Source organism: Pholis gunnellus, assembly GCF_910591455.1.
Source record: "Pholis gunnellus genome assembly, chromosome: 14".
Lineage (NCBI taxonomy): Eukaryota > Metazoa > Chordata > Actinopteri > Perciformes > Pholidae > Pholis > Pholis gunnellus.
The window spans coordinates 22,052,457-22,119,792 of NC_136541.1; the positions used below are offsets into that span (position 1 = coordinate 22,052,457).

At 41.6% G+C, this 67,336-nt stretch overlaps 2 protein-coding genes across 2 annotated transcripts in view; one reads left to right on the forward strand and one right to left on the reverse strand.

The window, feature by feature from the left end:
* Positions 1–19,313, reverse strand: part of ca8 (carbonic anhydrase VIII) — a gene marked incomplete at its 3' end in the record, with an annotated part of 21,264 nt that extends 1,951 nt beyond the window's left edge. Inside the window, exons 1-7 of the mRNA XM_079172774.1 lie at positions 19,003–19,313; positions 12,437–12,628; positions 11,728–11,852; positions 8,788–8,883; positions 6,142–6,204; positions 5,975–6,023; positions 5,251–5,363 (exon numbers count right to left, since the gene is read on the reverse strand). Coding sequence (XP_079028900.1) covers positions 5,251–5,363; positions 5,975–6,023; positions 6,142–6,204; positions 8,788–8,883; positions 11,728–11,852; positions 12,437–12,628; positions 19,003–19,075 — 711 coding nt within the window. The 5' untranslated portion in view covers positions 19,076–19,313. The remainder of the gene's footprint in view (positions 1–5,250; positions 5,364–5,974; positions 6,024–6,141; positions 6,205–8,787; positions 8,884–11,727; positions 11,853–12,436; positions 12,629–19,002) is intronic.
* A 5,193-nt stretch (positions 19,314–24,506) lies between these two features.
* On the forward strand, positions 24,507–55,208 carry rab2a (RAB2A, member RAS oncogene family). The gene is made up of 8 exons (XM_079172775.1): positions 24,507–24,700; positions 34,464–34,535; positions 35,604–35,671; positions 39,145–39,227; positions 42,631–42,723; positions 43,985–44,096; positions 49,363–49,431; positions 53,290–55,208. The coding sequence occupies exons 1-8, from the start codon at positions 24,655–24,657 to the stop codon at positions 53,383–53,385; spliced, it is 639 nt and encodes a 212-aa protein (XP_079028901.1). The 5' UTR covers positions 24,507–24,654; the 3' UTR covers positions 53,386–55,208.
* The last annotated feature ends 12,128 nt before the right edge of the window (positions 55,209–67,336 follow it).

The window sequence follows — 67,336 nt, forward strand, 5'->3', positions numbered from 1 at the left end:
CTATCTCTGTCCACACAGCGTTTCAGCATTGTTTTCGAGATCCAGACTAAAAGGCCTGAAAACGAATATCACGTGACTATTCACGTACACTGGGCATGCAGTGGGTGCCGGTCCTACTGGTTTCAAACCTACTGGTTTCCTTCCGTGTGTTGTGTTCGCGTAACAGCAGCAGCTGTTTTCTGCCTCTGTTGTCAGATTCGTCACACATTCACAAACATATTGCTGGAGATCTAAAAGCCACATCTCATATATATTGCGGGGATTACGATTGTATAAGTGAGCACTACATCACAGCCATGTATGAAGAAATGCATTGAAGAACATATATTTATGGAAAGATCGCATCAACCTGGATTCGAACCCTGTCGAGCAAAATGGTAATATATTCAAAAACAGCCGCGTTACGCGATCCGCCACTTGCATCTTGCGTCATAAAGCGCCTTTCCTTGTAGGTGGCTGATCATGATTTGCAGACCTCCACCCTCGGTAAACTATCAATGGATAAATCCAAAAGAAGAAAAGTCACGGAGGAAAATGGAGAGTTTAATTCCGCGTGGAAGTATTAATTTGCTTTCACTGCCAACGATGCTGGCTTACCTGTATGCTTGATATGTGGTGAAAAATGTGACATCAAATAGCTTTTGCGGCTCCAGATGAATTTTATTTGGTGGAAAATAGGGCAAAATGGCTCTTTGGATAGTAAAGGTTGCCGACCCCTGGTCTGAGTGCTGTAGGACCGGTGGGAAGCGTGGCCGTCCAGACGGTGGAGGGTTTGGTGATAGTTTCTCACCTGTGCTTCATACGCCCATAATCGTGTGTTTGGTGGTAGTTTTCTTTGCACTCCCTCCAGGAATTGTTTCTTTACCCTTTTGCTTTGCAGTGTGTACTCTGTCCCAGTATTACTTTCCCCTCTCTGTCTGCGGCTACGACCATTCCTCCTGTAGCACTCTCCTCTTTTACTGCAATTTGTGACACAAAGTATATTGGACATATACCTTTTACTGTCTTGGATCTATTAGATTGAATGGACTGCTTGTGTTTTTAATACCCTGTTTAAAATATTTGATGTAATAAGCTTTGTAATCTTGGGGGAATCCTGTCTCAGTCCATCATTTACCGCCACATGTACCAATAGAGGATCTGTGGGCTTTTACTTGGTTTGAGCCAGTAGTAAAGGATCTGTGTACCCTAAAAATTGTAAACCAAATCCGGGCCTTGCCGTGGCCCGTGGTCACATATAGATACACAGGATCATTCAAGTCCTCCGTATGACTTCAAACATTTGCTCTACACTCAGGGTTTCCTCGGGCTGTCAAAAGGAACCTGCATGGGGAGAATTAGCAGACTGGGACCCATGTGGAGTCTAATGGCGGATAAAGACCCTTTAATGATATAATAGTGTGGGAAACAAATGTGAGAATGTGACAGCTTTCAGAGATGTGAAAGCTCAGTGAATGTGTTGTCAGTCTATTATTTCTGGTGATTTCATCTCCTGATGTTTGCCTAAAGAAAGCGTGGCAGATGGCTGAGCAAGCAGCCTGTATTTACCCAGCGCTACAAGAAACATCTCTTGTTGTTTCTTACTCTCACCAGAATGTTGAGATCAGAACTGTGACAGAAAGGATTCACTATCTGACTTCCCGTTCACGTGTAAACCGCCGCTGATACTATCGCTTTTACATGCATGTACTGTAAAGTGGCTGGCCAGGACAAACAACAGTTCCTGTGCTGTCGGGCTGTTGGCTTACAGAAACCGGATTTATAGCCCACTGTCAAAGTGCAAAAGCCTGTAGGCATAGAAACACTTGAATACCTGCATGCAATGTGCACACCCCCACACACGCACTCTCTTTTAGCAGCCAATGATAGCCGGATGTTTGGAGACGTGTAGTCTAGGTAAGCAGGACCTGCTGTTTTACAACTCTTCTGCTGTTTGTGTTCATCCAGCAGCGGGTGCTCCGATTAAACAAATGATGTATATTATAATTTAACCTGCTGCAGTGACATAGCTCAAAGAGGCAATTAATTTATTAATGAATAACTTTGAACATACAGGCATGATGCACATACTTTAAGTTTGATTCTGACTTACACTTCCTGATTATCTCTGATTCCATAAATCCTAAATAAAGCAGAACCTGCTTGAGAATCATTCTGTTTTTAAGTTTACTTTGGCATTGAAGTAATCCAGTGATAGTTGTCTGTACTTCCATGGGTACACTGCAAACAGGAACTGACAATATCTAATTATGCATACTAAATGGTGCCAGTTTGACAAAATAAAGGCTAAGAAACGGGCTCAAGTTGTAGCCAGCAGTGGAACTCACTGCCTGCATGGCCGCATGATGCTTCCTGTTTACATCCCCTAAAGTCCTCAGGTTAAGAGGGAGTAGACAGTGGGTGTCTGGGGGTTGCAGTTGTCTCAGCTTTGGCCGAGGGGTGTCAGACTTTGATGTAGAAAAATGCAAAAAATGTTCTCTAATTTTTTGGTTCCTTCTTGCTGAAGTAGTTTTTCTTCTTTGGGCCTCAAGTGGTTTGAATTCAACAATTATGTTATTGAAATTATTTTTTAAATAATTGAGCGGCTCACATGTAACCTGTGGCAATGACAATTAGCATCTCAACCATTTTAATCAAAAAGAATCCTCTTGGCTAAAGCTTGCCGATAATTAATGTGCATCATCTCCATACAAAACCTTGTGGAATGTTGTAAAGTCCTCCACATTTGAATGGACACAGCCTGAGGCAGGACAGCTGGGAGTTATTGTCCCTGTTAGCATTTCAAAGGGTCAGCGTGCCAGAGGGCAGCACGGATGAAAGACTGAAATAAATGTCAGAGGATTAACCATCATCATCCTCGAAGAGAACCATGAGTCAGGCAGAGGCTGAATTCAAGGCAGTGTGACGGGCTCATTGATTGTCGGTGGGTGTAGAGGCTTCATGTTCTGTGTTGAATGCTAGAGGGCTTCAGGTCAGCGCTCCTGTGTTGTATGAAGGCCACTAAAGGGCTCGGCATTGATCACATGTACAGCCTGAACTGAGGAAAGAGAGAGCGGCGCTCAAGCCAGGCTGACTGCTGCATGCTTGTATAAAATAGTCATGTGAGTGACGACCCTACTGTTGCTATGGTGAGCAGTTATGATCCTTGATTATATCACTTTCACTGCTCACTACTTTTTCCCTCAGGGATATTGGAAAAGACAACTATATCTTCATCTCACTGTACACAGTTGATATAGTACATGTTGGCAAACAGTTAATCGCCCAACCAGATCAACACCAGCATTCATTTGCAGTGATGAAAGTAACTGCGTTTGCTCAAGTTATGTACTGTACTTATGTACAAATTTGAGGTATTTATACTTGTTTCTGTTACTTTCTATTCCTACTCCAAATCTCAGAGGCAAATATTGTACTTTTTACTGCACTAACATCTTTAGTTACTTTACAGATCTTTGATGAAAACTATATCATAAACTATTCTAAATGATATCAATAAGGCTGTATTGGTCTTAACTGGGGGATTGTTAAACTACCCAGCAGTATGTAAAGTAATATATAAAATGTTAGTTCATTAAAATTGGCTCCAATTTAACCAGCTGCAACATTAAAGTGATGAACACACTAATGGATCAATAATAATTTACTTTATGTACTTTGAGTATATGTTGTGCAAATGCTATTTTTTATTGGAGTAAGATTTTCAAGGCAGGACTTTTACTTGTAACAGTATTTCTACAGTGTCTCATTATTACTTCTAATTAAGTAAAAGATCTGTGCAAGTGTCTGTCCACCTGATGAATGTCTCCTTTCAGCTGCTAAATGCTGCACTTTGTTCACCAGCTGATCTCTAACCGGGTCAGTCTGTCTGTTTGCTCCTGAGCAGGTGGAGCACAGTGTTTCTATCAGAGCTTCATCACTGAACACAGAACCAACACAATGAGTTTAGAGACGCTCAAAGGCTGAGGTGAACAGTCTGTTGCAACAATGGGTCATTTAATTAAACCCATTGTTAATATAATATATATTAATTAGGTAGGAATGAAAGACAGGATGCAGTCATGAGTAACCCCTTTACAAGCTGATTTAAAACACTCCTAATATGGGAAAAGGAACCTAAAAATGTACTTTTGAACTTTAACTATGGAGCTAAATCCAGGTCAAAAGTTTTGATCATTTGAAAAAAAAATGTGAACCTGAAAGTTCAAGTTGTGGTCTTGAACATTGAAAAATACAGCAATGTATTAAAAATAAGTGAATGAAAAGTTATTTTAGGTTGAATATCATTTTGATTCAGTTCTGGAATTTTTTTTTTCACTTTCATATATATTTTGCTATTTGAGGTCTTACATTTTTCAGATTTTATATTTTCAGATTCAAATCTCTTTGTTTTCGGTTTCAAATCTTTTTTCACTTTCAGGTCGTTTTTTTTTCAGTTCAGACTTTTGACCCTGATCTAACGTGGGGGGCGTGGCATCAACTGAGGGGTGTGGCATCATGAGTGACAGCATAACAAAGAAGGCTGAGGACCGCCCTCAACCATATGGTGTATAGAAAGTGTTGAATCATAATTCTCGTGGCGCCCACGTTACCTGAAGGCAACGTGGTTGAGGACGGTCCTCGGCCTTCTTTGTTATGCTGTCACTCATGATGCCACGCCCCTCTCAGTTGATGCCACGCCCCCCACGTTAGATCAGGGTCAAAGATTGGAATCTGAAAATATAAAATCTAAAACTGACAAATATAAGAACTCAAATATCAAAATATATATGAAAGTGGAAAAAATAAAATGTATAAAAAAAATTCCAGAACTGAATCAAAATGATATTCAACCCAAAAAAAATTTTCATTCACTTATTTTTTTTTTTAATACATTGCTGTATTTTTCAATGTTCAAGACCACAACTTGAACTTTCAGGTTCACATTTTTTTTTCAAATGATCAAAACTTTTGACCTGGATTTAGCTCCATATTTAACATAGCTGGTAGTAATATCAGTATTGATGCTGTCAAACCAGAGATATGGCCTTTTTCATGTGTGTCATGCAGCATGCTAGTAGCAGCTACAGCTCGCCTCAGGCAGAGCTGAGCAGCGGGCTAATACAGAGGTCTGGTAACTAGCTCACTTCTCTCTGACTCAAGACATTTATCAGATTTCACACAGCTCTCTCTGGAGCCACAAAATGCTTAATACATACAACTTTAAAAAAAATATATACAGCAGTACTTTGTTTTGTATTTATGTTTTACCTGTAACTGTGAGATGGTGAGAGGGTAGCGGTAGAGGATCCAAGTCACATTTTCACTACAAGGTGGTGTGGTCAGAGATCCTTCATACACCCAGTAGTCTCTCAGTAAAGGGTCTGGCGGCAGATTAAACAATTTGTCAACTAAAACGCTTCAAAAATCTGTTGGTGAAAGCAGGTTTTATTCTCCAGCTGTGCATTTTAATAAACAATCCAATTTTCTGAAATGGTGAGACTAGCTTACATGTTAGCACTGATACAATTGGAAATTAAAATGTGGGTAGAGTAGGTGCTCCACTTAGCACAATGTACAGAGATTATCAAATGTCCATAAATGCATCATTTTGTTATACTATGCTTGGGTATTCTGGCGATTCGGGAACCCCTTTTCTTGAAATTAGCCACCATCCCTCAAAATGTGGTGCATGTCCCTAACTAGGGATGGGCTAGTCAGGGACGTTATTTAAAGTAATAACCATTTAACATGATAGACGGAGGTGAGTTTTCATTACTTGATTAGGACGTTTGCACTGTCTCACGGTTCTACTCCTTGTTCTGTGATATGTCAGAATCACGTTGTAAAAACTGGCATTAAGAATTAATGAATTGATGAGAGGATGATTGAGACCCAGCAGGCTGCTAGCTTGAGTAAACTATGGCGGTATAACCTAAAACTTATGTTCATCTATTCATTATGCATTTGAAATAAAAAAAGGTTTTCTGCTCACCAGGTAACAGAGTGTTGGGGTTGAAGCAGGGGATTATCTTGCTCTTTCCCTGATGGTGTGACAGCAACACAACAGAAATTATTGTATTAATGTATCATGCATGTTTAACAGTGGGGTTATTCATCTGATGTAAAAACTTGTCCTTGTTTTTTCAGGTTTAATCTCACCTTGTACTGCAGGTCCTGTAGAACTTCAGTGATGGCCTTCAGACCCAGATGTTCCTTACCGATCTGATAAAAACAAAGCGTTACGGGTTTGGTGGACTTATCGATGTATCTTATCAGTAACAGCCTAAAAGATGTCAACAGAGTTTTAAGAAGATGTTAGTTTGTATCTGTCGTATCCGTACATTAAATAAGCAGGAAGTAGAAACTAAAGGAGCTGTCAAAAACAGGACTTGTGCGGTTGACTGCCTCGGGAGGTCAGGGCCATCTGGGGTGAAACTTTTGGAAGGTGACTTCTCACTGGACTGGTGCCTCAGATCTCTCTCAAAGTGATGTTATTCTCTGAGGTTTGATGGAGTTAAAGTTCCCACCTTGATTAAAGAAGTTTTTCCTAGCAGAGAAACTAAGGATCATTTCAACAGCAAAGTCCTCATTTCATCGTTTTCCAACTCCTTTCATAGGCCGGCTTATATTATTACACTGGGTGGTTCAAGCTCATCTGGAATGAACCTGTTTGCTCATTTAGAAAAACAACTCTTACAATCCTAGGAAGGAAAACCACTTAAGGCCACACTGACGTGCTGAAATAGTCAATATTTTTAAAACTGAGGGACATGGAGGGGATAGGCCTACTTTCAAAAGGTTCAAAATCTTTTTACAAAAATATTGTGTCAAGCACAGATGGGTGGTTCTTCACAAATATATTCCACTCTGGCAGTTGTATTTACATTGATTCTACCGTTCTTGATAAAAACGAGGTAGAAAATAGACATGTTCATTATATTTTATATATATAATACAATATATGGGAATATTCATTATGATTAATTGCTGGACTGTTGTATTGAACTGCTTTAGTTAGTTGTACCTAATGAAATCACAAGTGGAGGCTACATTACGTTGAATAAATGTAGCATTAGTTATTTTCTTCAAATTTGTCGCACACATCGTGTCCGTTTGTCTTGAATGTATTCTGATGATAAACTGTAGTGAAATGTATTTTATGTAGAGAGGGTCGTCCGGTAACCGCAAGGTTGGCAGTTCGATCCTTGGCTTCCACGTGTCCTGTGCTGAAGTGTCCCTGAGCAAGACACTGAACCCTTAACTGCTCCCCGGGCGCTTATCAGCAGCACACTGTTCCCTATATATATGTATTTACAGGACTGTCTCAGAAAATTAGAATATTGTGATAAAGTTCTTTATTTTGTGTAATGCAATTTAAAAAAACAAAAATGTCATGCATTCTGGATTCATTACAAATCAACTGAAATATTGCAAGCCTTTTATTCTTTTAATATTGCTGATTATGGCTTACAGCTTAAGAAAACTCAAATATCCTATCTCTAAATATTAGAATATCATGAAAAAGTATACTAGTAGGGTATTCAACTAATCACTTGAATTGTCTAATTAACTCGAAACACCTGCAAGGGTTTCCTGAGCCTTGAAAAACACTCAGCTTGGTTCAGTAAACTAAATCACACGTATGGGGATTATCACAATATTCTAATTTTCTGAGACAGTCCTGTATATATATATACTAGGGATGGGTTAAATGCAGAGAACTTCGCCGCTGCGGGACTAATAAAGGATTATTGAAAAAAATTAAAAAGTAAATAAATATCTAATCCCAACTCTCTCCTTATTGAAACATGGTTGTTTCAACACTTGTTTTGTTCTCATGACAATTTCTTTAACCTTTTTTTCCCTGTCAAACTGTTGACCACATTTGTGGTAGATCAACATATGTTTAATATTAAGTAGCTTACATTTAAAGTGTTTCAGGAATTGTCAGAATTTTTTTTTTTTACTTTGTATGACCTGGTATGAAAATGATAGAGGATGTAATACCCAATAAAAGCTTATGCTTGCATCACTGCAATACAAACTAGACATACTCCAATGATACCAACAACAATTAAATTCCTAAAAAGCAAGTGAGGGCAGCATGCTAGTCAGCGTAACATGTTAGCTGTTGTTAGCTCATAAAATTAGACAGCTGTGTGTGCTTTGTTAATTGCTAAGGTGAGGTAGCTCTATTTGTTAGATCAGGCAGCATGGTAGTTAGCTGAACTGTTCTTAGCTGTTTCTTTTGTTGGCTAGCATGTTGTTAGCTGATGTGTAGACAGGATGCTTTGAAGCTTTCTAAGGTGGAGTAGCAAAGGATGATTGTGTGGTTTTTTGATTGGTGGGTTGAGCAGAGTGCTCCTAGTGGTAGCAACATGCTAGCTAGCTTATGTCGTTAGCAGGTTGACATTAACTAGCATGCGGTAGCTTGTGATGTTATAAATACAATAGAAAGAAGTTAATAGCTTGCTATAGAGGAGGGTGGTTCTGGGACGCATATACATACACAATACATTCTCAGTACATTCTCGCACAAATTTATATTGAAACAATATTACTTTTTTCTATGGTAAGACAGGTGTGGGCTAGATTATTACATACATTTAGTGTATATTGGTAAAAAAAAAATCTATATATATATAATGGGGGGGGGGGTAAATGTAGGACACAATATGCGCATATATATACATGTGTATATTTTGTCAAATGTGAAATTTGGTCTGGCAGTGTTGAACTGTGTTAAAACCAACCCCTTATCTGGTTACTATGCCAGCCTACTGGTTCTTGATGTGGATGTTTTACCTGCACGAAAAGAGCTATGATGAGGACTCCGTTCTTCTTCCCAAGAGCGTCCTCCAAAGTGTTGAACAGAGTGCTGTTCCAGTGAATCAGATGGAGCTAGAGATGGACACAGAGACAACAGAACACAACCTGTGTTTGAGAGGCCATTGTTATTAACAGGTGTATAGAACATTGGTAAGTGAGAGAGTGAGAGTCCATCAGCTGGGGGTGAATGAGGGCTTTCTATCTGGACTCTTATGTCAAGTTAATGTGACCGTGGAGAATCGATTGGAAAACTTCTACCCTGAAACACGTTTTCAGACCAGACCACAGAGCTATACTTGATAAGACTGAAAGCTGCCTTGGGACTTATCTTAAAATATATATATATAAAATCTCAGCAATCTCTGAGCTGTCAGCCTCTTTGTCAGTAGTTTAAGCACAGACTTCCCGTTGAACTCTGGTTTTGTGGTTTGTGAAAGAGGTCAAAAGCTGTCTTGCTCTTTAAATATATCATGATTGAAATACTATGAAATTTGTATCCTTGACCAATAATAAAATTCACTTTTCAATCAAATTCAACCCAGTTTTAAATAATAAGGCTGGTGATATTTTAAAAGGACTAGAACTAGTGTCCGTGGCTCTCAGCTCCAAATCACTCAAAAATGTTTTCCACTGAAGATGGTTCGGTTCGCGAATACATTGTTTAATTTTTCTTTAAAAGAAAGACTAAATCATTTTCTGAAACAGTTGGACACTGTCATTTTACATAACAAAAGTAACTCATACAGCAGGGAATTGAATTTCTTGGGGACTATTTTCAGCTGCGAATTAATAAATGTTGGTGCTCTTGTGAGTCTTTGGCCAGCAGAATGGTGAAGTTGGGATTGAGTCAAAAATAAACTAGTGTCTGTGTTGAAAGTAATAATGGACCATGACACCCAGTGCAATAATGCGGTCATTGATGTGTTTTGACTGTACTTGTTAAGAGGATAGATTCATTTTTTTGTTAAAATGTCAGCAGACTTCTCCTTTGATCTAGATGTCTTAAACAGTACTCCAACCTAAATGACAAAAAGTATTGTTTGTCATTGACTTCCAGACCCTAACAGTCTGACGCTTCGTATGTCCAACCATCCATGACCTCATCCCTAACAGGGATTTTTACATTACCCCAAAATACGTTTAATGAACCAAAATACATTTAATGACAATATGGTTGTTTTTTATGTCCAATGCACAATCTGCACATAACATCTACAAAATGGTTAATACCAGGGAAAGATCATGGTTATGGCTCTTGTTAAGGTTTGTCAACTGAACTACCTGTAACATGCACACCCATCCACCACTTTAACCTCCACCCCCTTACTACACAGAAACGGCACACTACCTGCTTTGGCACTAAATGTTGGCACTGGACGTAGATTGTGAGGTGCAGCATAGTCCAATATGAACGTAATTCCTTGGTGAGAGTTAATTCCAGCTCCAGTTTAGCCCTACGCTGACTTAAATACAGAAAAAGTAAGTAAATTGTGTGGCTTTTCTACAATTTCAAAATGTTATCAAACTGATTAATCACTGAAAAAATTGTGGGGGTTGTGATGCTCAGAACAATTTATCCTCCTTTTTACAGCCGCAATAGTAGAGCCGAAGTAAGCACAAAATAACACAGAGAAGAGTTATAAAATCAACAAGCTGACTCAGTAATATCACTTATTTTAAGTTTAGTTAATTGAGCAAGGGTAATTTATATTTTTCCGATTGTGTTCATTATTCTTTCAAAAGTTACATAATCTCGCTCCAGGGTTAAGAACTGTCTGGATGACATGTTAAGCTGACCCCATGACTGAAGCAATGAGGAGATGCATCAGGTATCATTAAACTGAGTCGAGCACGGTTGGCATTTCCACAGTTTCACTTTGGACCTTACATTTCTAACTAAATGCCAGAGGTTAGTGCCAGGACATGCGGTCTGACAGATGGCAGAAAAGAAAGGCTTGTTCACTTTCCCTCTGAGAAAGAGTGAGATGAGAATATCGATACCGTGCCTATTTTAGTGCTATAAGAACTTCTCCTCACTGTGTAGTTGCCAGGTTTGGTACTTGGTATACTAAACTCAGTGCACTCAGACTGCGTCTGGCTATACGCTGCACAGAACTGTGGTTCCTCAAGAAATAGTTACGTAAACCACAAAATGTAACTTTAACATTTCTGTTTGTTTATTAAAAACTAACTAGATACACTGTTCATTTTTGTGAACTTCAGAGACTTCAACTTCAGTTGATACTATGTTTAGTTTTATATTATATTTGAGAGAGCAGGCTAGCTTTTTCCCCCTGTTCCCATTGTTTATGCTAAGCTAGGCTAATCGCCTCCCAGCTCCATACTAGCTGCACAGACATGACAGTGGTATTGATTTTTTCATTTAACTCTCGGTCAGAAAGTGTATCTCCCTCAAATGTTGAGCAACGTATTTAAGGACAGCTGGCTTTGCATTGCAAGTTATGTGTTAATTGGACATGAAGAGTTAGCCTTCAAAAATGTCTTTCATCAAATTTTAACGTAACGTAATTTTACCTAATTTATTTGAGCTTTTTTTCGAGGCTATAGGTGTAAAGTTGTCAGACATATAGATGGGCACAACTCCAATCTAAATGTTCCCTAGACACATATAAAGGCATTGATTTCAGCCTGTGAAAAACAGTAGAATCAAAAGTGTTACTTGTTAGAGAAGATTAAACAGGTTCTGTGTACAAGGACTCAACAAGCTACGATGTTATCTGAAGGACAAATGTCAATGCCACAAGGCCAAACATGTGAACACTGTATTTCTTTAGTCTCTAAGAGACTGTTGGTCTGCTTTGAATGTACGCGAGGCCCACTCAATGGGCATGGCCTTAATTGTGTGTGTGTGTGTGTGTGTGTGTGTGTGTGCGTGTGTGTGTGTCTTTGCACTACCTCCATAGGGAAAGCCTTGAAGTTGACAGTGTGCTCTGATCCTCTCTGGTTCTCCTTGCCCCAGTGGAACCGAACCTCGTGAAGCTCGTATTCATGATCACTAGGCAACGGACCGCCGGTAACCACTGACAACGGCACAGAAAACCCAGGGCATTGTGGGCAAGCACACACAGGAAGTAGAAGACAAATCAAAGCGATCAGAAGTTGTCACTTCTCGGTCCTTACATCTCGCTCGTTACTGCTAATGTGCAACTCTTAACAGAGATGAGAAGGAAGCGAGATGGCTCACTCGTCTACTTCCATCATCAGCTCCGGGAAAAACAATGTGTTTAATTCAGAATGTTAATGATTAAGATAAACTTGGACATAGTTGGAAATGGTCTATAATGTGTGTTCATGTATGTCTCACACATATATGCTTGTAGATGTGATGTACATAGAAGTAACCATAAATACTCATATCATACTGTACCTCATCAGACTGCATCGAAAAGACATTACAACTTAAAAAGTATAATCAACATTCTAAAGAGGGTTGTTTACAGTGGGCTAAATTCATTCTTGTTTTCACACATTGCATAAAAATGCATAAATGTGTCTCCAACCAATAACCCACAATGACTGATGACAAAAACTGTATCCGGCCTGCTCTTCTCATCACTTTTTAAACAATAAGTAGAGTTTTGACAGGTTGTCTCCTGGGAGTTACCTGACTTGGACTTGAGAATGATGCGGACGGTGTGTCCGTCATTGATGACCTCACAGTCTCGACACACCACGTAGTTTGGTGATAAGCCCACGTCCAGGAGAGACGGGTCATACTGAGCCTCCCTGGAGTTCAAGTTAATGGGAGACTGGTACTCGCCGTTGGCTGATGGGAAATGGAGTCCCCATTCTACACCTATGAGTGAAAACAGGCACACGAACAAACACATTACATGGACCATATCCATCTCGGTCATCAGTGAAAGTATCTGAGTATTATCAGAAAAATATCCTTACAGTATCAAAAGTAAATGTACTCAATGCAGAGCAAGTCTACCTGTGAGTGTTAATATACTACATATATTATCTATATACATATACTGTATATATTATATTATACTAGAAGTATACCATTAGATTATTACTCTGATGTTAAAGTAGCATTTCACTCTTGTAGTTGGTTGAAGTGAAGCGAATATTTAACTGTTTAATTTTGGGCTGTAATTTATTATTAATATTTCTGTCAGGAGGATCATGCGATTGCTGATTGCTCACGTGTGTGCGTGTGTCCCAGAGTGAGTGTGCACCTCTGTGTCCATCTATGGCTGATCTCACATTCTGCTGCAGCAGACTGCATAATATTTTGGCTGGCCGGTTATGGCTCCATGCTCAAGGACCTCTCGTAGTTGCGGTGACTCACACTTTTTGAAAACAACTTTTATTGCCTGTTTTGTACTGCCATTGACTGCCTGTTGACTCCTCACTCACTACTCTTAACAAGCCCCTCGGCCCACTGTGTGTCTGCAAACAGTGCGCTCACTTTTAGTGTTTTGTACAGAGGGTTTGGCTAACAGCTAACAGAACTACCAGTACAGACACTGGAAGTTCTGTTAGCTGTTAGCCGCTACTCAGCCACTATCACACGGGCAGACAGCTTGGTGAGTTTCATTTTGTTTTTGGAAAAACATGGCAATTAGCATTATTACATGAAAAGTGACTTAAACAATGAATCAGTTATCAAAACAGTCGCTGATCACTTTTTAGATCATTGACAAATGGATAAGGACAAATTGTAGATACTGTTTATTCCTTTATGCATCATATTATTGAAGTCAAGTGTCAAAGCTTCATTTGTAGATAGACTATAATTACTTGTGGCAAAAGATGAACCTTAAACAAGAGCAAAAATACATACATTTAAAAGTAAATAATGTAGTTTCTGTGTATTTAATAGAGAAATAGCTATGTGAGTTTGTTGTGTTTTAGGTCTGTAGCTTACCAGAAAGACATGCAGGCGGAAACAGCTTGCTTCTGTCAAAAGTGAAAAAGAGGATGTTCTAAGGAAAGCTCACTAACTAAGCAACTAGCTAACAGCTCTAAAACTGCCTCAGTTATGTTGCGTCATGTTAGCAAGAATGCTTGTCAGGCTACAGTCACCTGGGTCACGAAAGTACACAAGGCCCAGTTTTTGCTAGCTTAATAACGGTTTACCGCTTGTTAAAGCACTATGTCTCATTTTGTATTTCTACATAAATGTTAAATACACACAATGTCTACATTCAGTGACAAAGTTTTGTAGTCGCTAACAAGCTAGCTGGCTATTTCCACCTGCCTCAAGTCTGTGTGTTAAGCTAGTCTAAACATATCACAGAGCCATGCTGCTGCATTAAACACACAGATTAGATTGATATTGTTTCTATGATTTTACTCAGAAAAACAGTAAAGTTAGTCAAGTGTTGAGTTCCTGCAATGTACAACTATGTTGTGTAGTGCTGCAGCGGTTCCTCCTCTATTTACTCTTTAAAATAAGAAGTACATCATTATCTGTGCTGTTACATGACCTGGATGTGGTCATAAATGTGATATGTGAGTATTGACAACAACGGAGTTGAATTATTGTTGTGCATTTAAGTTTCCTGTGAAGTAAAGGTGAAAGCGGTTCATTCGTGACCTTTGAGAAATTATTTTTGACATAATGGAAAAGACCAAGATGGAAGGGAAGAGTTGAAAGTGCTTGAAAACAAATGTGAGCAGGTTGTGGTTGCAGAAAGAGGGTCAGCCTGTCTAACTGGGACAGTTAGTTGCATGTATATTTGTATGAGAGATTGCAATAACTTTTAAAATAATGGGTGAACACCGTCTTAGATTATGAGTCTAGAATGGTTGCTATCAACTTAAAGTCTGTTGCGCTGGCAGAGTGAAGAAGCACAGCAGAGTAGAGAAAGTGATACTACGTGACGCCTAAGGTGCCCACTGGTCTAGATTCCCTTCAGCTTTTTGCTGACCACAATCACTCTAACAGCACAATGAGAACATTGTGAGGTGTGTGGAACCCAATGTGTCTTTAAAAAGAGGAAGCGAACACTTTTGGTGGAGAGTATCGCGTTCAAGAAAGCCCAGTACACCAGTAAACCCGAAAATGTACTCAACTCCTCCCGGTAGGCCTCTCTACTGCAGACAGGCTGACTACTCTCTCCACAGCAGAGAGGGGTGAGGGGACCCGTCACATTCCCTCTTTCCTCAGCAACTAAAGCCATGACAACACTTTACTAAAAGCAGTGAGGGGTTCAGTGCAGCTACAGTACACACAACTGTGCTGTGTGTGTATGTGCTTGTAGGGACATAGAAATTAGTTTTATTTGGGATGGCGCTAGATCACATTGCTAAACCATACACAACTACTGAATACCTGGTTGACTGATTGTCAGTCAGTTAATGTACTTGCCAGCATGATGTTATGACATAACTGTAACACACAAAACATGATTTAATGCTGCATTTAGCAAATGAAGTCAGGTTGTTGAGACATAGCCCCAACCTACTTCAGGTATGTTTCTGTTCCGTAGCTTTTGGTTCTTCATGTATTCGTGCATCTACAAGTCTTCGCCATAGGAGTGCTAACAAAACCTTATTGGATGTCAGGTTTTGTAGACCTTTCCTTTATCGTTTTCATTAATATTAGCACAAATTGCTGAACTCCTAGATAACCTTATTGGCACATGAAGAATATATTTTGTTTGCCTCCTAAGAAAGCCATCACCCTGAGATGGCTGCGAGACAAACCAACCAGCAAAGGACGACTGAGCTGAGAAATAATAAATAAATAAAAGGTGTGAAGAATTTGACCTTTATCCTATGACTACAATCCCTGGTCTTCTAAAAATGACGTTCCTATAAAACAAAAATGACATTGTCAATTATTTTTTAAGATAAACGTATTTTTGTCCAAATTTAGATATATTTCTTATTGTAATTTTTTAGAGTCTGCGTAGGGAGGATGACTCTCACCCAGGAGACCACTATTCGTATCCCATGTTGAACCAAAAGACAACATTGACTTATTTAACTTACGTCTGTAACTTAAATAATGTAACAAATGTAGTTATTTTAAGCCAAACCCTGATCTTTTACTAAACCTAACCAAGTACTTTTGTTGTCGAAACACAGCTAAGTAACTTTTTTGCTTTGTTTCATTTTAATCTACACGTTAATTATGTGTTTTTAACTGCGACTGTAATCCGTAAGAAAATATGTTGTCCTCAAAACTGAAAATGTAGTATAGTTGTATGGGAACATAAAGTAATTTTGTAGGAGACAGGGTTGCATAGTGTCCATTATGCAAAATACTGAAATAAATGTGCTCCTCTGCCCTGCTGTTATTACAGACATGTTGGAGGTTTTTGGTTAGCTTGTGTTAGTTCTGGTTTTGTAGAAGTGGCTTTGTTCCAGCTTTGTTGGTCGGTCCAGAGAACCAAAACAATGAACTGAAAGCAGCGGGAAGCAGCTTAGAGTTTCAGTCGCGGCTATTTCATTCAGTTAATAGCCATATTATTCATCCATACATCTTTAAAAAAAGGTCAAATATGTTTTCTAAATGGTACCAATGCAATGAGTAGAGTGAGGACTTGCAATGGGTTTTTAAACCAGTGAAATGCCAGACAAACTTTGGATAACACTGACTCATGCTCTGTGGCTACATCAAACCAACGCAGCTGACTGAGTTACCTTTGTCATGTTGGTTTGTCTGTTGGTTAGCAGTATACCTCAAGAGGACGGCACTTGATGGGCACGAGTCAATTCTATTTATATATTCCATTATCACAAATCAATAATTTAGGGGGCAGAAGCAAAATTCTGTTTTCAGTCAGTCAGTGGTCAGATTCGCTTGAAGTTTCATCGTGAAACTCGGATACTTACAGTATTTAGACATTCTCCTAAAAATCAACATGACTTTTCCATCACTAACAGTATTTTGTTGCAGATCCAGATTCACATGCAGATTACTGCAAAAGCTTCCAAAAAAAGAAACAATGTCCAGTCTTGGTGGAGCTGTGTCCTCTCACAGAACTTTAGTTGATAATTCATATCATATCATTGTGTAGAGTTTTTACTATTACTTAACTATTGCCACAGGATTTTTTTTTATTAGGAATTTAAAAGCACATCTTTAAAATGTATTCCAAATTGTATTCTGTCATTATTTGCGTTTATCTTCAATGGCAACTCATTGTTTGTAAATCAGTTCTTCCAACATTCTAATGAAGACCTTGTAATATCAAGTGTCCTGCAGAAATCTTTTACCCTCCCATGCACAATATGGCTCTCTGCACGATAGCATGTAAGGCGTAACCAATTCAAATAATTAAAAAACGTTAAACATATTATCTGTGTCAATGGAACATCCCATTACTTTTCCCTGTAGTTAGGATGTAGATTACTTTTAGGACAAAAGGTTTCCATAGGACACGGATGTGATATTTGCAAGCCATACATTAGTGTCTATCTTATGCCTACAAAGTATACTCACAGTGAGAATTTCACAGCTCAATATCACAGTGCATCCCTCGATGCTCAGTGAATGCAGCAGCAGAAAGAAGACAGAACAAACCAACACAATTTATATTTACTCATCACTTTGAACTTTCACATGTACTTATGTGTCAGTGAAGATCTTGGAACCCAGATTATCTTTCCCTGTGTGGAAATGTTGAATTGGACTAACATAAATCAGCTCCAGGTAAGGCTGGCCACTACTGGATGTGTCTCCTTTCACTCTGATCTTGTATCTCGTAAAGATAAGCTTACATGTCATGTGGAATATTACTCAGCCTGTGAAAACAGTTGAAAAATGTCTTCTGTGGTTCTGGAGGAGCTTTGTTTTATCTAAGAAAGAGCGTGGCGTTTGAACGACATGACAGCGAGACCTTTACAGAGTCACAAAGTGAGATGAGCTGTTTCAGAAACCCTTGGTCCCACAGGTAAAGGTCCCACAATGTTACGTGACTGATGGGGAGCATTGCCACGGCTTGGATGGGCATGAAGCTCTCCTGGCTGAATAATCAGCACAAGAGATGTGTTAAAAAATATCTGGCTCTTGGACGGAAAAGGGTACAAGCCTGGGTAAATGTAAAGTCAGAAGGTAACTGCCACTCCCAGTGTGCACTCCGGCAAGAAACTCCCAATCACGGAGCTTAAACTTTGACACTATCCTCAACCAGAATCTACTGGCAGTCTGTGATACCATCGGAGTGCTGGGGGTTACCGTCCACATTCACTTGCATTGGGTCAGTCAAGAGGACTGCATGCTGACTTTAGGAAGCTTTTTGCTCCGCGTCGCCTGAAGATATTTGGTGTCAGAGACCCTGAGCTGGTCTGTATCTCAACAGGCTTTACGCGTGTCCAGTGCTGCAGGATGAGATCTCTGTCTGGCTCATTTCCTTTACTGTAAACCGGGCTAAACGGCTGGAGAGTAAGTAGAAGCAGGCTTACCCTGAGATTCTGTGCTCTTCCTGATTGTGCTGAGATGCAGTCAATTATACCCAGAAAGCTCCAGAAAGCTGCTTCAGTCCAACTTCAGTTACTGGCTTTTTCTGTTATGTTTGCCACTAATGGCGGAGGGAAGCTATTGGTCATGTCAGAGATGGTAAACCTCCATTTGCTAAACTCTGACGAGATGGTTGAGGTCTGGCATTGACCTTCCAATGGTTAAAGTTAGGACAGGTCCTCGACAGCAAGTCTTGCAGGACTTTTCAGATTTACCATCTAGACACGACCCTGCATAAGGAAGCATGCATTTCTCTCTTTTGGATTCAGTTTTGGATGAATTCCGCAAACTATGGCGCAGCGTTTTGTTCACTGCAATGACGAAATGCGCAAATCAGCAACGATCGATAAGGCTTATGGGAATTGCAGTACATAAAGCCGTACCCATGCCAAATTTAACAAAAACAATAATTCTGAGGAACTATGGAAATTATTAAAAATATGGTATCAATTTTGTATTTCTTCAACCTTTTTATATTTATTCCAAACAAACTAATCCAGTTGCTTTTATGTAAATCTGTACAGCAGAGGAACACCCACACAACTGTTTAAAAAGTTACATGTATTAGAGTAACCTTTAAGAAAGGGCAGCAAAACAGACAAAACAGGCCGACACAGTAAGTAAAGACTACATAACGTTTTTGCTTAAGACCCCTTTTAAACCCATCTGGACCCTGAACTTTTTTTACAACACCCCATATTTCCCAGCATCCCTCCACATGCTGATGAAGACCAGCATCGGCCTACCTTCCTCGTAGCCCCAGTCCAGCTCATCTTTCCCCGGGTTATAATCCGACTCCTCGTTCACACTGTCAGCCATGGTGTTTGGCAGTCTGCTCACTGCGGGTAGAAACCAGTCCGTCCTCCCAGTAGACACACACTGGTTTAGTCCGTTCACTTGGACTCAAACTGAAGTCTCTGAACTGACTGAACTGCAGCCTGCTGGATGGGTTCCCAACTGACTCCCTCGGCCTTTCACTTTCTTCTTTAAGTCTTTTTCTGTTCTTTAACTACTTTTCTTTCTTCTATTCTTTGCGTCTTCTTATCCCTGTATGTCCTCTCTCTCTCTCACAGCTACTCACTGATGTGTGTGGAGCTCTCTGCCTCTGTGTTTCTCTTTATTCTGTTGCTCCTCCTCTTTCTCTCTCTCTCTCCACTTTGCTCTGCTGTTATCTCTCCCCCTCTCTCTGTCTTCCTCTCTGTCTTACTTCCTTTCTCTCTCTCTCTCTCTTACTCTGCAGACTGCAGGTGCTTGCCCAAATAATCACTGCCTTGCCTCTTTGCTCTTAGTGTATTCACTTTCGTTATTCTCCTTTCTATCATATTCTGAATGTTTCTCAGTTGTAGTTTGACTTGTATGATATTTTCTGTTGACCTTTCTGCTGTTTTGGGTAGCCTGGTGATGTGTGTGTGTGTGTGTGTGTGTGTGTGTGTGTGTGTGTGTGTGTGTGTGTGTGTGTGTGTGTGTGTGTGTGTGTGTGTGTGTGTGTGTGTGTGTGTGTGTGTGTGTGTTGGCATGCTGGCAGGAAGGTCATGCTGGTGTTTCGGTTGGAGGCCATGCATCGACCCACCCTTGGGTGTAGGAAACAGCAGTGATTGAGAAAACAGGCAGAAAACAGTGTGGGGGGGTGAAAGGCCAAACTGTTCTCCAACCTTGATGACTTCAAGATGGACTGAGAAACTCTTCCACACTGGATACTGAAACCATGAAACACACACGTGGTCAGAGCCTAAAGCTTTCCAAAGCGGGGCTGTATGTGGACACTGTTACACTTTAGAGTTCTTCAATTCGCACCAGATTGGATTAAAAAAACATGGCTGGACAAACTGTAATCTGTTCTTTGTACAAAAGCGTGTGCGAAAAGTCATGAGGGATAAATAGTTCATGTTCCCTTTTTTGTTCTTCCCTGCTTCATTTCTTTTTTCTTAATCCATGTCCTCCAGGCTTCTGCTGTTAATTGCCCTACATTCATTATCAGGAAATTGTCCTCAGAGCCATCTAAATGTAGCCGAGCTTCCCTGTTTCCACTCTGTGGAACTCAAAGCAGGACCTCAACTGCACTTCATTAGTATAGGGACGGGTAAATAGTAAATGGTCTTACAAACACTGATGTCAGGATTATCTAATCATTCTGACCCAATCATACGCCACAGGCACAGCCTACGGGAGCATTTTGGGGTTGCATTTGTCTTGCCCAAGGACACATCGACATGACTGGAGGAGCCGGGGTTCGAAACCGCTGATCTTCTGATTGAACAACCCGCTCTACCACTGAGCCACAGTCGCCCACAGTTGATGGATGGGCCTGTGTTGCCTAATTTGTGCCACCATTTGAAAGATGCATGAATTAATAAAATGTAAAAATAAAGTGCAAGTAAAAGCTCAGAGGGCGCCAGCGACCAATAACAGGTCTCATCAAGTCAAACAATTCAAAAAATAGACTGAGGTGTAAATGCGTTCATGTGTAAATGCAAAATGTCTACACACTTCCCATGTTTACATTGTGAACCAGAGCTTTACTTATATTTTGCTCAAGGAGCTGCACTTGGAAGAAATGTAGGGGCCGGTCAGATGAGGTGGACTCAGGCTGTCGGTGTGGCAGGGCCAACAAAACAAATAAAAAAGGAAATGTTCAGCCTATATGGCACTACATCTTCTTTCCTCCACTGGAAGGGCACCCCAGAGGGCCCTTTATTATGTTCTATCTGTAGGGACATCCCTCATTGTGTTTTCTCCAATGGAAGAACATCATAGGGGGCCTTTTATCATGTTTCCTCCACTGGCAGCACCCCAAGAGGATACTTTTTCATGTTTTATCTACCGTAGGGGCATCTAAAAATGCATTTCATAATGTTTTATCCACTGGAAGGGTACTTTGCTTTTCTTGAAAAGTGAAGAGCAGCCTAGAGGACAGTTCATCATGTTTTCTCCACTCAAAGGGAACCCCAGTGTTTTTTCCATTAGAAGGGCACCTATCGAACGTTATTCCAATGCAAAAGATAGAAGGAATAAATCCTCAGTCCTCATTCTGTGTCAAAAAGCATTTTCAAGTTCAGCTGAAGTTAAAATGAGGCTGAGTTATTCAATTTAGATTGGTATCATAATAAATGTAAAGTTATCTTAAGCAATGTAAAACCTTATCTAATTTGGGCCACTCGTTTGGGCTTATGGGGTTCTGTGGGATCAGCCAATAAAACAACATCCATTTTACAAACTCATCTCTGATAGAGGGACCTCCAGGGCTTTGTCTCTGCTTCCCGTACTTAACTTCTTCAATGCTCTTATAAGACCTTACCTTGGATGATTCGATTGATATGCTGTGTGGGTTAATGGTCTGCTGGCCTCTCGTGATCCCGATCGCCAACAAATCCACCTGAACTATAATCAGAATTCACCTTACTCCCATAAGGCTGCACTCAAATGGAACGTGTGAGCTCGTGGTTACGACACGTTAATCCGTGGACATGATTTGATTGGTGTTCAACGTGGTTAAGTCACATGAACACCGCTGCTAGGCAACAGCAACATAGAAGCTATTGTTGGCATCTAGGAGATACAGAGGCTAATAATTTAGCAAGCTAGCAAAGGTTTTTTGGCTGATAAACGTAAAACGTAGAGGATAGTTTGTGCTGTTCACCCATTGTGCCTCACTTTACTGTCATCTTTTTCTATTGCTGCGATCCATAATTCCCCTATTCTTTGAATCAGTTATTTCATAAACTCAGCAAGTAAGATGGCAGCATGCAGTCGGACCTCACTGTTTATTTCTATTTTATTTTCTGTTTTCATCATTGCGAATGATTTTACGTCCTGTGTGGATACAATGAATGGCAACAACTGGCCTGCAGTCGAGTTTTATTTGAAGGAGTCGAGAAAGATTATCCTATAAAACATTTTTTTCACCTTTTCTTAAGTCATATAAGAAAGAGAAAACAAAACATAGATCAGACGTTAACAAAAATTATCCAGAAAAGTATTTTATATTTTAGTGCATATTTCTATAAAAGATATTGATATTTCCTGATTCATTGTTTTGCATGTTCTTTATTATATGCTTTTGTGTTGCATGTTTTATTTATGTAATGGTGTCCTATATGATAATATCTACTAACAATAATAACATCATTTTTGTACTATTGCTCTTAATGCTTATAGTTGATTTCAATAACTCTTGTCATTTTAATGTTGTTGTTTTTGTTCTTAGGATGGCAGTAACATCTGTCCATAGATTACAGATGAAACAAATCCTTTTTCGAAAACTCTGGCAATATTTATGAATATGCACTGTCTTTGTAACATTAACCACTCAATAAAAACAATAAACACCCACAAAGAAGAACACGCAGACAAAAAAGTTACCTTTAAAATACAGCACTTTGTTTCCTCCTGCAGGACATATTGAGCCACTACAGCTCAGCTGCTTTTAGACGGTTCAAACTGTTGCCAGTTGCCGTAATTGACTCATTTCACTGTGGTTGTGCAGTTTGTTTGTTGTTGTTGTGTGTTTGTTTTTTTTTAACTCTGAACTACCTAAGTTGCAATAACTTAACACTGTATACTTGCTGCCATCAGTAATATGGATCATCTTCATACTGGCTTCATGTAAGCAAACAGTCAACAGCAGTTGTTTCTTCTTTTAAACATGAACATTACAGGAACAGTAACATACAGGTATTTTCTTTGTATTTTTGCAACCATTGTTATACCTTTTATTCTTATTGTTTCCTTAACACATTCACAAGATAAAGATTAATTTGCATAATTTATCTGTTCATCATTTGTTTTTAGCTATAATTAATGTTACAGGTGCGTATTGTAGGTTACTATTCTGATTTACCATCACTTACTGGGAGATACATAGTAGTAGAAAGTAACTAAGTACATTTACTCAAGAACTGCATTGCACTGAATACTACATTGATTTGACAGCTTAGTAAACAAAGTTACTTTACAAAGATTGTTGCATAAAGAGACTTTGTTATGTATTAGACCACGCATACAAGTAAAGCTGAAACGATTAGTCAATTAATCGTACAGACAAATGAATCGTCAGCTCTTATGATAATTACTCAAGTAATTTTTCTTCCAAATTGCCAAAGATTTCATGGTTCCAGCTTCTCAAATGTGAGGATTTGCTTTTTCTCCTTTTAGTTATTTTGATTATTTTCGTTTAGTCAGACAAGCACTGTGAAGGTGTCCCTTGGTGTTCTGGGTAATTGTGGCAGAATTTTTCAATATTATCTTTATTTCTATAAAAAACTAAAAAATGAAGAAATGAATCAAGAAAATAATCTCCACATGAAACTTTCTCTACCTCGACCACCTACAACACATCCTACTGAACCGTATGAGGTATGATCCTGTGGTATTGTTTGGTGTTTCTGGTCAGATGTGAGAGAATATGTACATTTCTTATTTTGCAATAAACATTGACTGTGTACAACTCACATTTATGCTACAAATCTCAGAGGACGTAAGTGGATTGCATTCTATGTAATACAAGAAAGAGTTGTCTTCATTATTAACAGTTTAGATACAGGATCAATACATGAAATGACAGGAAGGTGTGTATGTGTGTGTATCTCTGCAGACATCACACACAGCTCTGCTAGCTAATTAATGTAATTAGGTGTCAATAATTGTTCTTCATTTAGCATTGCTCGAGGAAACCGCTGCGCACTAAATTACATGATCGAGAAATAAATCTGTACCTAAAAGAGAGAAATGCATATTTTATATATTTTTTCCTCATACTCGTTTTTCTCATGCTTTTTGTTATCGATGTAGACAGAATAGTTTTTTTGTATTTAAACTGTATTTGCATGAGCTATAATGTAATGGGGGACAACCAAATAGTAGCCTGTGACACAACACATAAAGAGTTGTTGTTGTTTTTTAAATCATGAAAAGAGTGATGACTTTTGTAAATGTTAGCTCTGTCCATCAAATTCAACTTGATGGCTGCATTTGTGTGAGCAATGTAGCCACTAGGGGCTAGACTTGTCTTGTAACAGTTTTTAACAGTTTTATAACAGTTTGTGAGAAGAGCTCCGTCTCTTACAATAAAAGACTTACAAATGTTGACTTAGCCATTGGCTTACGTGTGAAAAGTGTCGCACAACTGACTTCTATTCAATTATTTAACTAAAAAACGGAGTAACCACACCATCAAAAACACATCGTGAGTTTTCCGAGCACACCCTGAATACATCATACTGTAGCGTGGCGAGGGCGGACTGTGTGACGTAGAGCTGAGGCTCTGGCTGTTTATTGTTCCTTCCTCAACACCGACAGAGAAAAACAGGCTAACAAGCTGTCAGCCACCTTCTTCACACGGTTCACACTTGGTTTAACGAAGGTGTAACGCGCGAGACAGCTGACTGCACAAACCAGGGACCATGGCGTATGCGTACCTCTTCAAATACATCATCATCGGAGACACGGGTAAGCCACAGCAAGTGCCAGCTAGACTGCCAGTTAGCATCCAGCTAGCTCTTAGCTATTGGTGTATTTCCGCAGTGTTGGATAGTCCAATGACGTGGTAAAAGCAGAGAGGCAAGGGGTGGGATGACAGCTCCAATTCTTCAACGTTAACATACTTATACAATATAATAAACACCCTGACAGTGACAGGAAATAAGACACAGACACTCTAACACAATATTTTCCTAAACTACTTTCGCGTAGCAGTTGTTGACACAGTTGGGCCTATTGTCCGTTTGCGTCGAGGGTGGGGGTGTTAGCCACACAGCTAGCCTAGCTAGCATTAGCGGTTTCACTAAATATTTTGCCAACAGCTGTCCCAGCGGCATTTAACGGGTCATTCATCTTGTTTCATGGACATGATAATAATGATAATAGTTTATTTTTGTCGTGGACGCATCATTAAATGACACATTTCACAATAGCTTAGCTTCTTGTCACAGAAGGCCAATACGTCAAGCTAAAGCCTATAATATTCCCTAAAATGGCGTAGAGCACTTTCGTTATTTCTGACAAAATATTATCGTTAGCTGTCTGTCCTGATGAGCGGCCTGCACAGTTAGCTCGCAGAATGGCAGCAGGTGCATTGGTGATACTGCTGCATTATAATGATGCTGCCCTGTGTTTAAACACAACAGTCAGGGTTAACTGCAGCTCTCAGGTAGAGGGAGACATGTATGAGGATTATTCATTACAGGAAACGGAACCAAAGACATGAGCTGAATAAACAGTCAAGATCCAAACAGGTTTTTCCACTCAAGATAATTAAGTTTTTATGGAATATTGTTATTCATGCACTTACTTACATTGTTAGTATAGATGTTCATACCAAGACAGTTATTATAGTGGAAGTTATTTAAACACAGTGGGGAAAGATTCATAATGCGCACACGTGTTGACTTATTTTAGATCACTGTGGTGGGCTGGAAGTTTACTACAGTGATGTTGCGAAACCTGTTTTTGCCTGCTGTTGTTGTTTATCTCTAATAGCGAGTGCTGAAGAGAGATGCAGCCTAGCTTGATTACATGCAGGTCTACACCAGAAATACTCTGCACAGTCCCGTTTGCAGTGCACGCATCTAAAGCAGTGTGTTTTTCTAATTTGGTCGAGTGTGGTCAGGCTCTTTTAAGGGATTTCAAAATCCAACATGAGAGGGTACAAATGATCATTGCGACAACAGGTTTCCGTTTCACAGGTATTAGCTTTAAACATCATTTGATATTGTAACCTGGGGGAAAATAATATGAAATGTCTGTTTTGGTAGTTCAGAGCCACCCTAATGTGTAGTATCTAGTGTAGGTGTGTGTGTGTTTACGCTTTGAGATAGTTTTTGCTGCAGAGCTGATGTCTTCAATTGCATTTGATTGTACAGGTGTGCGTGTTATTTTGTGCACCTTCAATAGATACACACTGTAACATTACACCTGCTCCTAAATGTCATTGTGGGTTGCCAGACAATCCCAAAAACTTCTCTCCTGTACTGAAGCCCTTCCACAAAACAACACAAGTTCTTTAAACAGTGCAGACATTGCGTACGTCCACGTTTAGCTCTAACATCATAGGTCCTGTTGTCCCGTTTGATTGGAAAGGAAGGGAAGACAGACTATTTCGTGGACCTTCAGCTGTTTGCTTTCACAAACATATTTGACATAAATGAGTTATGGAACAGCAATGGTAAATGTCCTGGAAAAAAGATTCAGTCTCATAACAGCGAAGAGAAACACTTTTTTTCAAAGCAGTAACAATCTTTGCAATCACATTTCTGAAATAACATTTATTTTTCACGAGCAACAAACAGTCGCTCAGCATATTAAAAGTCAGTCCGGTTCTGTTAAACATTGATCTGCTCAGAGTTAAGTGAGTTGATTATTCCAAATACTACAAGCCACACATTGTAGTCAGTTGTTTTTACGAAGGTTAGAGCTAAGTTGTCACTTAACAAAAAACATCAGTTGGTAAATATATGCTAGAGTAATTGTGATTTTGTTATGTAATCTCTTTTTAGGTTATTTTTGCTTAGTATTTTGAAGCTATAACCAACGATTTACTTTATAATTGACTAAAAAGATTAAAAACATTAGAGTGGGTCATTTTATTCACGATAGTAGCACTTATAGTTTACTAATGATTCACTTAGAAGCAATTGTTTCAGCATGATTGTCATTAATAGATGGAAGGGATTTTCTTGTTAACCTAATAGCCTCTTACCCTTTTAGAGGTGCGACTGCAGAAATGTTAGGAGGATTATCAATTATTTAAAATTGATATCAGTTTACATTTTTATCGTAATTACCCATAATGCGCCTCTACATTTGAATAATACCTGTCAGGTCCTCATCCCGTCTTTTTGCAGGTTGATGGAGATTTACTGGTTGTTACTCCATACAGCCAGGTGTTATCTGACCGTCAGTATCCGAGGCTAGTCGTGGTTCCTACCCGAAATCAGTGTGTGCACGGCAGCAGAGAGTTGGAAATGAAGAGGAAAATTCCACCAATTGACTGATCCAGGTGGTAGATCTGTGATAAGCTTTACCACTGCCCTCCGAGAATGAGGAAGACACCAGTCAGTTAAAGTAGACAAACCTTTTAAAGGTTTGCACAGACAACATTTTGGGGCGGAAGAAAGAACTTGTTGGCTAACACCCTAAGAAAGCAGTGTCTTTGTTTTCAGTGTAGCTTTGTACCCTAAATGTCTGGCATGTATTCAGACTTTCTTTTTCTAAGTCATTGGTTGCACACAGTTTTGTTCCTAGTTGCTGATCCTTATCTAGTTCTTGTAGCTCTTTACCTTTTGAGGTATACCTCGGGTATTTTAGGAGGTCCTTTGACTTAAAAGAGTCTGTGTGACACAGTCTGGAAAGTTCTAATCTATAATATTCGTTTTCACGTCACTGTGTTCTGGTTACTTTAGACATATTCCTTTCAAACAAAAGGAGCCTATAGTGCGGCTATGATTTTTTTTTTAATAGAGACACTGATTCTCAATGTGTCATTGATGCTTTCTGAAATGTGCGAAGTTTGTTAAAAGCAGCACTGACCTGATGCTGCTTAAGACGCTCACCATATGATCGTGCGTCCTCATTTCAAGTCTGTCTGGCGAACTTTGCCCCCCCCCCCCCCCTCTCCTGGCAGCTCTCTACTGTAGGCTGTCTAATAAAACAGGCAGAAATTCCCCAAATAATACTTAAAGAAAATCCAACCCGTTCATGAGCAAGACTTTCCTCTCTGATGACATGATGAGGCAGTGGCCTGCAGCTATAAGAAGTAAGTCGTCATTGATTGAGCTGTCCTGGTCAATAGAAAGTGAAGATGTGAATTGTGTTTGTTTTAGGTCGGGTCTTAGCCAGTGGCCTCCAGCCAGCCTGTCCACAGATCTGGTTGGCAGAAAGACGGACTGACTGAAAGAAAATTCTAGTCTCTGTACATGTTTAAACCTCCAAAACTAGACTCTGGAACACTGCCTGTTGTAGATCTGCAAATTTCCAGACACTACTTTTTTAAAGAGGTCTGACCCCGTTTCAGAGTTTTGTGGTGCATTCAGGATTACTGGTAACTAGCTGAAGGACAGACATTACTCTGAGGGAACTAGATCATTGAGCATTCATTGGGAATTTGTACTTAACATGTAAATGTCGTTGCAATTACAAAACAAATACTCTTCCCTCATTTGAATACTCAACACTAAAGCTTATGCGTCAGAAAACATGAGCGAACTGAAGCCTTTATGAAGATGATCTTGGGTCAGTGGACAGTCTGTGACGAAACATGACATGACGAAACATTTACAGCGGGGACCCTCAGGAATTCTGTACTTACAACATATATTTTGAATGCCTTCGTAGTGTCACCATGATGTGTATGTCAATTCAAATAAAACTACAAATAAAACTAGACCTTGTCCTTAGAATTAAAACCCAAACTGTTACAGTAACTTGAAAAATACATTTAAAGTAGATTTGTTTGAAAGCCTGGTTAAGCATTCCTTGCTTTATTTTGATAATTCATTTTATTTACGTCTACCAAACGAGAGTGTCTTGGAAGCCCTTCTTGGCTTCATTATAGCTTCTGTCCTTGGCACATTGAGGGTCTAGCTATAGCTGTGTGAGTAGTGTATGGGCTGAGCGCACTACACTAGTAAACAGCATCAGGAATCCTAACCTAGTCTTGTGTGGTTCAATGGCTGTCATATGACCTGACTCACACGGATCAACTCTGCTCACAGTATCACAGACAAGGTGGTATTCTGAGATTGAAGATTGTGTTACTGTGCGTTTGAATGGTGTTTCACATTGAGAGAGAGAGAGAGAGAGAGAGAGAGAGAGGAAGAAATGCAACAAGAGTCCCCTGACGGACTTGGACAGGGAACATTGTGATTACATGGCCGACGTCGTCGACCCTCAGACCACTGGAAGCCCCGTATGAACGCATTTTAAGAGTGCAAGTTCAGCTACCACAGGGACGACTCATCAGGCAGATCCAGTATAGTATTTGTAGTACTCCAGTATAGTAGTATAGTATAAACCATGTCACAATACCAGACATGTAGTAGTCGATACAGTACCAGTGAAATTCCATGATTGTCAAAACCCAATTTGATACCACAGTAAAAAACAAACAATAAGCAGTTAGAGCTAGTGTCCCTTATAATATCTATTTTATATCGCTGTTAAAACATCTGTCAAACAACTGTTTATTCAACTTTCTCACCAAAAAATACATTTTACAAGATTACATTTGAACATATCACGATGACGTTATAATATACCTTCGCTCAATACTCTTCATAATCCAACTCAATCGACTCTCACAGGACTGTGCTGCCCACCGGCTGCTAACCGCTAACGTTAACTAGCTGTCCTACAGATTGCAACATGGATTTATTGTTCACAATGTAGCATCAGAGGAACAAAAGGGCTGTGTTATAGTGATTTTACTGTATCCTTTTGGATGTTAAGGTGTGTGCGATACTGTTTAAAAACTAGTACTCTCAGTACTTGGTACAGAAGTGTCGGTTCTCGTGACATCCCTAATGAAGCCACCTCAGTAGGAGCTCCTGTAGGAGGACAGACTTCCTGTCACATTCCTCAGCAGGGATTCAGTGCAGTTGGCCGACCTTGCTCAGCCTCAGGTTACTGCTGTAAGTGAGCAGAGCAGTATCTCAACACTCCATCAGTCTGCAGCACGAGCCACTGATAAATGAAGCAAATGAGGCAAAACCACCTGGAGCACCCGGCCAAAATGAGCCTCTTATTGATGCCTCATTCTATTAATAGGAAAGGCTCCATTGTCATCATTGACTTTCCTGGCTGACAGCCTCGTCTTAAAAGTACAGTACGTGGAAAAATCTATTGTTCTGTATCTGAAATCACCACTAGACACCCCATAGAGAAGCTCAACCCAAATCTGCTTTGATTCTACTGTTAATTGTATTAGTTGTTATATTAATTTTCATTTATTTTTAGCCAGAGTGAAGTATCTCAATACATGTTGGATGGATTGCCGTGAAATTTGGTACAGGTCCCCAAGGCGTCCTGTCCATCAGTACTCGTGTTACTCGCTAATATGCATGCTAACGCGCTAAGCTAAGATGGGGACCTGCTGAACATCAGCATTGTAATATTGTGACTGTTAGCTCAAAGCTCCACTGTGCCTAAATGCATGAGTTCAGGCAAAGCACCGAGTTTAGGCCCACGGGTACTGTAGTTACTCACAAAGAGACGTAAAACCACACTGTGGTCGTGGTCACGCGTGTAAATCATATGTGAAACACCACCTGTGTAGAAAAGCTTGCAGTCTTGTTACCGAGTATAGCTACTAATAATTCAACTTCACCGTCTTTCAAACATAAAAATATGAATCAATCTTTCATCAGCCAACATGTTGAATACAGTAAGTACAACAGAAAGGTTGAATGGATGCCTTCTACCTGGTCAAACTGAAACACTTGTTGCCGTGACAACAGCTAAAGCCAGCTCTCTAGGACTGACGGGCTGCAGTTAAAATATCGACTGTCTGTCCAGGTTTCCTCGTATGAAGAACAGAGCTGTGGTTTCTGTTCAGTTCAGCGTTGCCACGTCCATCTCCTCTTTACGTTTGTCCTGTTCATGCAGAATATTGTTCTGGGTTGTGTTTGCTCTTAAACTCATGTGCTTGTCAAAGCTTTCTCATGGTTGGCATACATATTGTTTTGTTAACTACTGTAGGCCTACCACTTACAGTGTAGTGGAAGGAAGCAGAATGTGCTTATCTCATCTGCCCTGTTGTGCTGAATCAGACCTGTGTTTGCTCAGCCGGAGAAATGAATCCACCTCCCATTCATCCAGTCAAATATCCAGTAACCTGTTCTCTCTAACCAGCCGCTCACTCACCTGGAGGGCCTTCCCACATTCACAACTACCCACGCGTGATAAGAGCTTCTGGCACGGCGAGGCGTTTATTCCCTCATTTGAGAAGCTGTGACATAATAGTTCTCCACTCATTGTGACTGTAGCCACTCTCCCCATTTGAAGGCACAGCAGGTTGTGATTGCTGCCTCAGATGGTTTTCTCCTGCTCTGTACTGCAGGTGTCATGTTGTTACCCCTTAGCTAGAAACGGTGCTGATCATAACACTCACAGAGTGAAGAAAAAAGGGACAACATCTTTTCAACACAAAAGAAAAAAGGGACAACATTAGGGCTGCAACTAACGATTATTTTAATAATCGATTAATCTGTCGATTATTTGTCCGATGAATTGGATAAAAAAACAAAAGCATTAATTTCCAACCCTTTATTCAAAAACAGAACTGACAGTGCAAATTCACAGAGCAAAGAATCTTCAGAAAGTGCACAAACAGGTTGCTCGAACATCCCTGAGCTGTTAAATAATTAAAAAAATAAATGGACTAATATCAGGAGTGGGGTTCAGCGGGTTACCCACGCCTCTCAGTGAAGGGTAGACACACGCCGATCCACTCAGTGTGGCGTGCGTGCAGCCCCGGACATCTAAGGGCATCACAGACCTGTTGTTGCTCAATCTCGTGTGGCTGAACGCCACTTGTCCCTCTAAGAGGCTGGACGCCGACCGCACGGGGCCGCGTAACTAGTTAGCATGCCGGAGTCTCGTTCGTTATCGGAATTAACCAGACAAATCGCTCCACCAACTAAGAAAGGCCATGCACCACCACCCACAGAATGGAGAAAGAGCATCAATCTGTCAATCCTTTCAGTGCCCGGGCCGGGTGAGGTTTCCCCCGGCCGCCCCTCTTAATCACGGCTCCAGTTCAGAGAAAAACCCACAAAATAGAACCGGAGTCCTATTCCATTATTCCTAGCTGCGGTATTCAGGCGACCGGGCCTGCTTTGAACACTCAAACATCTTCACGACTTATTGAGTGGCGTAATAATCGCGCGACACAACGAATCGATAATGAAATTCGTTGCCAACTCTTTTAATAATTATTTTTATCGATTCGTTGTTGCAGCCCTAGACAACATCTAACTTTTAGAGATCCCTGATCACGATACTAATTGCTGATCATTGATGATCCATATTGTCAGATACATATCCCTTTGTTGTTTGATTATAGCAGCTGGTCTTTCTTTATAAAAACTTACAATTCAAATGATAAGGAAATAAAATATTGTAATTTTGTGGATTAAAACAAATCTTGTTTTAATGATGTATTATTAGAGCTAATGCAAACGGCTCATAATTCATCTATAATATCTATCTATGTTGTTGTGAAAACCTCTCCCTCAAACAACAAGTTTTTCACCAAAAAACATTTTACGAGATTACATGTGAATGCATCCTGATAACGTTATAATTTATCTTCTTCCAATACTCGTGTTCACTGAACAGAACCTCCGTTCGTTGACCGTTAGCGGTGCTGCTAACGTTAATGAGCTCTTCCGTCAATTTAAACAAGGATTGGTTGTTCACAATGACATCATCAGAGATCAGAGACTAGAGAAGCATAAATGATGTCCAGAGCTCATATTTTACTAAAGTAATCCACGGTTCACATGCATGCTGAACCGTGGTCCGTTACACCTCTATGTGCTACGCTGGAATGTCTGTTAATTGTATTTTGACTCCTTTAGCTCATTGTAAGCATGTATGAAATGTAAGCTGAATGTCTCCTCTATGATGGCTGTAGAGCAGTGTGTGTGATGGAGGTCACGACGACACAATTATTACACCTCCTCGTGGTCCTTCCCTCCGTCTCTTATCATCAGCATCATCATCACGCAAGGACGCCTGCCTAGCAACGCCCTGCTGCCTGGCGATGGTAACCCTTGGAAACCACGAAGGAGGAAGACCACGTCCCTCTCTGCCACCTCCTTTAACGTCTGTCCACCACCCCCCTCTGGCCTTCTCATCAGCATCCTTCTCTTCTCGCCCCTCCCCCCTCATCCATCCGCTGCCTGTTTACAGCTCGCTCCCTAACCTCAAACCTCCGACGGCTCATCAACCCACGGCTGCAAAATGAGCATCAAACATGATCTATTAGACACTCTTGTCCGTTTCTAAGAAGCTCCATATTAGAATTTGAAGCACTTTTAATATTAAATTGAGGTGAAGATGATTCACCTTTTACAAACAAAAAAAACATCTCTTCACAAATGGACATTGAAAAGTTCTTTCTTAAGTTGTCGATCCTTAAGATGTCAGTCCTGGTTGATTTAGAATTTCTATTTGAGTGAAAACAAAGGACTTGTGCTCAGAGTTTAGCAGTATGGAGTTTTGGGCTACGGCCGAATTTCCATACTAATGTCATTTATTTTGTGGGCGTTGTTGCCACTTTGGTGTGTAAGCAATGGAGAAAAACTCTAATACATATTACATTTTCCATGAACGTCGCCACGTTCTTACCGTAATGGCTGTAATAAACACGTACCTCAAAACAACTTGGGTTCTAGTTTAGCCTTCTACAGAGTGGAGGTCGGAATCTTCCATCACCGTAACCGAAAGCTGCAATACGTTGAGTATATTGGATATATGGCCGAAGCTGCGCTTTGCTGTTGGTGCCAGTAGCAAGGATTATAACAGCGTGCTGTTTCACCTTTGGTGATCAGGCCATGTATACTGACAGTGAAAATGTTTTATAGGTGTTCACTGTAGACCTTCTCTTCAGACACTTCCTAAACAGGTTGCAGTGCACCAAACCTGTTTAGTGTGTTTCTAATGCTTCCAGTGTTTGTTTTTCAAGCATGTGTCAAAGAAGTAACAGCTCACTGTTTGTGTAACCGATGGCTTCAGAGAATCTGTTGACATAAAACGTCTCTGCACCAATACTGCATGAAGCTATTAGAAGTCATATGTGGAGGCGTGTTAATAATGAGCCCACACACACAGCCGCTGCTAGTTCGCTAACAGCTGGCTCAGGCTAACTGAAGCCATGTTGGAGAAATGGTGTGTAATGGGTCAATGACTCCGATATTCCCATGTTTAATGTTTATGAGTTAAACGTGTAAGACATGAATTATTGTTGTACATCTGTAACTTCCTACAGAGCGCTGTTGCATTCCGACAGCAGAGCGTCTCTGCGCTGTGTGGGAGTTCACATTGGTTCCATAATGATGTTAGTGGCCTGTGTGGTATTTTATTCTCAGCACATGTGACGCCGTTGGAAATGGAATAATTGTGTGTTCATGCCTGTTTATCTGAGACTATATAATCACTGTTCCAGCTCTTTTTAATTGTGTGTGTGTGTGTGTGTGTGTGTGTGTGTTTACAGGTGTGGGGAAGTCATGTCTATTACTACAGTTCACAGACAAGAGGTTTCAGCCAGTTCACGATCTCACTATCGGTAAGAGCGCCTGTCCTGTACTCACATCATCACTACATATGCATTCATTAAATGCATAAAATGTCATCAGCATTCACTAATTAAACTCATGCTTATTGTTGGACAGCAGCACAAAATCTTTCAAAGTAATTAGCTGTGGTGGGTTGTTCATGTTCAACCTTTAAGTTACTGGATCACTTGTGTCGCAGTTAATGTGCTTTCAGATCAGCAAAGTCAATTACAGTAAACCCCTTTTATTAATCATGATTGTATTCTCAATCATGGGAAATGATATTTGAGTTTTGTTAAGATAGACTTATAATTCTGAATGTAGAGAAAGCACAAGATATATGAAATCAGTCAGGCCAGGAGGAGGAGTGTAATGTTAATACCGTCAGTAACCTGCAGCCAGGATAGCCTCGTCTCATGCTGGGAGGATATAGATACACTACTGTGAGATTTCCAACTCATTTTAGCTGCTTTCAGCTGTCGTATAGTATTACTGTAATAGAAATGACAGTTTGGCCCTTCTGGTGAGTCAGTGGTAACATACAACACAACAGTATCTCTGTCCAGACAACTCATCTGTGTGGTCCATGTATAATGGATGAATAAGCAGGAAAACATGTGACCACACCCGCTTATACATGCTGCATGATGCAGCAGTCTACAGCCCAACCAAAATACTAGTATAGGCCAATATAATCACATGACTTTTGCTTTATCACAGCTTGTATGTCACTTTTGGTATCTATGGTAACCAACAATGTGTAGTAGAGACATGAGGTCATTTTGTGGGAGGGAGGGTGTGGAAAATTGTGTGATAGATCAGAAGACCAAAAGGAGTTCAAACAGAGGTCTGTCCACTCCCATGTTTGTTTTTACATACCCAATATAAGGTGAGTGAAACAGGTGGAATGTTGTGTATTACTACTTTACAAAGAGACTCCTTTTTGTGCTGGTTCTGTCTGTTATGAGGTTCCTGTCTGAACTAGTAATGCTCATAATCAGTTTTTGTTTTAGATGAGCTCTTTATGTGAGAAAATGAATAAACATGAAAGGTGTGTGTGTGTGTGTGTGTGTGTCCAGGTGTGGAGTTCGGCGCGAGGATGATCACTATAGATGGCAAACAGATCAAACTGCAGATCTGGGATACGGTAATATATCTATTTGTTTGTTTTTTAAAGGAGGCTCTCCTCATTGTGTCAGCAGATTCATGACTCTGTAGAGACCTGAACACACATTTAATGAGCTAAATGCAAGGCTGTAAATACGCAGCTTTAAATGTAACCTGTGATTCTGTAACTGGAAATAATCTGAAAAAGTCTCCAGAAAGCTGATTTTTCTAAGAATCTTTCTAGAATTTTAATATACATATTTGAGTATGGTTACATGCCCTAAATCAGGGGTGGCCAACCAGTCAGAGACCAAGAGCCACATTTTTTACTGTGTTACCGCAAAGAGCCACATCATACACATGGGCACACATGAACATCACCCTATCCCTTCCTCACACACACACATACCTTTGCTCAGCCAGATTTATTGTAAATGTCACACACCAACATGATAATGACAGAAATGGACTCCTAAGACCACAGGCCAGTCATTTTCAACAATGAACATTGTGTGCACTGTCTCACACAGACAAACTCAGTTCAACCAAGTCCACAAACAAAAATATAATAATTTACAATAGTGTTTTTCTTTTACTATGCATGTTACTTAGTGGGACTTCTGGCATTCCTTGCCTTGAACAATCCTCTTCAAATCTGGCTTGTATTCCGTTGTTGCCACTCGAAGCAATTCTTTCACATGGGTGTCAGTCAGAACAGATCGATGCTTTGATTTCACGTGTTTCAGGGTAGAAAACACAGACTCGCAGACGTATGTTGACCCAAACATTGACAGTATCTTAAGCGCAGCCCGTTTGACATTGGGGTATTTTTTCATTGGCACACCTTTTCCAGAACTCAATGGTCCCGTCCCTTAAAGCAGGTTTGAGTTGGTCCTCCTCACAAAGATCGATCATCTCTAACTCAGCCGCAGCCTCATCTGTGACTAGCGGGGCTTTCAAACAGTCCGTCTCGGCGTTAAATGGGTCGACGAGGAACGTAATCTGTGGCCGCACATGCGCGTTTGACGAAAATACCGTATTTAACTCAAGCGAAGCGAACACGCACATTAAAAAAACACAAATACAAACTTTGATATGAACGTAAGAGCCGCATGAAACCGGGCAAAGAGCCGCATGCGGCTCGGGAGCCGCGGGTTGGCCACCCCTGCCCTAAATGATGTAGAATGAGTTTGTGTTAGGTAAGTAAAAACAATATATCTGGAGCTCTGTTAGATGATAAGACGGCTTACTCATAAAAGTTGTACTCACTTTGGCAACATCTTTCATGTGGTGTTCATGCTGTTACAGACAGTTTCAGCTTCACTTAAATCCCTCAAAACTAATGAAAAACAATCATGCAATTTTATAGTTGAAGAGAGAAATAATAGAAGTGCAATGGTTTCTATTTTTTCTGAATGAACGTATCATCCATCCGTAGAGGTACTGCCATAACGTTGGTAATCATATTAAGGCCGTAAACACACCTAATTCCTCAAGACAGCTGTGGATGTGATGTTTTGACCGTGTCTGTGTACTCTGGCTTCCTGTCCATGCAGTTAACCAGTAGACCAGCAGGTGGAGGTAGAGCTCCATGGACCATTGAGGAGGCCCACAGCAGTGATGTCAGTCCTGCTGCTCAAAACTTTTCTATCCTACCAGCTAGTTAATCGCCTTCACCTGGTTGTCCAGGTGTCATGTAGTCCGTGATTAGATCATCTCCATGTGACAACCAGCAGGGCTCACTGATGCTTGCCAGTAAGGCAGCCAGTTTCCCTTAATTTAGCTTATGACCTGACACTAACTGGTTCCTTTAAAAGAAAAGAAAAGGAAAATGTGAAATACCAGAGTGAGTTCTGAAAATGATGTCACTTCACTGTAATGCAGCCTGCAACCAGGAAAAGACGACACTTATGCCGTATAATGACCATAGACTGTATATGAGAAGTGGACATAGTCATCGTGATATCACACATCGGTTTGTGGACTGATATGAAGCCTAGAGTCCGGCGATTTGGCCGGTGCCATGTTTTTTTATGCAACCGATGAACAGGAAGTGACCATATTTGAAGTGTAGAGACACCGTATACGTCTCTGGTAGAGACCTGTCAATCACTGTGTAGCCCCGCCTTAAAGCATTCTCTGCTTTATGGTCTGTTTGACTCTAAATGGACCATAATCTACTAAATGAACATCATACTGTATTGAAGAAGACTTGAAACTAGAGATTGAGACCATAAACTCGTGTGTGTGTGTGTGTGTGTGTGTGTGTGTGTGTGTGTGTGTGTGTGTGTGTGTGTGTGTGTGTGTGTGTGTGTGTGTGTGTGTGTGTGTGTGTGTGTGTGTGTGTGTGTGTGTGTGTGTGTGTGTGTGTGTGTGTGTGTGTGTGTGTGTGCGCGCGTGCGTGCGTGCGTGCACACAGGCATGTAGAGCAGATGGCAGACAGACACAGCGTTCCTTCTCCTTCACCCTTATTTATCATTTATTCACTAATAGCATTACCGACTGGTTGGCCACTCCCTGACTGACTGGTGGCCGTCTAACTGGCTATTTGGTTCACTACCCGTCCTCTGGCTGACTGGTTGAGCTAGTTACCGGTGTTTAGTCTTAACTAACTGGCTCAGCGACCGGGTGACTAGTTCTCTGACTCGGGGAGCAACCAGGCTGAGGTCCTGGGTGACAAACTGGCAGCCTGGTGCTCTGATTGCTAAGTGATTCACTGACTGGTTGTGTTTCTGACTGACTGACTGTCTGGTTTTTCAGATGAGGTCAGAGCAGCGCTGCAGCTGCTAGCATAGAGCGGCGTTTTGTTTTCTACCCTGGCCCGGGCGAAACACAGACAACATTGTTACTATACATGGGATGGAGACAGAGGATGAATGGGGGGGTGTAAGTACGCTAGATGGTGAAAGGGATGATGGAAAGAGTGGAGGCCCGGCGATTCATGGCGAAAGAATGAGAAGATGAGTGATGCAAGGAAGAGACAGAGGAGGTGAGACAATGAGGGTTGATAATGGAAAGGGAGAGTGGGGGAACAAGGTGACCTGGCGGGGGGGTGTCATGTGGATTAAACCTGTAGCAAATGCTACAGGTTTAATCCACATGACACCGCAGCCGATGTGGCCTTCCATGTTGTTCGTAAATAAGGAAGCTGGGAAGTTATACACGCGAGCAGAGAGAAAGAAAGGGATTGTGACGACGTAAGAGACGGAGAGAGAAAGAGAGAAGTCCATTGTATCCAGTTACAGGGTCTGCTCTGTCTTGTCCTCTCTCCAGCTCACGGAAAACCTGGAGCCGGACACTGCTAGAGAATCAGGGCTGGCACAGGACATGTCTGGGACTAGACTACATAAACAGGACTGGTAGATAAGCAGGAGTGGTGGGAGGAGGACCTGTAGGACGGACAGATGAGGCCTGACTCTTTTAGAAAAGCAAGAGGACCAGCAGTTGTCTGTGGTCATTTTAATTATTCAGATTTCAATTTCTGTTTATTAATATATGTATGTGTTTCTGCAGGCTGGTCAGGAGTCGTTCCGGTCCATCACCAGGTCTTACTACAGAGGCGCAGCAGGAGCTCTGCTAGTCTATGACATCACAAGGTAACAAATGCCAATCAGAAGGAACCTCAGCACTCAGCCAAGCTGCATTCAGGAACATTGTGAACTTGGATGAGAAACAATGACAAGAACTTGAAAAATTCAAAATAGCCCTAGTTCAACCTGTCCTATCACAAGCATCCTTTCCTCACCATGGAAAGTTGCCAAATATTGTAGATTAGCATGATGTTTTAGAGTTTTTAGACATCAACATATAGCTGCAACAAAGAAAAAGTAAAGTAGAAGCATAAATGCTAACACCAACATGCTAACAAGCTGGTGTTGAGCAGGTTTATCGTTTACCATGTTCAACATCTTACTATAGCATGTTAGCGTGCTAACCCTTGCTAATTACAACTCAACTTGAAGTTAACTGAGGTTAAGGGGAATGTCATCCGTTTTGCAGGTATTTGATCATAAAGCCAAAGTGTTGTACAACAACAAGACCTGATTATGGAGCTAGATGAAAAGTTCAGAATCACCAGATTGATTACCATTGATCCTGACAGGCGTGAATGTGTGAACCCAGTTTTTATGGCAATCCATCCCATAGCCTGAGAGTAAAAGTTCAGAAGATCATCATTGTCTGGTAACCATGAACGTCTGAACCAAACGTTGTACCCATCCATTAAGGACATTTCAACCCGTGTTGGATGCATTTACACGCAGCTCTTTGAAGATTGGATAGCTATCTGATGAATTGTGTATTAGCTGCTTCTCTTTTCAAACCCCAAGTCAGTCTTTCCATCAATTCAACGCTACAGTCTAGAGCAAAATATATTGACGACTACTGGCCAGATTGACATGAAATTTGTTATTGATCTTCATGGTCCCCAGAGGTTCATTCCTAATGATCGCCACGACCCTGTGACCTTTTTGTCCAGCACAACCATCAGGTCAAAATCTCCCCTCCACCAGCTTTCTCTATGTAAAAAAACAGATTGGCTTGATGTCGATTATTATTCTTTAAATTTTTTGTGGATATTCATGTTCCCCAGAAGTACAATCTAGAACTGTCACCTAACACTCAATTTGGTCAACTCATCTATTAGTTGATTCGATCGATCTGCTATAATTTCTCACACAAATGCACCACTTTAATGTTTGTGTTTACCAGAGACTTCTTCTTGGAAATGAGTCATTCAGCACGAAAAAAGCATAAAAAAACGACTAATCGTTCAAAGAAATCTTAAGTCGACTAATCGACAAAGAGGGTGCAGCCCGAGTACAATCCTGCGGCGTTTAGCTGTATGGGGTCAGATCAGTCTCAATAATCGCAAATGCACACAGATAGACTCACAAATGCAAACAGAAAGATTCACAAATGCGCACAGAACAATTCACAAATATATTCGATTTACAAATGCACACAGAAGGATTTACAAATATATTCGATTTACAAATGCACGCAGAACAATTCACAAATACATTCCAATGCACAAATAAATAAATTACGATTTATATAAATGTAAAAAAAAAAATCACAAATATATTTCTGCATTTGTATGTATTTGTGTGTGGATTTGTATGTATTTGTGTGTGGATTTGTATGTATTTGTGTGTGGATCGCACTGCATTCATTTGCAAATCGCTTCACATTCGTGTATGGATTTTTGAGACTGTTCTGCCTTCGCTGGATTCACAAATGCGTTTTTTTCAACATAGACCTGTCTGTAGCCAATCAGATGTCAGCCTCATTTTCAACCAATCACATGAGCGCAGCTTCATACATATTCATACATATTGTAGCCGTCTGTGTTCACCCAGAGCTCTACGATACCTCATATCAGTAGAGACCGGACCAAACTATGTGTGTGTAAACCATATGGTACAAACAATGAGGCCACTAGGCTGCTAGCGTAATGCTGCGGTTCACACCAAACACGATTCGCGCCGCGTTAATCGCACCGCCGTTCTCGCCGGGGGACTATTTGTGTTCATTCGCGTGAATCGGTGAATCGCGCTGGACACGCCGGTGAGGGAGCGCGGCATAGTCCGGAGGAGCTCCGTGGATTTCATCGAACTGTATTCACTGTGTCTAGCAAGCCACACGTCGGCTGTTTACCACAGCTGTATGAACACAACATAAACTGATTTGGCTATGATTTAACGGCAATAAACCAACAAAAAGGAACTCCGAAATAACATTTATACACATAGTTTGGTCCGGTCTCTACTGATATGAGGAATACAGAATACAGTTCGATGAAATCCACGGAGCTCCTCCGGACTATGTTATGAACCAGACATGACGGCGTTTGGTTCCCCGTGATATCTGGGACTTCCACAACACATACTAAGCAGAAATAGAGGTTATTTTTTCCACAGTTGACGGCGGACAGTTGAACGGCTATCAGGGCGATAAGCCGCGCTCCCTCACCGGCGTGTCCAGCGCGATTCACCGATTCACGTGAATGAACACAAATAGTCCCCCGGCGAGAACGGCGGTGCGATTAACGCGGCGCGAATCGTGTTTGGTGTGAACCGCAGCATTACGCTAGCAGCCTAGTGGCCTTATTGTTTGTACCATATGGTTTACACACACATAGTTTGGTCCGGTCTCTACTGATATGAGGTATCGTAGAGCTCTGGGTGAACACAGACGGCTACAATATGTATGAATATGTATGAAGCTGCGCTCATGTGATTGGTTGAAAATGAGGCTGACATCTGATTGGCTACAGACAGGTCTATGTTGAAAAAAACGCATTTGTGAATCCAGCGAAGGCAGAACAGTCTCAAAAATCCATACACGAATGTGAAGCGATTTGCAAATGAATGCAGTGCAATCCACACACAAATACATACAAATCCACACACAAATACATACAAATCCACACACAAATACATACAAATGCAGAAATATATTTGTGATTTTTTTTTTTTACATTTATATAAATCGTAATTTATTTATTTGTGCATTGGAATGTATTTGTGAATTGTTCTGCGTGCATTTGTAAATCGAATATATTTGTAAATCCTTCTGTGTGCATTTGTAAATCGAATATATTTGTGAATTGTTCTGTGCGCATTTGTGAATCTTTCTGTTTGCATTTGTGAGTCTATCTGTGTGCATTTGCGATTATTGAGACTGATCTGACCCCATATAGCTGTGACCTAGTTAGCAGACTCACTCACTGCTTTGGAGTTGATTTTGTGTAGTAAATAGTTTATAATATTGTGGGGCACAGTGGATATTACAACCTTTAGGAGCCACTAGAGGGACTGTAGACATGATGCCTCAGGCTTGAGGACAGTAAACTAGAACAAGAGGAAGTGGCAAGAACACCATTCACCACACAAGGGAGAGTAAAATCTGATATCAATGTGTTCTGTAAAGCGCCTTCATGATTGGTAGGCGCTTCATCTCTGATGGTTTCTGTTTTATCTGTGCTCCTTTCAACAGAAGGGACACCTTCAACCACTTGACGACCTGGTTAGAGGACGCTCGCCAACATTCCAACTCCAATATGGTCATCATGCTCATTGGCAACAAGAGGTGAGATCCATCACACAGTGACGGTCCTCCACAGGGCCATCAGCTGTGTGCCGGGTTTAAAAGGGTTGTGCTGTTTTACAATGGTTTGTTTAACTCGTCCTAACTTTACACTGTAGCTTGTGTTCATGTGTTCAAATGAAGTTAAATAATATCTCTAGTCAGATTTAAATGAGGAACTCAGTGTGGCTGAAATGCCCGCCAGCACCTGTGCAACAAATACATCAAAACGTGCTGGCTGATCGGGAATTGTGTGCTATGACTTTTCTCAGTGATTCTTAAAAATGAAAATCGTGAAAACCTGCGAGAAATTTTCTGTCTGTCCCACGCACTCGTCTTAAGACCCGTGGTGACCAAAGCTATGGAATGCTCTGCCTGCACCCCGACGGTTTGCTGAGTCTGTGACTGTTTAGAAATCAGCTCAACACACACCTGTTAAGACTGGCGTTTGGGTCAAATTCATGCTCCAGGTCTTCTTTTTTAATCTATGTTTATATTGTGTATTTTCTGTTTATTGTGCCTTCTTAAATACCTTTCATGTTTTAAAAACTGTTCTTGTAAATGAGTTGCCCTTGTATGGTCACATTGTGTTATTTATGTTTTCTTCTTTGAAATACCGCTCCTGTTAAGCACTTTGTGACTTCTGTCTGTGAAAAGCTATAAAAATACATTTTACTTACTTACTTGCACACAATATTTTGGCATGAAGAGAGCGAAAAAACCCACTCAACTTTGGGCCCATATTGACTCACCATACTTTAATGTAGAAAACTGATTTAGAGTTTGAAAGGGTTTGATAGCTCGCACAGTTTTCATGAGATCCCAGTTTAAGTTTCAGATTCTATAATGGGTGTGTATTGGACGATATGTTCAGACTTAGGGTAGAGAGGACCGTGAAAGATATTCTCTAATTTTTCCAAACTCTCATTCCCACAATTTTCACTCTTCATCAACCATTTTAGGTCAAAACGTAGGAAGCGTTGTGCTGGTCGCAGACATACCCCACCATACATGCAAAACAACAATGCCGGAGTCATCTTTGGCTGCTCTTATCACTGATGTGTCATCATGAACACATCTTGGTTTAATTCAGGAGAGAAAACTCGTCATTTATGTCACAGAATTTCAGTGATCCTGACTCGAGTTCGCTTCCTCCTCGCTGTTCAGAGGGTGTACTAATGTACTAGCTTACGATTGTTTTCCTTTTGGCTGACCATGAAAATACGTTATGTCATCGTATTAACGTGTCTGTGTGTGTTTTTAGTGACCTGGAGTCGAGGAGAGAGGTGAAGAAAGAGGAGGGTGAGGCGTTTGCCAGAGAACACGGCCTCATATTCATGGAGACCTCAGCCAAGACTGCCTCTAATGTCGAGGAGGTAATATTACACACATACACAGTATGTGTAAGATATACACAGATATACTTTTATTTAGGCTACATTTGGAAAGGGACAACTGGTGGGACGCTCTATAGACGAGTGGTCCACTGATGAGGGTTTGCTGATGGCCGATATAAAATGCTGATATCATGTTCTTTTTTGCATCCGATAAATTACATCAATCAAATGATAATAATAACAAATGAGACACAACATTGCTGACTTTATTCTCTGCATTGTCTGTTTGCTTAAGTGGATCTGCACTTTGTCTGCAGCGCACTTATAATTCTCATCATTATGACCTATTATTATTATTATTATTATTATTATTATTGCTAGCCCTATAGGGAAAAAGACACAAGATGACACATATAAATCTCTTCTCGTAAGACGGATCTACACCAGGATTTCACACACATTATGTGCCGTTATACAGTTATTAGTGCTGCATGTTGACTTGTGTGCAGTTGGTTCTCTTATTTGGAACACAATGCAAGCATAAACTTCACTGGAGACCATATCTTTGAATATGTCGGAATGTGTAAATCGCCAAGCCTTTATCGGGCTGCAATGATGATTCGTCACAAGCACATTGTTGAACAGCATCATGGGTAACGGGGTACCAGCTGTGTTACAAATCACATTTAGTCCAATTTGTGTCCTCAACCTCTGATATGATGCAATGTGACTTATTGCATATTTACAGTATACATTATCAAGAGTTAACCATTCTAATGACAAATGTAGATTAGATTCTACACCAGTGTACATGAGCAAAATAAGGTTGTTTTTGTTGTTATTTAGTGGTAATAGTAATTTACTGTTTGTAGCCGTCAATGTAGTATTAAAAAGACGCGGTCAAGCTGTTTTATTCAAATAGCATTCATTTTCTTTACATTCAAATGCATATAGTAATACACAATAATATAATAAAGAACAAGAAAATGCAACAATAGGAAGGAAAAAAAACCTCACACCCACTTAAAGAAAGTGAATACAACACATCCATGTAGAACCACACACACAGTGGCTAACCATAAGCCTGTGACAGATCTCAGGTAGCCTAAAGCACCCTCGCCACGCTGGAGCCAAAGACCTTATTCACGTCACGAAGCCACGCCCCTGGGTGGTGGTGTGTGTAATGAATGCGTGGCGTTGTTCCTCGGGGAACCCTTTCTCACTTATCCAATCACATAAATAATCCCATCCGACGCCAGCCGGGGCACTGCAGAGAGTACGCATGTGTGTGTTTGTTTACATCGATTATTTTTCTCCCTACCCCTCGCTATGATTGGCCTATATCATGCTACACACACACACACACACACACACACACACACACACACACACACACACACACACACACACACACACACACACACACACACACCACTGTTGAGTGGAGCTCTCTCCGGGGTTAAGATGAGGGGGAGGGGTGTGTGTGTGTGTGTGTGTGTGTGTGGTATGATTAATTTGTCTCATTAGTGTCTTCTGAATCCTCCCGATACTGCTCCTCTCCTCCCTTCCCTTCATCTCTCCTCACTCCATCCCTCCTTATCCCTCGACGTCCATCATTTGCTCTTTACCTCCCTCCCATTCTCCATCCACATCCTCCTCCCCCCTTCCTCCAGCGTGTCTTCCTCCTCCGCGTCCTCCTGCCCCTCTTCCATTCATTTCTTCCTCCCCTCCTCCTCTTCCCTCTTCTCCATCATCTCCCTTTCTCTCTCTCAGCAGTATATCAACCAGTTATAGTTCATACATATTCATAACCTGCGCCCCGCCTCCCCCTCAGCGACACCCAGCAGCCAATCGGTGGGCCGGGTTTGTCGTCAGGGTCTGTGGGTGGACACCGGGCCGATGGATGCTCCTTAGAGAGAGGTTCCTGTAAGCATCCTCTCATCTCCCCCTCCTTTCTTCTTTCCTTACATCCTCCCTTCCTCGAGACCCTTTCCCTCAGCCTCTGCTCATTTCTGTCCTTGTGTCTTTATTTCTCCTTTTTCTTTTACCTCCTCTGTTTTCTCCTCTATTTTTTCACTTCTCTCCTTTTTTTGCTGAAATGTTTCTCTTTTCAGCTTTCTACTTGTAACTATTCCTCTAGTCCTGGGATGGACAAACTAAACTGAAATGACCCGCATTGAATTAAAAAAAATAAACTAGAATATGGTTTGATCATATTCCTAATAAATGTCACTGTATGTACACTTCACATCCTAGTTAAAACACTAGTCAAGATGTCGACTGAGTTAGTTATACTTACGTTTACATTGGCATCTTAATCTTTGAAGTGGCCTCAGACCATGAACAGAAACCCTTTTTTGTTTTAATTTGACTTACTTACAGTTTTACACATAACATCATAATATTTTAAGCATTTAGGCTATGCACTGTATTATAGTTCAAAAGTATTGAATTCATTTCATTTAGATTGCAGCAGGTACAGAAATGCTTTTTGTACTCTGTGGGAACACCACTAAACATCTGTAATGGTGAACTATATTATTCTATATATGGCCCACAATCAAAAAATCTCTCCTGTCTCTAAATATTCTCTCTCCTTCTCCATGTTCTCTCCTCAGTTTTCTGTTTCCTTTTTTATTTTTCTCCCCCGTCGAACAGTCCACACACATCTAAGTCTCATAGAGAAGGAGGTGTGGGGAGCCGTGAAGGAACCGGGGACACGGAGATATGTTGAAGGATGGAAGGAAGGAAGACAGGAGTGAACAGGACAGAGTGCACCAGTGAGCACCCTTGGGCTCCTCTGTCTATTTTCAGACTCTGTGTCAGATTAGAAGTTCAGGACATATTTTCAGGTCTTTAATGACTCTGCTGAAGACGCACACTTCTTCCCGGCCTGACAAAGTTGCAGTGGGTAGTGGTGTTCCGTTGTTCCTCCGTAGAACACACAAGAAGTTTATCCGAGCTGCTCTCCACTTTGGGCCCCTGAGACACTTACAGACTTGTCCCCTGAGACAAATGCAGCAATATCACAGTTACAGGCGAGTGGCTCAGGGAGCTTAATTCCACTGTATTCTAACGTCTTTTTGATCCTCGCCGTGTGTGTGTGTGTGTGTGTGTGTGTGTGTGTGTGTGTGTGTGTGTGTGTGTGTGTGTGTGTGTGTGTGTGTGTGTGTGTGTGTGTGTGTGTGTGTGTGTGTGTGTGTGTGTGTGTGTGTGTGTGTGTGTGTGTGTGTGTGTGTGTGTGTGTGTGGGGGGGGCTCAGATCTTCTTCTTGTAGCAGCTGTCGACAAGAAGAAGCAAATGTGCAGCTTCTATCACGCTTGTGAAAGTGTTCAGAGAGGAGGTTTACTTTTTAAAACAGTCCACATCTTGATCTCTTTAAGTCCCAACCAAACTGCTTTTAGAGCGTCTTCCTTCATGAAACAACAACAGACCAACGCGTTGAGCAGCAGGTTGTCCTTCTGGGGGACAGAAGTCAGCAATGGTTTTATTTCATATGATTTTAACTTCCTACAGCTGCTACACAACAAGTGACGGCCTGATTTACAATCAAAATATAAAATACAAATATTTAGCTCTCAATTTTTCTAAATTAATTTATGAAATAATACAGATATCGTTTAACGTTTTATGAAATGCACTTGTTAGAGCTGGACAGATAAGTCGGCCTGGTATCGTTCTAAATAAGTAACAATACATCGTAGTAAACTTAATTAGAAAACAGTGTCACCATTACAGAGTTTTTCCACAAGTTGGGTTTTACTCTGTGAAATGTCCACATCAGGATGTAAGAAAAAAACCTCATAAGGAATTGTTTTTTTTCTTTTTATAAAATGTACTATTGGTCAAAATATCGTCATTAGATTTCTAAAACTCTGAACCTCCATTCACTATCTGCCTCACAACTCCAGAACGGGTCAGGCCTTCTGGTGTTGTGGAGCTTTTTCCTCCTGAAACATCGGCTCAGTTCCTCTGTGCAGTGAGTCTGCTCACCTGTGGTTCCCCAAGAGATGGTTCCAGCTCACAACTCGACTTTAAAGACACAACGTGTTCATTTGTGAGCTTTACGTGTTTCCACCCAGAAGTTCCAGGTCATTTTAGTACCAGGATTACTTTTTCAAGGAAGGAAAAGGTTCCTTCAGCCCGTTGTGTAAAGACCTGACTACTAACCAATGAAAACGGGACATGAGACGAGGGCTGCTGCTGGTCGCTGGGTAAGCACTCGGTTCAGTGTGTCTGCTCTGTTCGATTACAAAACAGAATATACCTGGGTTTTTATTTCACTGCTGCATAGTATTTACTGCTGCACGTCTGACGAGATGAATGAAATCCAGAGAGAGAGCGTCTGTCTCCACACTGAATCATCTGAGTGTTTGACGCTTATTTATTTATTTGCACTTAAGAACGTAAATGCAGTGAAACAATTTTTTTTTTTTTTAAACGAGCCGGTAAAGCCGACAGCAAAGCTTAATTTTACTTTTATTGTTATCGAACAAAGATATTTCCTCTCCCCTCGTCCTAAAATGGTCCTGAATCGATACTAAAGTACTTCCTTTTTTTATGAATGAAGTGACGGTCATCCCTGAAAACCCCACCCTAAAAGTTCTTGTACTTTCAGAGAGTACAAATAAATGTCCCGGAACTTAATTTAGACCCAAGGTCGAAACACAAAAGGTACAGTCCCTAGTGAATGTTTTTGTGGTCGGATAAGGAGCTTTGTAAAGGGCCGAGCTAGCAGTTTCCCTCTGCTTCCAGTCTTTATGCTAAGCTAAGCTAACTACGCGCTGTCTCCAGCTCTATTCTGAACGCAGACCTGAGATTCACACCGTTCTTCTCATTTCCCTCTCAGAACAATGGAGTTCTTATAAAAAGTTGGAACTAATTCTTTAAGAGCCGTCATGATTTGGCTCCTTTTAGAAATATTAGCTTACCTTTATGTGTGTTTTAGCCCGTTTTTACAAAACATTACATATACTTGTTGTGTTTTTTAAATAATTTGTCTGCGTCTCATGAGCCTCCCAGTAGGTGTCTCTTTACTTAATGCGATGACTGGTGCTCGTCTTTATTTGTCAGTTACATTGTGGCCTCCAGGTGCTGCTGGGAAGCTTGGACATCCTAAACTTAATCGTGACGTCCGCGTTTGTTTGTCTCAACTCTGAAACGTGGAATGTCTGAGCCTCTCGCCAGCATTTAACACACATACATGGAATATTTGACAAATCAAAGTTTTAGTTGTGGACATCCACGTATAACTTGAATCTCCTCCTCTCCCTCTGTCCTTTCTCACTTCCTGTCTCTATCTCAGGCCTTCATCAACACAGCCAAGGAGATCTATGAGAAGATCCAGGAGGGAGTGTTTGATATCAACAATGAGGTGAGACGCACTTTTTTTTCTCCCTTCCTCCTCAAGCCTCTCCTTTCTTTTTTTTTAAGGCTGTCACCTCCTCTCCTCCAGTCTTTGTTCTCCTCTTTCTCCTCTGTGTAGTTTTCCAGCAGTGTGTGTGGTTTGCCACGCTCCCTCTCTCCTCAAAAAGAGAGGGGAGAAGAAGAAAAAACTCCACTTCCTTTGACTCCAGCCAAGCAAAACTCCCCACGTTCCTCTTCTCCCCTGCTCTATTTTCCACACGCTCTCTCCCGTACTCTCCCTCTCCCTCTCTCTCTTGGCATCTTGCCAGCTCATAAATTCCTCACATCCCACAAGGTCTCAGTCATTCGGCGAGAAAACAAACACTCAGCCAGCCAGTCAGGAAGCTTCATATCCAACCAGTCAGTAAGCTTCATATCCAGTCAACCAGATGGTTATCTTCTCTCAGCGGAACAGTTATCCATGCAGCAAGTATGCACTTGTCAGCAAGTGTTACTCACACGACGTCCACATTCAAATCACGAAACCCCCAAAAATGCACTTCACACGTAACGAGTGTCGTGCAACGCTGGCTTCCGTCTCCAGGTCGGTCTCATAAAGCTCTCCCTCTGCACAGAAAGCACCAAACGGTGGGATGAATCCTCTACTTTGTCTTCCTGCTCTGGTCAGCGAACAACAAAGCTGCACATCGCAGATCACATCCGTTAAACCTGGTACATTTTCCAGCATCGAGCAACTGAACAAGCATCAGTCAGCGCTCACAATGCTACCTGTTGACCAGGCAAACTGATGATCTTATGATAATCAATGTCTGACAGAAGGATAACACATAGCTGACACTCTGTGTATTGTGTGATCAGCTGTGCTGTTTTAAAATGACAACAAACGGAAGGCTGTCTTCTTAACATCACTGCTGCAAAGCACCCGGCTACCTAGCCACATTTCCAAAAGCTCAGTATTCCTCGTCCACTTTCTGGGTGAGAAAAGCACCAGATTAGGATTAGGAGAGAAGAGATGTGTTTTAAAACTCAGCTGGCTTTAAAAATTGTTTGTGTGAACATGTTTGTGTGAACATGTTTGTGTGCGGCCCAAAGGGTACGACGGCACATGTGTAACCCGTCCTCCTACGGGTTGGGGTTATGCAGACTCAGGGGCCACACGTTGACGGTGCGGATGTGCATGTTCAAAAATAGAACTGCTGGTTGAGTTCGGTCAGTTTTGTTGAATGAAAGGTCCGTGTTGGCTTGATATTAAGCCTGAATATTAATTTCCTTGCACTTCATTCATTCAGCCAGACTTTGTGTAGATGTCATTTTGCCCTAACTGATCAGGAGCACGTGATGTTTCTGTATGCAGACTACTCTGTCAGAACAGAGGCAGCAGCAGCTGTTTCTATGAGCAGTTAACTTAAAGTTTCTAAATGTGGACATAAGAGTTATTTTTGTATATGACTTATTACATGAGCAGCTGCGTTGATCTCATCCACACTAGTTGGCTTGTTTCATGAATGTAGCTGCTAGCTAGATGACATCCCCACTGCTAGATCTGATCGGTACTGCAAAGTATTACAACTACACACCTGTGGTTCAACACTCTCCTGCACCCTATTGTTCCCCTGATGATGTTACATTGTGAACAACAAATCCATGTTCAAATCAACAGGAGAGCTAGTTAACATTAGCTGTTAGCTGTTAGCAGCCAGTGGACAGGCTAAATAACGGAGCTAAGAGACAACTTTTCAGAGGTTGCTTTGAGTGCGTTCAAGCTCCATTAAGGAAAAATGAGTATTGGGCGAAGGTAAATTATATTATAATGATGTGTTCAAATGTATCTTGTAAAAAGTAGTATTTAGCTAGTTGTTTGATAGAGACGTTTACACAGTAAGATTAGTAAGTAAGTTAAGAATTGAAACCTTCTTGTGGTTGGAAACGCTAGTGGGCAGCTATTCAGAGGCCTGGAACCTTTAGGTGGGATGTAAGTTTACTTACCAGTCTTCTTCTTTTTCTTCTTCTTCAATCTTCTTGAGGAAACTCTAAACCACGTCGTAAATTGTCACTGAAAAGATGTGGCGGTCCTCACAGACGTGGTCCTCGTGCAGCCTGTACACGTCCTTGAACAGAACACAGTGTGTGTAAAGAGTGTATATGTGGCCCTTTAGCCAGCCAGCAAGTAGCGCAGTGTTAGTCAAGACAGGACTGGAGCTGGCCAGCCAGTGTTTTTGTTTTAGTAACAGTAAGAGGGAGGAAAGGCAGGCCGGCCAGCCAAACCACATCAGCTGACTGGCTGAGAGAGAGAGAGAGGGAGAGAGGGAAGCCCCACCAGAAATGTTGGCAGCCACTATGAGAAAACACTTACTCACACACACACACATGGCCTTAGCTCAATAAATGTGATTTAAAGGCATACAGTGTTTCCCAGAGGCACCACTGCTAGTGTAGGAGGGGGAGTTACGCTGAGAGGGAAAGAGATAAATATATACAGAGGGAGAGAGAGCAAGGCTGGGAGTGAGCACCACAGTACACAGAGGGAGAGAGAGATGAAAGAGCCGTGTCTCTCTACCACCCACCTGCCTGCCTCTCTCAGTTCCTCTTCTCTTATAAGTGCTTTTCATTTTTTGTCCTTGAGTGCTGCTGGTGCTTCCCCTGCCTTTGTGCCACGCAGCAGCACCTGTTGCTTAGTCTGTGATGTGATCTAATAGGAGGGAGAGTGTCAGTGTACGAGGTTCTTCTCCGTGGTCGGGGTATGGCGGTCTGAAGAAACACACAGACTGCTGTGGATTCAAAAATGTGATATCAATATCAGTATGCTATATTTAGCTATATTCTCACCTCTTTCTGACGGGGAACTGAAGCTGTTATCTAAGCTCTCTTCAAAGCCATTAGACGCCTTTGACAACACCAGTGATTTTACCTGACAGAGCACAGGAGTTGCTGTTCTACCTCTGCCTTGATCGGTTAGTTAACTTGTATTGTGTGTGTGTTAGTTCAGATTCACCAAAGTCACACAGCTGCTTTGAAGAGTTAAAATCAGACAAATGACAATGTAGAGTATCGTGCAAGAAGAGGAAAAAAAGTCCAATATGGCACCATTCGGTACGTCTTCTACTATTGAGTATTAATAACCCGTCTATGGGACCCCCTTGAACCCCCACCTGGTCACCTCCCACCCTCTTTGCATTGAGCAGACCCTGTCGCCTCCTGGTTCCCTTCAAGTACAGCCCACACAGCCGCACATGACAGCCTTTTTTTAAGACCAGACACCAGACACCCTGGTGCTCCTTTGAATAATTCAGTAATCACCCAGTCTCTGCTACTGGAATGGTGGAGTTGGATCTACCCGCTAACATGCTAGTTAGCTGGGAACATTGGAGCTCTCACCAGCCACATCAGCTTAGAGGGAGACTCGTGGCAGCTAGCGGGCTAATATGATAGCTTTCATCTATTTTGGACTCCCTAGCCCTGTCTTGCCTCAAACAATAGCACTGTCAAGATGGCATGCTATTGGTCAACAGCGCAAATTAGCATCAATAAATCTATAAAATGCAGGTCTGACCAGGTCTGCGTTTGAATTACTTTATTGTAATTAACCCCGCTTTATGCAGGAATAACTTGGAGGAGGGACATTGTAGAAAATGTACTTGCCCAAAAAACATTTCAGTATGAGTAGACCAGGAATGGACCAGGATTGTCCACAACATAACAAACTGGATGTGTGATCTGTGTTGTCTTAGCGATAATTCTGTTGAGCATTGCAACAGAGACGTTACATCATTCTTGAGTGAGATCTTTTCATGATGATGTGCTTTTAGTTTATTTCCCCTAACCTACAAACCTCATGTGAGTTGTCTCTGTCTCTGTCTCCACACAGGCTAATGGTATTAAGATTGGACCCCAGCATCCTACCACCAACTCCACGCTGTCCGGTAGCCAGGGAGGCCAACAGGCTGGAGGGGGCTGCTGCTGAAAGCCCAAAACACTCCTCCAACCCCCGACCCTTCCTCCTCCTCCTCCTCCTCCTCCTGCTCCTCCTCCTCCTCCTCCTCCTCCTCTTGACTCTCCCTTGCGTTTCTACAGAACTGTCCAGGCTCACTAACAGTTTGTTAACCTCTCCCTCTCTCTCTCTCTCTCCTCTGCTCCATTCGTTCATCCCTCCTTCTCTCTCTCTCTCTCTCCTCTGCTCCATTCGTTCATCCCTCCTCTCTCTCTCTCTCTCTCTCTCTCCTCTGCTCCATGCGTTCATCCCTCCCTCTCTGTCTCTCTCTTCGTCCTTCAGCCATGTCTTCGTTAAGTCCCTTGCCCACACCTAAGGGTCTGGGGGGGTGGGGCTGTGTCCCCCTAAAACAACCTGACTTCGTACAGTCTTACAAGGACCGAGTCAGCTTAGCCACCACCAATTGTCTTTTTTTTGGGTTAGATAATGGATTTTTATCTTTTTCTTTAAAAACAAAGCATAAACATGCCGGGATGTGAAGAATTCTATTCCAGCGGTTTAATTTCGTCACTCCTCTTAATTCATGAGGATGTTGTTGGGTTATTCCAGAACCTCTGAATCAAAAGCTCCAGTGTATCTGCAGTAGATTAACAAAGTGACTGTGTTGTGTCTATACACACACATCTGTACATGTTCTGAAGACGATGACGCAGCACGTTGATAGCAGGACATGTTTCCACATGTTGAGTCAGTTTTCATGCTGTGCCTGTCTGTGTGTATAGGGACGATATATAGGTATTCCAGTATGTCGGTGTGTTTAGGAAGCATTCAACTCCCTCTGTATCTTCTGTCCATAAAAAGTGCAAATGATTATGTTATGTTGTGCTTCCTTTCCCTGTTTGTCGCCATCTTTTGTTCTCCCTCTGTCTTTTTGTCCTTTTCGTTGACTTGCATATGATTTGTATTTAATGAACACTACATACTGGTTGTGGCTTAAACAAAGTGTTGTCTGGAGAGAGAATAAAAGAGCAAACTGTTGAGTGTGAAACTGGATCCTTTTGGGGACGATAGAAAGGAAAGTTCAAAGAAACGTGACCAGATTGAGAGCAGCGGCCGCCATTATGAAGTTGAGAAGTAAAGAGAGGAGAGTAGATTGGAAACCGAGACTTTCTTTTGTTAACTATATTTATCGGGCACATTTCTGTGTATATATGGCTCTTAAGGATTCTGTAGCTTTTTGTTTTTTTATGGGCTTGTTCAAGGGGAAGCTTGACGTGTTGTTGTGGACTCGTAATTTCTTTACCAGGGCCGGGAAAATACACCGCGAGAGGCTTTTTAGCATTTTAACAACTCCTTTAAATTCGAAGGCACCGTACCGCCCCGTTACATCGGGACCGCCGTGCCCTTTCTTTTAAACAAGTATGAAGGATAACGGGCTATTAACAGGCAGTCAAAATCCCCGGTGGAGAACAGACTCCGACTGAAAATGTCAAGGCGTCTCCCTTTTTTAAGCAAGCGAAGACTTCCACCATGAATTAGCTGGCAGATATATAAAGTAAACCGTTTAGAGGTAGATCGATGACTGCTGCAATGTTTTCTTTTTGTTGTTCGCTCCGAGATCAGCGCCATATTACTGTTCTGCTCATGTTTTACTACTTCGGTTACTTGTTGTCCATCCTCTCCTCTCATCCCCATTTCTTCTTCTCTCTCTCTGACTCTGTGGTAACATTAGCTCTGTATCTATTTTTAATGCCAAATTATTGTTTACCTGTGTTTTGTCAAAAAAAAAAAAAAAAAAAGCATTGACTAAGCCCCTGTAATATGTCCGGAAATCAGCTGCCTGCCTTAACTCCACCCCCCTGAGAGAGATTTGGACAGCTGCTAAAAACGAATCCAACTGACCCTTTTCTCTGCAGACAGGCGTTTTACCGCTAACTAGCTAGCTAGCTGACGATGCGCAACGCATGCAGAGATGCACTCGTAGAGAGAGGTCGTAGAAACAGGCCTAGTTTGAATTTTGCATATAAAATGGGGCATTTGGAAAGAATCTGAACTAACATGCTAACAACCCCCCCCCCCCCCCCCCCCCCCGCACGCACGCACTCACGCGCGCACACACACACACATTCTACACAGTATGTGCACGCAGACGATACATACATTTATTTCTGTTTATCTAACATAGCTGTAGGGAGTTGTTGGTGGGTTTCACAGCAGTGTGTCCCTCTTATTGTTTTTTATTCCTATATATATATTCAGTTATTAATCTTATTCTGATGATAATTATTATTTGTAGAGCAAAATGTAGTGTTTGTATGCGTGTGTGTGTGCGTGCGTGCGTGTGTGTGGGGGGGGGGGGGGGGGGGGGACCCAGAGGGGCTCCAGGGGAAGGATCAAGCCAAACCTGATGCATCCGTCTATCTGTCTATCTATGGATCGATCTAGCTATCGTTATCTATGTGCCCCCCCCCCCCCCCCCCCCCCCCTCTCCCCTCGACGTTATTTGCTGTGTTTGTTCTTTGGAAAAAACAAAACATAAAAAAAGAAAAAATGAAAATGCTATCACAATAAACTATAATAAAACATTCTAAACTCTAAACATGTCATTTTGATGGTTATGTGGCGATGGAAAAATACAGTGTTTGAAAAAGAAAAAAAACTAACCCTGCATTTGTATTTTTTTCTCGTTTGTTTTTTGCCACCTGGCTCCGCCCATGCTGACTTTTCGGCATATGAATGAATGAATGAATCATGCTGTTTTACTCTGATTTATCCATTAAAATGAGCAGGGAGGGACTCGCTCTTAGATCCGTGCCATTCAACCTTCAGCGGTCATGGAGATTGTATTCCCCGATGAAGGTCAGCCAGAGCCTGCCTAATGAATGAAACATTTCTCAACTCATATGCAGTCAGGGAAGGTTTACAAGTTCAGCATGAGCTTCTCAGCCGTTAAATGCATACATGAAATTCCTACATTTGCAGGAATATGCCACGTTTTTGTCTCAACAGCGAATGTAAACTGTTACCTACCGATAAAGTCTTGAAGGATTTATTAACCACGAACAACATCCATTACTTGTAACATATAAACCATTTGTGCCTCATAAGAAGATGTTATAAAAACATGTGTGTATGGTTTTATTACAGCTAAATTGACTAATGGGACTTATTCTGCAGCAGTTAGGGACTACGTGGCTCCTTCACAATAATAAAACGTGTAGGTCAATTCCATCACCTGAAGGAGATCATTACCCTTCGATTTACAGGGTTGGTTCACCAAATTACAAAACTATGGTGGAGCAATTGAAAATTACATTTTAACAGATGAACAGCAAAATCTTTTTTCCAGGAAGTGCTCCCCAGTTATTCCAGTGGATAAATTATAGACCTCATGTCAACAGATTGTAGAGAGACTATGTATTTCTGCTGTTAAAGGTAGCTCCATATGAAAAGCCCTGTAGAACCTCAATAAATATACTCTGTTGTAATGTAAAACGTACCAACACACTGAGGACTATAAAATATATAGACCTCCAGCCTGGATGCTGCTGACTGCAGACCTCAGATCAGCCTGGATGAAAACCAACACACAGACCACACCTTGAGAATTACAGTAAGTATGTTTAAACAGTATAGTATTTAACTGTGATGTTCTGGCAATAACTAACGGAACATAACATCCGAGTATATCATATTTAATAGCTCCCTAGGCCAGGGGGTAAAATATACATGTGACCCATTTGTTAGTTTTATGTTTGAAGGTGCACACAAAGAGCAGCTTCAGGGGGGGGCTCTGGTGAGTTATGGCCGCTTTCATCCGTCATTGTGTGCAGCTTCAGATCTCCCACGTCAGACTCAATACAGCAGATTCTTTCACTTCAGTCCAGACTGAAATAGCTCAACCACTCGATGGATTGGCGTTCAATTTTGTACAGACGTTCTTGATCCCCAGGGGGTGAACGCTTGTGGATTAAATGCCACTAGTAGGTCAAATTTGTTCACTCATCCCGTGAATTATGTCAACATGTACAGGGTGGATTGGAATGAAATTTTGTAAAGATATTCATGTTCCCAAGAGGATGAATCCTACTGACTTAAGTGATGCCCCGACTTTCCCTGTAGTGCCAGTGTGAGGTTGACATTTGTCATATTAAGTGAAATGTCTCAACAACTGTTGGATATTGGGGAAGATGAATGTCTGTAGAGTTCAGTACAGACATTCATGTTCCCCACAGGATGAACCGTAAACAACTTTTTATCCAGCAGCATCTACGCCATTTCAACATTTGGTTCTACGATGTGAAATACGTCAGCAAGTAGCCTTTTTGTGAATTTTGAAGCTTTTATGTGTCAGTTGCAAACAAGTGGCTAAATGAGACTGCTAAATGTCATCACACTCACAGCGTCGTTGTGTTTACTCGCTCATGAGAATGTGGTGTAGTTTTTTTTTATAGTCCGTTAGCTTTTTACTTCTGTTTGCTTTCACTCTTCTAAAATAATAAAAGTTGTTTGTGAAAATGATCTTGCTGAACAAAACCTGTAAATATAAACATTTGTGTACCACATAGTTTATTTTCTGCAATAATCCAAAATCCAGTGGAAAAATCCCATGATGCTAATGGTGATGCTGACCTCTGGGGTTGGCCTACAAAAATACGTCATTAATACACCGGCCTATACCTGCAAAACTGATGTCATTCGTGTTTAGTGGTAATTAGCCAATGTTAGCACACTGATAAAGTAAAAGTAAAATTAGCAAAACAATGTGTAAAATGGTATAGCTGTCTGATAAATGTAGAGGTGGGTAGAGTATTTCCCACTGAGCTGAAGTGCAGTAGAAGTATAAAGTAAATGAAAATACTCAAGTAAAGTACCGCTTGAGTAAATATGATTTGTTGCTCTCCATCATTGGGTTCTTTATACACAGATAAACAGGAGCTGGTTTTAGGGATTTGATACATGACTAAATGGAAAAACAGGAGACAAAATAGCAGGAAAATAAAGTTCAAAATTCAGCAAAACTCCGATCATCTACTACGTTCAAAAATATTTTGTTGCTACCTTGAAAAAACAGTCCTTCCACCATGAGCAAATTGGGTACATCAAACTGTAAATGTTTTATTGTATGAAGGAGAATAATCAGCTGTCTGCCTGTAGCTTTATAGTCAGATTAAGCTTTTTAGTAATGCAGTCTATACTTTAAATCTGCACTTTCAACTTCATAATCGGACTCTGATAACACCACTATGACTATAGTAGAAGCGGACACAATGTTCACGGTGATGGATTACCTAACTCCAGCAAGTTTCAAGTCTCTGCATGTTGATTTTAAAAACCAACTGAAATGAGCTGAAACTGAACGGGAGGGAAATATGTCCGCCTCACGAGGAATGAAGGGGCTGTCAGGTTCTCTCAGAGCAGAGCAACCTTCTATCAGGAGACACTTTTGGTCCAGAGTGTACTGGAGAACACCGATTTAAGCAGTGGTGTTGTCATGACCGCCTAAAATGAGACTAGAGAGTGTCGAGACCAAGACTAGGCAGGGCGAGACAGAGTCATGACCAAGACCAGAAAGTATTGAGACTGAGACAACACCAAGACTAGACCAAGACTAGGGTGTCGAGACCAAGTCAACACCATGACTAGGCAGGGGGAGACAGAGTCATGACCAAGATCAGAGTGTGTCAAGACCAAGACGAGACCAAGACCATGAGGGGTTGAGACTGAATCAAGTCCAAGGCGAGAGAGGGCCAAGACCAAGACCAGAGTGTATCAAGACCGAGACGAGACCAGAGTGTAGCAAGACCGAGACGAGACCAGAGTGTTTCAAGACCATGACCTTGAGGGGTTGAGACTGAGACAAGACCAGAACAGTTTGAGTCCAACACTGCATGGACACACTACCAATAAAATGTGGAACTTTCTAACCAGTGACACCTTAAATCAATCTGATAAGAAATATCCACAGAAAAACCAGAGATTCCTCATTGTTCAGCTTTTTTATATTCTCTATCTGTGGATGTGTAAGTGTACCAGAAGAGACGTCTTGATAAAACAATCAAAAGGCATCGCAGAGGAGAATTCTGTGTAAACTTTATTAGAAGACGTTTTTAGGCAAAGTACGTCTTTGTCACAGGCTATCAGAATAAAACGGTTGCAGAGACATCGGTCACAAAGGGCTTATACTTGTCAAAACCTGGCACCTACATTTACCCACGATGCAACTTGACTGTAGAGTGTGTTATGCTAGTAGCTGCTAACGTCAAGCAGAGATGAGGGGAAGGACACAGGTCTGGTCAACTCGCCTCTTTCTGACCACGCCAACATAGTTTTTACTTTTTTTATTTTTAAGCTTGTAGTCTTCAGCCCCAACTGACGTTGACTCCAGTGACATCACTTGAGGACTCTTAGGCCCCAGTGCCGTCTAGTGTGACGGGTCCTTGTGAACGCTAATTAGTAGTTATGAAGCACGCATACAGACACGTACTGTTGTATTGTCTTGTCACATGATCAAATAGAGACTTGACATTGGACAACATCAACATACATATTACTCAGCAATCATCATAGCATACCTGTATATGACAAAAATACTAAAGAAGTTAAGGATCTCTTCATTCAATTGATTTTAGTTTATGTGCTACTGACTATTTCACCACCAAAAAATTAAGCCATAAATTTGTGTTTTCAAGGAAATAGCAAATGGCACATGTCGGTGAACTGTCCCTTTTAAGACAACACTCAAATGCACAACAAAATGTTTGCCTGTCCTTTAATTTGTGTAAAAACAAAACGATCAACTATGACAGACAAGTGGTGTAACAAGTGAAGCCTCTGCTCCACAATGATCCAGTTTAGCATTCATCAGGTTTAGTTTCAATGGCAGATACATTCTACGGCACAAATATGAAGTGTATAGATTTTTAATACTATGCTTTCAAGATATTCAGATAAAAGAAAGACTAATTACAGACCATGTACTCATGACAGTCATGATCAGCACACAAACATTGAAAGAAAATTTCCTGTTCCTGTTACAACCATTGCAATGAAGACTCTTTGACCCAAGAGGTGCATAGAGGTATTTATTTGTATTACTGAATTAATGATCACATTTATTCCATTCACATCATACACTTTTCACATAAATAATTACGACCTAGCATTCCAGGAACAATCTCAACGAAACCAGGAATTTTAACCATATCTCTAATTCACACACACACACACACACAGACACACACACACACACACACAGACACACACACACACAGACACACACACACACACACACACACACACACACACACACACACACACACACACACACACAGTATATAGATAAACACATAGATACATACACAAATCAGAAGTATAGAATACCCATCTGCCTCAACATGAAAAATAAAAGCTACCCGCCGGCAAAGGTTATACCGTAACCCACATTCAACATTTATTTATTCATTAATTTATGTATTTATCTAAACAGAAAAATAAATAGGATGATTTTGAAAACAGTGCTCTTTTGATATTGGTTTATTTTGGACTTCCAACCCGGTTTCATAGCTTTCTATTAAAGCAATAAATAATTAAACCAAACAATCTAATTTGGACCAAACCATAGACCATTTTTTTACAATCCCCACATTGAGAACTCGCAGAGAGCGTCACACAGGCACGGCAGGGTCAGGGACCGCGCACGCCGCCTGTTTATCTCTATAAGAGATTCTCGGGAGCGCGCCCCCCCTGGCCGAGGAAGGTGAGCGAGTGTCTGGAGGGGAGGACTCGGGAGCGCGACCAGCCGAGGGATCGATCGGATTAAACTCGATTTGAGTGAAATTAACACAAAGGAGAGAAGAGCAACGCACACTAGTCGGCGAGGTCGCAGATGTGAGACACGCCGGAGAAATATTTCATGAATAACAAACTTGAACTTTTTTCCTCTGTTTATTTATATTTCAAACGGAAAAGGACCACGGTGGATTTTTTTTCAAGCGAGCGGAGATACTAACGAGGAGTTGATTTGATAAAAGCCCGAAGTGACCGAGCTTGTTGGGTAAGCGAACAAATGCCCCTTTGAATGAGTGCATTTTCTATTTTGTCGAGCGGAATTCAGTAAGAGTGTGAGTCGTTGATAGTAACCACTGTTTTTTTAATTAAAACAGTTTATATTTGCTCTTAATAGTAAGTTTTCCATACTTTTCCCCAACGCAATCGCACTCTTTAATCCGCCGTGTGAGTTGTGTTTTCAGCCCGATGGGCACTTCATTCAGCAGGAACTCGCTCGTGTTCAGGACGGTCGGTTTAAGGTGTTTTATGTTCTCATTTAAGCAGAAAGTCATTGAAGGTCCATGTAGCTGCCATGCCGACATGCTAACAATAGCACGTTTAGCTTTGCCACCCGCTGCATCGCTCTCACGCACGGACAACAGTCCCGTAGTTAGTTCAAAAGTGGAAAGAAAGCCCCCGGTACCGCGCGGAGAACCTCTTCGTTTCATGGTCCGTTCACCCGACAACTTGTTGAATTGTGTAACATAAAATATAGACTTAATTGAGTTTTAAAGTGTAAGTGTTAGCCCCGTTAGCTAATTGTGTTGAAGCTTCCAGGAGACACGAGGTGGCTCGAGCGTAGAGGTGAGTCACTGGCCGACTGAATGAGCGGAGCTGTGAGTGAGATTCCCAGCGGAGAATACTTGGCACACATCGCTCAAAACGCTTCTCCAGTTACATTAAAGGTCTTCTTCACTAAAGTATATGTACTAGCAGTATTTCCACTGAATGAGTGTTTTTTTGTCGTAAGGGGACATCGAAGTGTCCGTAGTAGCCGTTGTTTTATTGGACGGAAGGGACAGAGCAGTGGAAGAGGGGGTGGGGGGCAGTGAGGCCAGGCGGTCATTCCACACAACCGTGTTTTTCACGTTGTTTCTGCCACGTTTTACATCACCGACACGCATTTAAATGCATAAGAAACACTGTCTTCCTCATTTCAAGCTTTAGAAATAGAGAGGGAAGTGTTTTACTTTGATAAAAACCGAGATGAGCGACGCGTTTCCCTGGTCCGGAACGACGTGCGAAACACCGCTGATAGGCTAATTAGCCGTGCTAGCCGCTGGAGGTTAGCCCAGCGCGAGGACACCGAAGTTCTGCTAGCCTGTTAGCTCTCATCCCCATTGTGTGCGGACTAAGACCACTTATTAGCCCCCCTGAGCTAGCTACTAACCTGCTCGGGTTGTTATCGTTAGTTAATGTAGCTCTCGGCGAGGAAATTAACTTTCCTCATCTTTTCGCTTCACTTTTTTCTATCGAAGCCGAAAGACAACGTGACGCTACGTCCTGTCCGCGTGAGGGCTTTTGTTATGGAGCTTGTTTGTAATGTCTGAAGTTTGGTAACCTCCGCGGCTACACTTGTTACATTACGTGGACGCAGCTCCAAACACCTGCTCGTGTCCACGTACTTCTCGTTAGTTAACACGTCTTCACGGGACACACACGGTCCTCACAATGCGACTTTATAGCGTGTGTTTCCTCGCGCTATGCTGCCTTCTTTCTCCATTATGTGCTCTGTGGTCGGTCAACTTGCATAATGGTCACCCTGCCGCTCTCACACAACTTTGGCTGCGCTATCTCTGGAGAAAAAAACCTAGCGTTATATCCACAAATCCTGTGTATATACACGCTGTCTTTGTGGTGTTCATTCTCACATAGTGGTTTTATTCAGTCAGTGTGCATGTGCTCCTTCGTTATTTTTCCTCCTCCAGCCTGCCACACAGCCAGGAGCTGCTACCCCCACCACCTTGTGTCTGTGAGCCAAGATGGCAGCCAGTCCTGTTTAGCGGGCCACAGAGTGAGAGATAAGAGGCCCCGACCACACAAACACGCACACAACAGATGTTGAGCACTATTTGGTCCCTCTCCCGTTTGTCTCTTTGTCTTTTCTTGTCGTTAAAGTTGAGACTCTCGCCCCCCCTTCAGCCACAAGGCTGCCTTGGTTTGTTGCTCTGGACTAAGCTGGGGCTAGGACACAAAGTTACCCCCCCCCCCCCATATGGATTTGATCATGTATCATGTTTTTACCGTAAATATGATTTCCTCTCGTGAGATTAGGGGTAGTTTTGTTCTTGTTTTTTATTCAAACTCTAGTTGTGTTTCTAGAAATTGTTTTTGAGACCTTGGAGTTGATTCTCTTTAACATTTCGTCTTGGAGGCGTTGAAACATTATTTACAGTCGAGGAGCAGCGTGGAGGAAAATTGGTGCAAAAATAATGTAGGCACTACCATTTGAAATTATAAGAAGTAAAGTGTCAAAATCTAAGTATTTAATAGTTAGTGGGGCAATCGTGTTGACTTAATTAAGTGCCTGGGTGTAGTTTTGTTTAACCCATGAACTGTATGATGCAAAATCTGGTACCTTCTTTAAAATCCACGTGTGTGTGTGTGTGTGTGTGTGTGTGTGTGTGTGTGTGTGTGTGTGTGTGTGTGTGTGTGTGTGTGTGTGTGTGTGTGTGTGTGTGTGTGTGTGTGTGTGTGTGTGTGTGTGTGTGTGTGTGTGTGTGTGTGTGTGTGTGTGTGTGTGTGTAAAATTTTCGGTCAAACATGTTTGCAGCGTCCTCACAGCCAGCTCCCTGCCGCCTCACACTGGGGGCTAGATGTGAGGAAAGCCCCACATGCAGCGGACCCACGCCCTACGAAACACAACATTAAGATTCACCAGTAAATTGAGATTTCACAGAATGACGCAATTCAATTTCCAGTGCTAATAAGCATGCGCTGGTGCTCCCTCTCCACATGTATGCTCCTATTATACTCTCCCAACACATCCAACCAAACATTTTAATGGCCATAAAGATTTCACCATCTCATTCACTCACTCCAGCTTTTTCAGAGCAAAGAACGACACCTTGTTTGGAACAGGTGTCTATCAATGTGTCATGCGTTTGAATAAGCTGTTCCCTGTTATTTTGAACTATGAGTCATTACTGTGATCAGCTCTGGTTATCTGAGCGTTTTCACTCATAATGCGCCACCTTCTATTGACCTTTTAACCAGCTCACACTGTTCACGCTGGTTCAGGATCGCTCAGAGCAAGATAGATAAATGTATTAAAAAAGGTGTGTGTGCGTGTGTGTGCGTGTGTGTGTGTGTGTGTGTGTGTGTGTGTGTGTGTGTGTGTGTGCGTGCGCATTGGCATGCAGAGAGCACCACAGCTCGTGGCTGACAACACTGATGTTGTTGTGCTCTGTTAGTGAAAATGGCCATTGTTCCCGTCTTTGTCCCTCCCAACTCATTTGACTCTCTGTGCTGCGTGTCGGCCACCAACAGCCCCGTCTGATTCCTCTACTCCTTGAGAAGAGGGCAACTCATCAGGTTATTAGTTTCTCTTTCTCCCGTGTTTCTTTTACATCTGTAAGAAGTTACCCTTTCACTTAAGTTCACAACATTTCCATAAATCCAGCGGCTTGTTTTTTTATGTTAATATGGAAGTATCTGAAGTAAAGCTCTATGTCTGTGATGGGGCTGAGATTTGTTTTCTCTTGGAGGCTTAGAGGAAGTTCATATCTAACAATGCATCTTCACTTTCAGCGTGACTTATTGAGCTACCCTGAAATGTATTTCATGTTGAACTTGAAGCATTAGCACCCACTCACATACTTGGTCTATTTACGTTCTGAAGTCGATTTACAAATTCAAAGCATTTTGCAACATTTGGCAGGAAGAAATCATTTTATTTCACCTACCGAGAGTGAAGTACAGTGCCTTGACTGGATGTATGAAACACAGCTTTGTGTCCTCTATACTTGTGAGGACAGTGGTATAGGATGATGGCTATATACCCTTGTTGCTGTTGGATGGACTGTGTTTATGAGATCAGTTATTAAAAATAAAAGCCCAACAAAGAGATAAAACCCCTCAGCACCTAAAGTGCTATTTTAACTGAACAGTAGCTCTCGTTGACTAACACTTAAATCCCACCACTGAGGGTTGAACTTCCTCTGTGGGTGTGGGGAAATGTCCAGAAACTCCCTCAAATCTCTCTTTTGTCTCCCATGCTCCACTACTACAGTTGTGTTGAGTGAATTATTAAACTCTCAACATTGTCCTTTCAGCAGCTGATTGGTAGAGCTCCTCAGAGACTCTACGTGTTACAGGTGACAGACATTCTGTAGCTCAACATCGGTACAAGCCAACTTAGTGGAGGTGCTTTTGAAACCGAAATTGAAAACTGCGGGCTGATGAATATGTATTGTTATTGATTCATAGGATTAAAGTGTTTTTTAAGGCTTCAGTCTCTATTCTTAAAATTATAGGTTAGACACTGAAGCATGGCTAGAAAAATAACAGTGAAGTTAATTTTTCCCGACTGGCAGCCATGCTTTGTTATTCAATTGGAAAGAAATGGCTGCAAAGTTTTTTGGGGGAAAATCTAAAATGCACTTTAAGTAATACATCTTTATAGTTTGCATTACATCTATGAGGTCAGTGCAGATGTAACTTTCCTGAAGCCTCTGCAGTCCTCTGATTTAAGAGTAATCACAGGAACATTCCCTCACTATCTCACTGATGAGGATCTGTATTTTAGAGGTGGCGGACCCTGACGACCAGACTCAGGCCCGTACAGAACAGACATGTTCCCCGTGTAGGGTAGAGGACACCAGTGCTCCTGCCGGACAGTCTGGTGTTGGGTATCTGGAGCCAGAAGGAGAGCTGGTGTTTGTCAGGGGTGGCCATTTTGTCTCCCATCATCATGTGTCGCGGATGGCACCCCGTGTTAGCAGACACGAGAAGAGCTGCTGTTTGTCTCCATCTCTTTCATCTCGCCCTCCATTGCTCCACCTCCACCCCTCACCCCACCCACCCACCCACACTTGGTCCCTCTCCACCCATGCGTGAGCTGCCTCCTCTTCTTTCTCACCCTTTCCATCGCTCTCGCTCTCTCGCCCCATCTTTGCCTGCCTGTCTGTTTCCTCCCTCCCTCCCTCCAGTCCTCTCATTTCCAGCCAAAAGGTTAGCGGGGGTCTTTAGCACCGTGGTGACATTCAAAACCAAGTTCTCTCTCTCTCTCTCTCTCTCTCTCTCACTCACTCACTCACTCACTCACTCACTCACTCACATACATACATACATACATACATACATACATACATACATACATCCTCCCTCCCTCCTGCAGCGAGGGCCTTCTGGACCAAGTGCTGGCGTTAACACAGCTCTCAAGTGTTTGTGTGTGGGCCGCATGTGTGATGGAGGAGACGGCCTGTCAAGTATATCTCTGACCCGCCTGTGTGCATCTTTTAAATCTCCCCTTGACCTCACCCAGCGTGGCCCTCCTCACCCCTCAGGTTAGATGGTGGTGGAGAGCTAACTGCTGCCGGGGAAATAAAACCGAGCACAGGTCTCCGGATCCCTCTCCCCCCCTCCAAAAACCTGCGACGCCACCGCTGTGGCGTCCTTCCACCTCGCCTCGTTTGTCTCCTCCACTGATTCACATGGCCGATGAAAGGTTAAGTGCTGCCTGCCTGTAGAATCAACATCCAGTTAGGAAGATGGAGATGGATTCAAGGTCAGAGAGGAGGGACTAAATGCAGGAGATGTTGTGTACATCTCTCCGGTAAACCTCTTAGATGACACCCTGGCTCGTCGTGTCCGTCATTGGTAGCTAATATTGGTCGTTATTTCCAGCACTCAAATGACCCAGCTGGATTTGAATCCTGTTGAAAAATGTTACAAAAGTGCCTAAGAGATCCTGAGTAGAAATCAAACCCACAACGGAAGTAGTTTAGATCCTGCCGAGCGCATTGACTCTGGTTAAAAAAAGAAAAAAGCAGGAGGGTGCATGTCCCGGGGGAGAAGTTACCCCTCAGCCTCATAGAAAGGACTCCGGAAGTTAATTGGTTGTTAGCAGGCAGGCAGGTGGGGCTGGGAGGGGAACTGGCCAATCTCTGGGGACACGGTCCAGACCTGCCTGTCCCATTGGTGTAAAAGGGCA

What these genes read in the sequence shown, in the direction of transcription:
- rab2a (XM_079172775.1), top strand. Translation starts at nt 24,655, where the DNA reads ATGGCGTATGCGTACCTCTTCAAATACATCATCATCGGAGACACGG. An exon ending in CTAGTCTATGACATCACAAG is followed by an intron (nt 39,228 to 42,630) that starts GTAACAAATGCC and finishes TCCTTTCAACAG; the next exon opens with AAGGGACACCTTCAACCACT. An exon ending in TGTTTGATATCAACAATGAG is followed by an intron (nt 49,432 to 53,289) that starts GTGAGACGCACT and finishes GTCTCCACACAG; the next exon opens with GCTAATGGTATTAAGATTGG.